The following is a 70,135-nucleotide window of genomic DNA, read 5'->3' on the forward strand; positions in this document are numbered from 1 at the left end:
TTTTGCAGGGCTCTGGCAGTGCTCCTCCTGCTCCTCCTTGCACAAAGGTGGAGGTAGCAGTCCTGCTGCTGGGTTGTTGCCCTCCTACGGCCTCCTCCACGTCTCGTGATGTACTGGCCTGTCTCCTGGTAGCGCCTCCATGCTCTGGACACTATGCTGACAGACACAGCAAACCTTCTTGCCACAGTTCGCATTGATGTGCCATCCTGGATGAGCTGCACTACCTGAGCCACTTGTGTGGGTTGTAGACTCCGTCTCATGCTACCACTAGAGTGAAAGCACCGCCAGCATTCAAAAGTGACCAAAACATCAGCCAGGAAGCATAGGAACTGAGAAGTGGTCTGTGGTCACCACCTGCAAAACCAGTCCTTTATTGGGGGTGTCTTGCTAATTGCCTATAATTTCCACCTGTTGTCTATTCCATTTGCACAACAGCATGTGACATTTATTGTCAATCAGTGTTGCTTCCTAAGTGGACAGTTTGATTTCACAGAAGTGTGATTGACTTGGAGTTACATTGTGTTGTTTAAGTGTTCCCTTTATTTTTTTGAGCAGTGTATTATATTCAGCACTGAGGACAATAGTTAATCTAGGATTTTCCAGAGGCATTTGACATTCTGATTCTTAAATGTCTTACCTCTTGGTGTCTAGTTGTGTGCGTCGTGGTTCTCACAGGGGTGAAAGTATTCGCTAATGTATTAAAAACGGCACTTTGCCGCTTAACAATTCCAATGACTGCAACTGGATTCTCTAAATGTAGTTTTTTTTACATCACACGGGGGCTGGTTGCAAAACGTGTTGATATTGTTTTAGTTTGAGCCCAATAGATAATACAATATTCTTTATATTTTTTTACATTAGGGTTAGGATTTAGGGTTAGCCATTGTTTTTCATGTCAAAGTTTGACGGGATTAGGCTTGAGCTAATCCTTGATCTCTCTTGGTTTAGTCAGTCTTTTATTATGTGTTCAATCAATATGCAGAATAAACAGCATTGAACAAATGACAAATGCTTTGTAAGCGCTCATCCATATTACATGATAATCAATAACACACATGCTGATCAATAACAAAGTATATTCATAGTACTCAACCTAAAAGTTGATGTGATAGTTATGCAATGCAGACAAATAGTAATCTTCTTTGAGGTTAATGTCTCTTGATTTTGTATGATTCCCAACCCCACCCAATAAAAGACTCAGGGTGTATCAAGATAGATTTTACTCAACAACCACCAGTAAAACATTTGTTATAATAGGACGAAGTGAGATTCGTCTTTTGTTCTATATTCCTTCAAAAAAACATACTTTCATAAAGGTCAGACCTTCAATGGATTCACGTAGGGCAGGTTTCTCTTTTTTTGCATTTTCATTGTTGGACATAAAAGACTAAAAACACCAGGAAATCAGCTCCAAGTGATTTTAATTTTGGAAATCTGTTCCCAAGTATTCCCACGCTAAATAGAGAGACACGTAATAGTATACAAATGTAATCAAGGTTTGAAATGATTATGTTTTAGTCAAATATATGTTTGTGATTCTTGCGGTCAATTTGCAGTCTACAAATGATTTGTAATTATGTTCTGGCCCCCCCGACCATCCGCTCAAGAACAAAATTGTCCCGCGGCTGAAACTAGTTGATGATCCCTGACGTAGGGTAAAGTGTTCTGAAGTATATGATTTAATGTAGTAAAAAGTAAGAAGAAACTGTGTTACAGGTAGAGGATGGCCATCAAGAGGACATCCTCAACTTGAGGACTTTGTTCAGGTAGCCTAGGCTACTCTCGGCTCCCATTTACTGAGCAGTTAGAACGTCTCAGCCCTGAAACCTTGAGTTGAGTTCATTAAGGCATGCAACAAAATTATTTATTTTAAACGTTTTGCAACAGAAAACGAAAAAAATACAGTTTCATTTTGGACAAGTCCAGGTAGCCCCTCCCTGTTTCAGTCCGTTTTCCTACATTTGATGCCTAATGAACACGACCCTGCTCATCCTCAGGTCATACCAAAATGGCTTCTGATTCGTGATCGATCGATGGTCTGCGTGTCGTCTTCACAATCAATGAACAAGCAGCAAGTCAACTTTTGAGTGAATGGAATGTCAACAACTATGTTCCACATAGCTACTGTATGTCCTCGAAAGGCATTGGCTCAGTCTCCTCCTTGTTTTCCTAAATGAACTCCAGACCCTCATACTTCACGTCTCCTATCTTGGTTTCAGGTAACAGGATCTGGCCGTCCAGTGTGAATGCCATGATGTACGAGGCGATTTTCCCAGCGTCCTCCTCCGACTTGAGAGCCACGACGATCTGATCGTCCGTGTTCGGGACAAACTTGAAGGAGGAGAAGCCGTGCGTGGGGTTGTGCGGGCCCACCCGGTTCACGGTGACGTCCTCGAAGTCCGGCGAGCAGCTGAGGACGAGGTTGGTGGCGCGGCGCTCGTCGGCCGTCTCATCGTAGCGCTCTTTGCTAGCGCGGCGTGGGAGGAAGAACCAGCGCTGTAGGCTGTCGCTCCACGCGGCCGACTCGTGGATCAGGTAACCTGGGGACAGAATGTCATGAGAATCTGAATATCATAAAGAATGCTAATAGTTTGCATGGATAGCATAGCATATACAGTTAGAGTTAACACAGTTAGCATAGCTTTTGCAGTTAACGTTAGCATTTGCAACCCTGCAGCTCTCACCTGGAGGTTCGATCCCAGCTGCGGACCTCAGGAGGTTGTACTTGGGGACCCAGTTCTGGTGCTGCACGTCACCCCGATGGCCCACCACCTTTACCCACTCTGGGTTGTTGTTGACTACCTCCCCCGTGGTGGTGGTCCACTCTTTCCCCAGGCCACCCACGTACAAGTGCTCGTCCTTCACCGCTAGCCACTCGGCCTTGAACCCTGACAGAGGGAAACAGAGGGTCATGGGGACACACGTCAATATTTTATGATTCACTGAACTACTGTACAGACCTTTTGAATGCACTAAAGAGTAAAAAGTAGTTAAGAGAAATATACTCTCTCACTTGTGGCTCATTTGTGGCTTATAAAGGACACATACACTGAGTGAACAAAACATTAGGAACACCTGCTCATTCCATGACATAGACTGACCAGGTGAATCCAGGTGAAAGCTATGATCCCTTATTGATGTCACTTGTTAAATCCACTTCAATCAGTGTAGCTGAAGGAGAGGAGACATGTTAAAGAAGGATTTTTAAGCCTTGAGACATTTGAGACATGGATTGTGTATATGTGCCATTCAGAGGGTGAATGGGCAAGACAAAAGAATGAAGTGCCTTTGAATGGGGTATGGTAGTAGGTGCCACAGGTTTGTGTCAAGAACTGCAACGCTGCTGGGTTTTTCATGCTCAACAGTTTCCAGAGTGTATCAAGAATGGTCCACCACCCAAAGGACATCCAGCCAACTTGACACAACTGTGGGAAGCATTGGAGTCAACATTGGCCAGCATCCCTGTGGAACGCTTTTGACAACTTGTAGAGTCCATGCCCCAATGAATTGAGGCTGTTCTGAGGGCAAAAGAGGGTGCAATTCAATATCAGGAAGGTGTTCTTAATGTTTTGTACACTCAGTGTTTACAAATGAGAATGAGATCCAACAAATTCCATTGCCAAGGTCGTGGTCTACCCCAGATGAGGTTCTTCAACACACCCCTTAGAGTAACTAAGCAGATTAAGTTCCAAATCTGCCTGCCTGGTCTACACAGTGAGACACTCACACAATCCCAAATCGACCCCTAACCCCTACTCCATATTCACTTATGGAGATCTGAGAGGATTAAATAGGTGTAAGCAATATGGTGAAAATTCCATCTACCCTATCAGAAGCAAGGTGAAGCAATTACCATATAGCTTATACCTATTCAAGCCTCTCAGATCTAAAGGAGTGCCTAAGAAGAATGGGTTAGGGGTCGATTCAGCACTTGAATTTGGCCCATCTGCCTCACTGACCTTTGGAGACGGAGCCGTCCCCGTCGGGGAGGATGACCCAGGGCACAGCCTTGCTGCCGTCGATGTGGTAGACCACGCCCGTTCGGTCGTCCACGCTGTACAGCTTCCCGTTGAACACCACCAGCTCTGACAGCTCCATGCCCCGGCCCTTCTCCGCCAGGTGGCTCTCCAGCAGCACCCTCTCCGCGTCCCATTCCACGGCCACCTTGTTGCCGCTCTCTGACACCAGCAGGTGGCCCCGGCGCATGTAGCTGAACCACGTCAGCTTCTTGTCGCTGCGAGAGTCCGTGTCCAGGTCGGCAATCACCCCTATGCGGTAGCGCGTTCCCTGCGCCGTCCGCTCGGGGGTGCTGAGCGGGTAAGTGTCATTGTAGCGGTCGGCCACCTCGCTCACAGCCATCCCCATGTGGCCGGACTTCCAGTTGCGGGAGCTGGGGGCCTGGGAGTGGGAGCCTCGGTTCAGGTGCATGTAGAGGAGGACCAGGGCCAGGGACAGGGCCAGGGCCAGGGCTACGATGGCCCTCAAATTTAGGCGGAATCTGGAGTCCGTGGTGTTGGTCATGGAGGCCAACATGGGAAGTCCTCCGACTGAGATGCGCAGGGGGTTCATAGACGGATCATTCTGGTCCAGTTGGGTGTAGCCTGGGGAAACAGGCATGGGGGAGGGACCTGAAAGGTTAGAGAGAGGAGAATGGAGGGGTCAGAGGTCTGATTTTTGAGGGAGTTGTGCTCCTCAGCACCGGGAGAATCGCAATTGCATTTCCTTGATTCCTCATGTCCTCTCTCCTCGCCACCCACTCACCTCACTTCACATACACTAGTATTGTAGTTATGACTTAGGACTAGATCCTTTAGACAATCAGTGTTGCAGTGTCTCATGACTCTAAATCATCATGCTTATCACAGTGCCATTTTGAGTGACATATAGCAGCTTTAGAATCTGACGGCACTATGTCAACCCCACAACCGTTGAATACCTCCTTGAAGACGCCACATGGATTAGGTGTTTTGATTGAACATTTATGTTAAGTCTTTCACAAGAGACTACTGTAATATCATTTCCATCAGTGAAACACCAAATCAGAGCATAGACATTCATAAAAAATATATTATGTGTGAGATTTCACACCAGACAACAGTATACAATACACACCAGCTTCATTCAGATCCAGCTTGCCTGTAAATAATCTCTGCTCACATGTTCAGCCAACGACGTCCTTCTTCAAGCCTAACCTCTTTCCATATATCAGACCACTGAAACAACACTAGCTTTCAGATCCTGAAGAGAATGTCTATGTACAACCAATGAGCATCCCACAGATCAGCTCTGCTGTGAAGGAGGAAGAAGTGGTAGCTACAGGTGAGACCAATAGAAGCTGGCCACAGGTGTGCAGGCAGTGTGTGTCGACGTGGAGCCTGGGAGTGGCCCATTCAGGGACATAAAATGGGACAATATGTGGTGGTGAACAGGTAAAGCAGGAAAGGTAGCAAGTAGGCACCCGGAAACCACCCCACAACCTTGCCACTCAAAACCACACTCAGTCAGATGAGGGTGTTCAAAAACTAACCTACTTTTAGAATAATTTGTCCAACAATCGGTCAACAGGTAGAGTAGAATCTTTATTATCCCAGAGGGGCCTAATCTTAGTAGCAAATCTCATGTGTGTTTACCAGATACTCAATCAACATCACTCATGAGAGAGATAGCCAACAGGCGACAGAATAAGGCAATGCAATCCTGCCTACGTTTTGGTATATCTAAATAAGAAACTGATTGCCCCAGCATTATCGGTGGCTTTTGTTGATAGTATCTGGCTCCATGCATCTGAAAAAATTAATTCTACACTCAATGTAGCCTAAATCTTGCCTGACGGCTCAAACTGAATTATTCCGCTGCTCTGTTCGCTATATATTCTTCAGTCTGAGACTGGCATCGTTTACGTCGTTTGTGGTGACGTCAAAATGAGGGGTGTTGAACAAAACAAAGTAATCCGCCATTGGATCATCTCTAACCAATCAGAGTAGCAAAGCCAATGACGAATTTTCAAACCTCTGCTTTACTCACGAGTGTTCTGACTCTGGCCCAACTCATTGGTTTCTGGGACCAATCAGAACTGTTAGAATGTTTTTAGTTCTGTCCTTGTCTATTAATGTTCTGTATTATTTCATGTTCTGTGTGGACCCCAGGAAGAGTAGCTGCTGCTTTTGCAACAGCTAATGGGGATCCTAATAAAATACCAATACCAAAATACCATTCTAGAAATCGTCATGGGAGGTACTCAGATCTAGACTCATTGCGGAGAAGAAACAAATGTCTGTGGGCGTGGCGTAGCATTTGCCCGGAGTAAGGAGTTTGAGTAGCCACGCAAGCCTAAATGTTAACTGAAAAATCTCAAATGTGAATCGGGGTGAAAGGCAGCATCGGCATCGAATGAAACATCTATTTTAAACGCGCTCTCAGAAATGTGCGCCTAAAAATATTTTATTTGTGACCTCGGTTCCAGGAGCGACGCATCCTGTGACCAGGGCATCATTTCTCTAAAGCCAGCAGCAGCAGCCCCTCTTCTGCTCAAAGGCTCTTTCATACCAGGGCTGTAACCAGGGCCCCCGGCCACACAGAACTCCATTATGACACCCTGAGGCCCTCTGCTCTGTGGCAGACTGTCCTCTCTGGCATGCTAGTCTAACACACATACACACAGGCATGCACACAGCAGCTGGTTGAAACTAAATCACCAGAAAACAGATTGTTGTTTGTGCACCCACACTAAGAAGTGCCTGAGGTCCGAGCATGTAGGTTCACAAACACACGGCATCCATTACAGGGTAAGGTATCTGTGATGGATGGAATCCCAACTAGAGACTACAGAGACATCACACACTATAGAACATATTTCCAACATGTCTCTCCTCTAGCCTGGTCCCAGATCTGTTCAATAGAACATATTTCCAACATGTCTCTCCTCTAGCATGGTCCCAGATCTGTTCAATAGAACATATTTCCAACATGTCTCTCCTCTAGCCTGGTCCCAGATCTGTTCATTAGAACATATGTCCAACATGTCTCTCCTCTAGCCTGGTCCCAGATCTGTTCAATAGAACATATCTCCAACATGTCTCTCCTCTAGCCTGGTCCCAGATCTGTTCGGGCTCTATAGCAAACTCCTATGACCGTTGTCATGCCATACATAGGAGTAGGTGAAGTATAGGAAAGACAGCACAAACTGATCTGGGACCAAGCTACCTCTTCTCCATATAGCACCTCACAACAAACTCCTCAAATCACAGAGTCACAGGGCCGTGCAGGATCTGCCGTCACTGAAACAAACAAGAGCTGTGGTGGTATGGAGTTACCCTTTCTCCTCCTCCGTCCTGAACGCTGGACGACTGTCATCTCAATTCCACATCCACGCCTCGTTCCATACTGTCAGTTCTGTAACCTCTAGTCTGGCCTCGTTCCATACTGTATGTTCTGTAGACTCTAGTCTGGCCTCGTTCCATACTGTATGTTCTGTAGCCTCTAGTCTGGCCTCGTTCCATACTGTCAGTTCTGTAGCCTCTAGTCTGGCCTCGTTCCATACTGTATGTTCTGTAGGCTCTAGTCTGGCCTCGTTCCATACTGTATGTTCTGTAGCCTCTAGTCTGGCCTCGTTCCATACTGTATGTTCTGTAGCCTCTAGTCTGGCCTCGTTCCATACTGTCAGTTCTGTAGACTCTAGTCTGGCCTCGTTCCATACTGTATGTTCTGTAGCATCTAGTCTGGCCTCATTCCATACTGTATGTTCTGTAGCCTCTAGTCTGGCCTCGTTCCATACTGTATGTTCTGTAGCCTCTAGTCTGGCCTCGTTCCATACTGTCAGTTCTGTAGCCTCTAGTCTGGCCTCGTTCCATACTGTATGTTCTGCTGACAACGTTTCTATAATTCAACATGACAACGAATGATAGGCTAAAGAGTTGGCTACAGAACATACAGTATGGAACGAGGCCAGACTGACATCATTCTCTATAAGGATATAGCAAGCATTTCTGAAACTGTCTGTTTGAGATACAAGTTTGAGGTGGGTTTTTTAAAGGTATTTTTCTTCAATTTATGCTTTGGCCACAAATACGAGTATAGGATGAGTCAACAACATTATTTGGGTATGAGGTAACAGAATATGAACTTTTAAAAGTGAGATTTTCAAATAAATATGAATTTGAGAATTTCACCCATCTCAGGATAAAGCAATGGAGAAAGTTAGTTACACACAGATATCGGTTCTAATTGTAAACCACTCAGTCTCTTAGCAGATTTTCAAAGAAAGGCAACGTGCATAAACGGTCTTCAACAGCCATATAATGGACTTTCGAGCAACAAAGTCCATTAGGTTATATGCCATTAAAGGACACAGGTGTGTCAAGACCATAAATGGTTGACTGTGACTGCTGTAGGGCAGGGGTTGCAGAATGAGCATAGCCTAACTGTTTTCTGGCTTTCAACTGAGCATACCATGTGATGGTACCTGCTGGTAGCAAATTCAGGGGTAGCCCTGACCAGGACTCGAACTCTGGTCCAGCTACTCAACAATTTAGCTGTTAGGCCTAGAGATCCGAACCTCTTGACGAGGTCGCTAGGTCATTAACCTAGGGTAGCAACATTGGTACATTGTGGGAGGCATCCCGTCTGTCTAGAGACTACTAGGTGATTGGTTAAGGTCACTACAATAGGTAGGCCTAGTTGTTTCAAGTTCTTTTTGATTGCCATAGTTTATGCATTTACATTGTTTTGAATTCATTCTGCTGTGGATAAATGGTGTATGACAATATTCACATTTAAGCATTCACTAATCAAAGTAAGTCTATATCTTCCTACTGATGTATCACCTGGTCTTTTGCATTCCTGCATTTATAAATGACAAGACACTGTTTTTACCTACAGTGCTGTGATCATGTGGTTGGTTTATAATGGGTTTTACAACAGTGTTGGACTGGCAGACTTCTACTGGTATTGCACCTGTATGATAACGTCCCCTACAGTGAGCACTGAGCAACGCTGGTGGACGACAGATACACTACATGGCCAAAAGTATGGACACCTGCTCGTCCAACATCTCATTCCAAAGTCATGTGCATTAATAAGGAGTTGGTCACCCCTTTGCTGCTATAACAGCCTCCACTCTTCTGGGAAGGCTTTCCACTAGATGTTGGAACATTGCTGCAGGGACTTGCTTCCATTCAGCCACAGGAGCATTAGTGAGGGTCGGGCACTGATGTTGGGCAATTAGGCCTGGCTCGCAGTCGGCGTCCAATTCATCCCAAAGGTGTTCAATGGGGTTAAGGTCAGAGCTCTGTGCAGGCTAGTCAAGTTCTTCCACACCGATCTCAACAAAGCATTTCTGTATGGACCTCGCTTTGTGCACAAGGGCATTGTCATGCTGAAACAGGAAAGGGCTTTCCCCAAACTGTTGCCACGAAGTTGGAAGCACAGAATTGTCTAGAATGTCATTGTATGCTGTAGCACTAAGATTTCCCTTCACTGGAACTACGGGGCCTAGCCCGAACCATGAAAAACAGCCCTAGACCATTATTCCTCCTCCACCAAACTGGCACTATGCATTGGGGCATTACTGTTCTCCTGGCATCTGCCAAACCCAGATTCGTCCATCGGACTGCCAGATGGTGAAGCGTGATTAATCACTCCAGAGAACATGTTTCCACTGCTCCAGAGTCCAATGGCGGCGAGCTTTACACCACTCCAGCCGATGCTTGGCAATGTGCATGGTGATCTTAGGCTTGTGTGACACTGTTCAGCCATGGAAACCCATTCCATGAAGCTCCCGACAAGCATTTCTTGTGCTGACATTGCTTCCAGAGGCAGTTTGGAACTTGGTAGGGAGTGGAGTGTTGCAACCACATGCTATGTGCTTCAGCACTCGGCAGTCCCCCTACCACTTCGCAGCGGAGCCATGCTCCTAGATGTTTCCACTTCACAATAACAGCACTTACAGGGGCAGCTCTAGTAGGGCAGAAATTTGACAATTGACTTGTTGGAAAGGTGGCATCCTATGACGGTGCCACGTTGAAAGTCACTGAGCTCTCCAGTAAGGCCAATCTACTGCCAATGTTTGTCTATGGAGATTGCATGGCGGTGTGCTCGATTTTATATAGCAATGTCAGCAACGGGTGTGGCTGTAATAGCCACACCTGTCAGCAACGGGTGTGGCTGTGATAGCCGAATCCACTAATTTGAAGGGGTGTCCACATACCTTTGTATATATACTGCATTTTAAAACACATGTCAACTCGAGCCTCCATCACCGCACTACCGACAGATTAGTGAGTAGGCCTAATTCGAACACGAAAAAGGGAAGTACATGTGACAACATATGAGCGCTCCTGCTTAACTAGGATATGCTCTAGAATTGTCGGATAATATTGAATAAAGGCTACACGAAGCTTCATGAATGTTAGAACGATACTCACTACAAGTGATATGTCGCCAAATGATAGTCCGATAATGGTTTGATAAGCCACAACACAGCTTCGTTTAAATCTAGACTACAGTGTTTAGTCTCCATCGTTCGCATCATCAGGGAAACCATGGGCTACTTCCTTGTTCAGTGACACTATAAAATAAGTCCCGCCCAGTCAGCGAAAACTACCTAGCCTACGAATTGAAACGCATTCAGGATTACTATGCGCTGCTTGCGTAAACTGTGGATGAAAGTGTTACAATGTTGCAGTTGTTTGCAACATTGTGACTTTCATTGCAATGCAGGTGCAACAGAACATCTAAAACCATTGGCCGTGTTTGAGAGGATCAAAAATCTTATTGTAACTGGGTAAATTAAGACTGACTGATGAGTAGTTATTTATGATTCAAGGTTTTTGTAGATCAGTCAGTCGGTAGTCGCCTGCAATGTCGAAGAAGCTCATGTCCATGATTGCAGTGACGGTGCAAGACTACAAATGCTACTCACTGTATGTTAGTAGTGAAAGGTTCCTGGCATTGACAAACATAGAAAAATTAACAAGAGTCATGGGATGTTTACGTTGCACAATGTCTGTGTTTTCAGTAAGCTCAGCGTCCAATGTGAAACATAATAACTAGAGGTGACACACAGGGCCCACCCAGAGAGAACACAAATAGCCTTACTAGTTCTAGTAGTAAACCTTATTTATATACTTTTCACCAGCTCCTTTACTCTTCCTCCTTAGCGGCTGCTCAAATATTTGCCTTTGGAATACACCCTTTTGAAAAAAATACAAATACATGGACAGTCTGCAAACGGGAAAAGTCTTTATTTGGCAAAGGTGTGGTAGGTTTTTATATAAGGCACTTTGTGCAAGAGACTGCAAAGCCTCTCAGTACAATCTTGAAACCCAAGACAGAGAGCATAATAAGTGGTGAGAACACTTCATCAGAGAGGGCGTGAATAAATTAGCTTGTACCATATATGTCGTTTTTGATGAAGGTTCTTAGTCTGGTATGGAAGTGATTGTCATGTCCAGGAGGATTAAAAGGCATAGGAGGTCATTTACAAAACAATTTTCAATCGAATACCATCACAATGCTGCCTGAGGAAGACTAGTAGTCAAAACACGTTGCAGTTGTGCGTCCTAATGTAGTATGCTGACTGCTCCCATATGTATTATTTTGTAAATATATTCTGTTAATAGTTTATTGCAACGTACTGGCCACCTACTCGTCTTCTTTGAATGGAATACCATTACAATTCAATATACTGTATATATTACCTATTAGATGGTATTTTGTTAAACTCATCTATGAGAATTCTGATATGAGTTTGTCCGAAAAGGTGTGTGCCGGGGAAAAGAACACTCCAGAACTGAATAAAACCTTTCCAAGGCACGTCCGGGAATAGATGAAGTTTGGAGGCAAACAAGTTGAGGAGAGGGCCTTCCTGATACTAAACAACACACACCCTCGTTTACCAAATATATTACACACTTGTTTGAAACTACAATAAAACATTTTTTTTTGAAAAAGGGTTAACATGACCTGGGAGCAGGGAAATTACATTAAAATGACAAAAATACATAACACATTTGCTATCCAATGCACACAAGAAAAACTTTACGGCTGGTTTCCCGGACCAAGATTAATAAACCTATTCCTGGACGAAAATCTACTTTTAATGGAGATTTTCCATTAAGCGTAAGTCCAGGAGTAGACTTAAACTGGGCGCGGAAAATTGGCCCTAGTGAGTTTAGTGGTTGTTTTTAAAGCACTGATATACAGTAGTTGTTAAGGGTAGCATTTTTCAGACAATGCACCCATTATTGGGATAAACAAAGTATGGGTTTGCAGAGAAAATAAACAGAAACAGTACGCATTTGTCAATAATTTAGCAATACACTTGATTTCTAAATATATGGCAATTAGTTCTGATATCCTGGGCTGGCTATAACTTTGAACTACATTGAAATTCTCAAAAGGTATTTGTATATGCACTATACCATATAACTGTATTAGGCAGCATAGAAAAATAACTTTTTGTGTCCATAGCATAGCATAGCCTCATTATTTGCAATCCAAAGCAACGTTCCCAGCCCCAGCGACATATGTTTTAGTGTTTTGATCTGAACTTCAGTGTCCACATGACTGCATTACATATGTTTCAAGACAAACAGTACAGAGAAGAACAGAAACATAACATATGACAGTTACCTCAAGTGAATCTCATATTTTTCCATGGCATTCTAGGTTTTACCCTAGTAACAGTTTTCCTTAGATTCTACCTGAAGCTCAGCTCAGGCACTCTAGTTGTATGTATAAAAATGCAGCAAAATATCCATTCACAACCTAAACTACAATATGAATACCAATTTAAATCATGTCAACACACCCTTCATTATGCAAGCGCAACACCAGCTATGACTTAAACAGTTAGGTAAAGGAGGGGACCAGTGGAGTGCAGAGATCAGTCCACATAGCTGAGGCACCATAGCCTGGTCCCAGATCTTTTTGTGTTTGGTATGACAATGACTATAGGAGTTGGCAAGACAGCATAAACAGATCTGGAACCAGGCTACAGGCACCAATGGCAACTTAAAAACATCCTCCCCCCAAATCTGGTCAATGGCTCAGTCCCTCAGTAAGACGGGGGCTGGTATGGTGCTGGATGCTCTTGGTTTTGGGGGGTGAAAGGGGACTGCTGGTAGCCCTCTGGCCCACTGGTGGGGTATGCGGGATAGGCGGAGGTGGCTGGGTAAGGGGTGCTGTAGTCATTGGCTGGGTCTGTGTAGCCCAGGTCAATGTCACTCACTCCTTGGCGGTATCTTGTATAAGCAAATGTAGTCAATAGAGCCTGTGAGAGAGGAAAGATTGGTAAATACGTTTTTTTAAATCCCATAACGTGTCACAAAGTGCTTATACAGAAACCCAGCCTAAAACCCCAAACAGCAAGCAATGCAGATGTAGAGCATTATGTGCATGTTACAATTACTGCCAGAGAGTGCTATGTGTAAGCTAAGTAGAATATTCTAGAATGCCTGGTGTGCTGCCGCATGCACACTTGATAGCTGGACAAGAGACAGAGTAATGAATCCTGACTGGCAGCCTCATCAGTGATTAGCCTCTCTCTGTAGTTATATGTGAATATGTGTCTGAAATGCTATGCTACAGTATCTAAGCTAGGTACAGTTCCAAATGTATAGCTGTATTATCACTGTTAATTTGTACATGTATTCTCCTTCCTTATAGAACCACAAAGATTACTTCTATGTTGTGTGTGTGTGTGTGTGTGTGTGGTGGTGACCAAGAGATAGTAAACCTCTGGATATGGACACATCTGCCTTGTTCTTGCCTGACAGCCTGTAGCGAGACACAACCCTAACAATCAGCATTAATTACTAGCAGGTTCACTGCCAACTGCTCAGACGAGCTCCAGCTAGCAGTTTCAAATAGAGAGAGACAGAGAGAGCAAAAGAGAGAGAGAGCAATAGAGAAAGAGAGGAGAGAAAGAGGGATATAGAGAGAGAGGAGAGAAAGAGGGATAGAGAGAGAGAGAGAGCAATAGAGAAAGAGAGGGGGGAGAGAGAAAGAGGGATAGAGAGCAGCTCACCCAAGTGACAATGGAGAAGAAGGAGAAGGCCACTACAGCTCGGGCGGCGTCGGCAGAGATCTCTACTGCTTTGGTGGTGTGAGACCACTGATTGGCCAGGACACAGAAGCAGATGAACCAGAACAACGTCCACACTCCTGACAGGAGACAGAGGAGGGAAAGTAAAGGTTATGTTAACACTTCCTACGAATACCCGCTTCATATTGCATTATAAGTGCATTTATAACGCCTTATGAGCAATGCGTAATGCATTACAATGCACAACACTATGAGTGTAGTTATAGATGTTTATAAGCAGTGCACCTTTAGTACCTATGTCGTTAAGTATAGTGAATTATGCATGGCATATAAGGCATAATAAACCTGTTTGTAATGCATTATTAGGAAGCTAGGCTATTCATAGGAAGTGTTGGCAAGATTATCGTTAAAAAATCTGACCAGAAGTGTCAGTTCTGGGTGCCAAACTACAGCCTTACAGATTTAGCATTGGAAGTATCACCAAAAAAATCCCCCTAACCGGAGAAGATCAAATCGCCAGTGACAATGTTCTTCCTCTCTTTAGCGTTGCTGATCTGAGGGAAGTAGGCGTCCAGAACGATGAAGATGACGCAGGCGAGAAAGGCCAAAATTCCGATACCCACTCCGAAGCCGCAGGCGCTATCATTCCCATTGAACATGCATTCGGCGTCAGGTTTGTTCGGAGGGTTGACATAGCCTTCTCCAGTGATCGTCGCAAACACCACTATGGAAAAGAGCTGAAAATACAAAAACATGTCTGTTAGAACACCTTGGGGTCCGTCACATAGGCCTATAATCTTATTATCATATAAGACACGTTGTACTAGGTGTAGCACAGTGTTAGTTAGAAAACCTGTAACCAATCACATGGTGAAATACAAAATTACAGTATGCCCTGGGGGAAAAAACATGAAAGGTAATGTCTGGAGGGATGGGTAACGGTAGAGGATAACTTCAGGGGGAGTGTGTTCGAGTTCAAGTTTTATTGTCACATGCACAAGTACAGTGAAATGTTTAACTTTCATCAAAAAATAATTTAATTTAATATGCCATTTAGCAGACGCTTTTATCCAAAGCGACTTACAGTCATGCGTGCATAAATTTTTTGTGTATGGGTGGTCCCGGGGATCGAACCCACTACCTTAGCGTTACAAGCGCCGTGCTCTACCAGCATCACTACAGACCCGGGTTCGATCCCAGCCTGTGTTGCAGCCGGCCGTGACCAGGAGACCCATGAGGAGGCGCATAATTGGCCCAGCGTCGTTGGGGTTAGGGGAGGGTTTGGCCGGCCGGGATGTCCTTGTCCCATCGCGCTCTAGCGACTCCTGTGGCGTGCTGGGCGAATGCACACTGACTTCGGTCGCCAGTTGTAAAGTGTTTCAAGGTGAATATAGGAGAAACGTGATCAGTTGTGCACTTATTATTATTTATTTTTTTAACTTGGATCATCATTGAAAAACGTGGGAGTAGTTTTGTGTGTGTGTGTGGTCCCCTAAGTGGCTGATATCTGGGGCTCTGGCCCAGGGGTTTACTGTCATGCACTCCACACCAACATGGCGGCTCTGCACAGGCTTTGACCTAACGCTTTATGAAGCCAACCTTTAGCGGATGTGGACAGCCTTATGAAGCCGACCTGTAGTGGATGTGGGCAGCATTATGAAGCCGACCTGTAGTGGATGTGGACAGCCTTATGAAGCCGACCTGTAGTGGATGTGGGCAGCATTATGAAGCCGACCTGTAGTGGATGTGGGCAGCATTATGAAGCCGACCTGTAGTGGATGTGGCCAGCCTTATGAAGCCAACCTGTAGTGGATGTGGACAGCATTGTGAAGCCGACCTGTAGTGGATGTGGACAGCATTGTGAAGCCGACCTGTAGTGGATGTGGACAGCGTTATGAAGCCGACCTGTAGTGGATGTGGACAGCATTATGTGGAACTTCCATCCTCTCAGGCCAGGGGCACAATGTATGAATTTATGGTTAGATCAGAATTACCGGCCTCCCGAATGGCGCAGCGGTCTAAGGCACTGCATCGCAGTGCTAGAGGCATCACTACAGACCCGGGTTCGATCCCAGCCTGTGTTGCAGCCGGCCGTGACCGGGAGACCCATGAGGAGGCGCATAATTGGCCCAGCGTCGTTGGGGTTAGGGGAGGGTTTGGCCGGCCGGGATGTCCTTGACCCATCGCGCTCTAGTGACTCCTGTGGCGTGCTGGGCGAATGCACACTGACTTCGGTCGCCAGTTGTAAAGTGTTTCCTCCGACACATTGGTGTGGCTTCCGGGTTAAGCGAGCAGTGTGACAAGAAGCAGTGCGGCTTGGCAGGTTCGTGTTTCAGAGGACGCGTGGCTCTCGACCTTCGCCTCTCCAGAGTCCGTACGGGAGTTGCAGCGATGGGACAAGACTGTAACTACCAATTGGATATCATGAAAAAGGGGTAACAAATATTTGGTTCAGAATCACCGTTATAATCATTGGCCAGTACGGAGAAAGCCACAAGTCCAAATCCCTATTTCCATCCATGGCTAATTTAGGAAAGGGATTATTTTAGCTAGCTAGCCACCGGAGGACAACGGCACAACGACTTGCAACAATTCAAGTTTTTTTTCTGTCAATTACTTTTGGTTAGTGTGAAGCCAAATCCAAACTGGCTTCCCTTGCGTGTGCCAGGACCATTCACAGTTGAGCTCAATGCTGATTGACTATTACTTTATTTTATTACCTTGCATTCAATGATATGGCCGGCAACAATGTACAGTGGGGGAAAAAAGTATTTAGTCAGCCACCAATTGTGCAAGTTCTCCCAATTAAAAAGATAAGAGAGGCCTGTAATTTTCATCATAGGTACACGTCAACTATGACTGACAAAATGAGAAAAAAAAATCCAGAAAATCACATTGTAGGATTTTTAATGAATTTATTTGCAAATTATGGTGGAAAATAAGTATTTGGTCAATAACAAAAGTTTCTCAATACTTTGTTATATACCCTTTGTTGGCAATGACACAGGTCAAACGTTTTCTGTAAGTCTTCACAAGGTTTTCACACACTGTTGCTGGTATTTTGACCCATTCCTCCATGCAGATCTCCTCTAGAGCAGTGATGTTTTGGGGCTGTCGCTGGGCAACAGACTTTCAACTCCCTCCAAAGATTTTCTATGGGGTTGAGATCTGGAGACTGGCTAGGCCACTCCAGGACCTTGAAATGCTTCTTATGAAGCCACTCCTTCGTTGCCCGGGTGGTGTGTTTGGGATCATTGTCATGCTGAAAGACCCAGCCATGTTTCATCTTCAATGCCCTTGCTGATGGAAGGAGGTTTTCACTCAAAATCTCACGATACATGGCCCCATTCATTCTTTCCTTTACACGGATCAGTCGTCCTGGTCCCTTTGCAGAATAACAGCCCCAAAGCATGATGTTTCCACCCCGATGCTTTACAGTAGGTATGGTGTTCTTTGGATGCAACTCAACATTCTTTGTCCTCCAAACACGACGAGTTGAGTTTTTACCAAAAAGTTCTATTTTGGTTTCATCTGACCATATGACATTCTCCCAATCCTCTTCTGGATCATCCAAATGCACTCTAGCAAACTTCAGACGGGCCTGGACATGTACTGGCTTAAGCAGGGGGACACGTCTGGCACTACAGGATTTGAGTCCCTGGTGGCGTAGTGTGTTACTGATGGTAGGCTTTGTTACTTTGGTCCCAGCTCTCTGCAGGTCATTCACTAGGTCCCCCGTGTGGTTCTGGGATTTTTGCTCACCGTTCTTGTGATCATTTTGACCCCACGGGGTGAGATCTTGCGTGGAGCCCCAGATCGAGGGAGATTATCAGTGGTCTTGTATGTCTTCCATTTCCTAATAATTGCTCCCACAGTTGATTTCTTTAAACCAAGCTGCTTACCTATTGCAGATTCAGTCTTCCCAGCCTGGTGCAGGTCTACAATTTTGTTTCTGGTGTCCTTTGACAGCTCTTTGGTCTTGGCCATAGTGGAGTTTGGAGTGTGACTGTTTGAGGTTGTGGACAGGTGTCTTTTATACTGATAACACGTTCAAACAGGTGCCATTAATACAGGTAACGAGTGGAGGACAGAGGAGCATCTTAAAGAAGAAGTTACAGGTCTGTGAGAGCCAGAAATCTTGCTTGTTTGTAGGTGACCAAATACTTATTTTCCACCATAATTTGCAAATAAATTCATTAAAAATCCTACAATGTGATTTTCTGGATTTTTTTCTCTCAATTTGTCTGTCATAGTTGACGTGTACCTATGATGAAAATTACAGGCCTCTCTCATCTTTTTAAGTGGGAGAACTTGCACAATTGGTGGCTGACTAAATACTTTTTTCCCCCACTGTAATACTCTTTTTGACCAGACAGCATCATATAGATGGCCTACATTTTAGTCATTAATTTTTCACACTGGCGCCCCGTGGGAATTGAACCCACAACCCTGGCGTTGCTAACGCCATGCTCTACCAACTGAGCTACATCCCTGCCGGCCATTCCCTCCCCATACCCTGGACGACACTGGGCCAATTGTGCGCCGCCCCATGGGTCTCCCGGTCGCGGCCGGCTACGACAAAGCCTGGATTCGAACCAGGATCTCTAGTGGCACAATTTTCATTCAATTCGTAAGCGCCTTAGACCACTGTGCCACTCGGGAGGATGCTTTCTCTGGTGAGATACATTTAGCCACTTACGAATTGAATGAAAATTGTGAGAGAGACGAAAGATAAATTATTTTCTTTGTTTCTTGGTCAATTTTTTGGGGAAGCCTGGCTTCCCTTAGCATCCATGAATACATGCCACTGTTGGACAGCTTACGACATGGGTGTCTCATGTGTAGCTTGAAATCCAGACCTGTTTTGTGCTGCTGTGTCATGTTTGGCATATGGCACAGAGTATTGGAATGTTAGCAGAAACAAACAGATCTCATGGGTGCCCTAGACCAACATCAAAAACAGATAGTATTGTATACTTTTCTATAACAGGGGTTGACATTAAGGGTTGGCCTATTGCCTGGGCAAGTGAACTGAGCAGTAGCATTTGCGTTGAGACAGCTCGCGGTTGCCCCAAAGGGTTTTTAAGTGAAAACACCCAAACTGGGGTTCCATGACCTGTATCCCATGATGATTTCCGATGGGAATCCAAATGGGACTTTTCCATACGGGCTTCATCTTAGCTAGCTCAGTGCATCCAATAGCCATCTCCTCTTGACATCGAACTGTATTGCAACATCAATTAATATGTTTTCCCCATTGAACTAAACACATTGTCTGTCTTATAATAATATAGCTAATTGCATACAAACAAATTGTCATCACAGCTATCCTTGCAAAACTGTTACAGGTGTAAGGAAGTTCATGGGATGACCGTCGTGTGGTGGATCTGTCAGACTGACAGTTGATCAGATAGTAGTTTAACGAACTTCTTCCACGTCATGGCTGCGAGCTAACGTTACAGCAGCAAACTACTGACATATGTAACTCAAAAATTGGCCTTTGGCAGGTTTACAACTAACATCATCAACAGGTGGCAAAACGCTTAGTTTGGTTGACACAGCTAATCTGGTCACGAGGAAATGTTCCCTGCTAGAACACAGCTGGAAAGCCTGCTAGTTAGCTAGCATTAGCCAAGTGTCATTCGCAACTTTTCCACAACTGCTACAACATCACAAACTAGAAAATAAGTCAACAACTCTTGCAGATGTTTTGCCTTCTTGCCTTGACGCGCAAAGCTTTTCCATAAAAATACAATACAATTGTGATGTGTACTGTAGTTAATCAGACAGCTAGCTATGGTTGCTAGTTAGACAGTTAGCACGCTGGCTTTCAACCTAGCGGAAATCACTCACCCAGCTCAAGATGCGGACTATGGTTTGAGGTTGTTTAATAAAGCTCATAAAATCGAAGGCACCTCCAGACAGCGAGGCCCCATAAGCACCAGATTCCATTTTATATGTTTTTTTATACCGATGAATATGTCCCAACTTCACCGAGAAAAGTACTATGCGCAGGTCTCACTTATGAAGTTGCAGTTCTTTGGTTTTGTTTTCACTGTCATTTCCTGAAAAGTTAAAGAACCGCCCCGACCATGACCACGTAATCTCTACGAAAACGTTTTCATTGGATTTATAATTGCTTCAAATAAATAGGCATACTGCTACTCTCACTGTGGCCTTTTGTTCGTAGTCTTCAATATTGCCACCTTATCACACATTTTCAAAAGGTTTGTACAACATAAATAGCTAATATTCTCTCTCTCTCTGTGTCTGTGTCCCCACAATCGCTTGTATCTTAAAAAAAAACCTTGTTATCACCTATTCGTTTTCACATACTTTAAAAAAGAACCTGTAGGTTTATGTAGCCCACTGGTTGACATCATTGGGTTGTTCCTGTTTTACCTGCAAAAAAAATTGTGGAAGAGAGCAAGATAAACAATAATTCTGTCTATTGTGTATAAATATGTCATTAATCTTTATTGTCAAGGCTATTGTTCATCATTAAGACAGTGTTTGCAAAGATACACCCAGTGGTTTAAAGTACTTAAGTAAAAATACTTTAAAGTACTACTTAAGTAGTTTTTTGGGGTATCTGTACTTTACTTTTCTATTTATATTTTTGACAACTTTTACTTTTACTTCACTACATTCCTAAAGAAAATAATGTACTTTTTACTCCATACGTTTTCCCTGACACCCAAAAGTAGGATATGGCTTTTGATTGGGACACAGCCTGTGTATTGTGCTTTGGACATGAAAACATTGCATATTCACCACCAAATAGAAAACATGTATTTGTGTTGTTGTGAGGTCTGCATATCACAATATTTTAGATTCTCTAACTAATATCGTCTCAAAGAACTTATATCATATCCCACTCCTTACAAACTCCATTCATAATGTAGGCCTACCACTAGATGACAGCAGAAGCACACATAAGGGATTCGTGCGTGTGAAAGACAGTTTATTATGGATTATAGAGTCACTTCATTTTATTATTTAGTGATGTGCCAATGCATTTCAATTGTCCACCACTGTAATGCAGGATTGCAATTAGAATGTTACATTGATGACAAACTGTTTAGAATGAATTTGACATTCATTAGCAAAAAATGTCGCACCATGAATACGCCACTAATGAGGATGTATTTCATTGGTTGCGTCTGCGCCAGAGAAAGCTGAAAGTTGCTGAGCTGAGAGCTCCAGGCACCGTAGGTGTGAACCAACAGGCGGCATCTCTTCGGATTCATTGGTGGTTTGCGGCTGAGCATGGAAGTCTTCAAAAACGGTGAGCGGTAGAACCTACATCGATAATGCAAGTCGTATGCATAAAACAATTCAATTTGCAGTTACAATACATATGCAGTTTTGCTAAGTCGTAGGCTACTGCCTGGGTGTTATGGGTGGTCCTCTGTAGCTCAGCTGGTAGAGCACGGCGCTTGTAACGCCAGGGTAGTGGGTTCGATCCCCGGGCTCACCCATACACAAAAAAATTTATGCACGCATGACTGTAAATCGCTTTGGATAAAAGCGTCTGCTAAATGGCATATTATTATTAGTGTACTGACTGGTGTTGTTGGTTCAATCGTGTTTCAATTTGGAAACGTGGAAATGGAACTAACAAATTGAATCAATTCTCAGCTGTCAATCAGTGGAGGCTGGTGGGGGGAGCTATAGGAGAACGGGCTCTGGCTGGAATTGAATTTTTGCAATGGAGCCAAACATGTGGTTTCCATATGTTTGATACTGTTTCATTTATTCCATTCCAGCCATTACAATGAGCCTGTCCTCCTATAGCTCCTCCCACCAGCCTCCACTGCTGTTAATCACTTAGAAGGCTCTGGATTAATTAATTTAATTAATTTTGTTGGATAGCTTTATATCAAATCCAAAGGTATTCGAGAAACTAGTTTCTTGTTGTTTTTCTTTAGTCAAATTAACTCAACTAGATCCAAGAGGGAGCTTAAATATGACATATAATGGCCCGGTGTAGCTCAGTTGGTAGAGTATGGCGCTTGCAATGCCAGGGTTGTGGGTTCGATTCCCACGGGGGGCCAGTATGAAAAAAAAAATGTATGCACTCACTAACTGTAAGTCGCTCTGGATAAGAGTGTCTGCTAAAATGTCTAAAATGTAAATGTATAAATGCCTCATGAGCTTAGCTCAACTGTAGTACCCCGTCAGAACCCAAAAGCTTGTTTTACTCTGTATGTAAACAAACACTGTATATCCTTAATGCATGCTTACAACAATAATTTTGATATCATGGATGGTCAGTCCTTGATTGTTTTTATTTTCTTTAACCTCCAAGTTCCTTTCAATTCCTGACTCTACAGGGATTTCTACATCCTGTGAGTGACTGTCTTGTTCAGTCCTGATCAAGATATTCCTGATAACATGTGAACATGACACATTGCCTGTGATAAGGGTCTTTGGGAGGAAGGAGTACACTAGTGGTCTGTGGGAGGAACCGCTTCCTCTTATCTTCCTTCGATTGTGAAACAACCCTACTTCCGTCAGTATTTTTTTCTATTTGTATTTTGTCTATTTTCGGTTTGGTAGATAATGAGTTGACAGAGTGTGAGTTGGTCAGAAGAAGTCCTAACTCCTAACCCCACCCACTAAGAGCTCCTGATAATTCTCTATCCTAGGAACTGGAAGACATGACTGGGACGATGCACTAACTACAGTATATAACACAAAACAGTGCCTCTGTTCTGCCAATCCTCTATTCCTGGCGGGCTCCCCTATGCTTCTGTCTGTGATTGGAAAAATCTAAGACAGACAGGTGTGGCCACGCAGGCTGAAGACCAGGAGGATGGCATACAGTGTGGACTTCAATCTGAGCCCTATAATGGAGCATGAATTAGAGTAAGTTGCTGTTTACTCTCCTCTCTCTGTTAATGATGGGATTTTAAAGTAGAATTGAGCTGTGTTTTGTAGCTCATGTCTGTCCACCGTTGCATATTCTAAAGGAGATACTGCGTTATTGTGCGTGTGCTTTGTTCCTCGTTGTTAGTTGTAGTTTCACAAACACTCTCTCTGTCTGGTTGGACATAGTTGGTGTTCTCATAGAACAGCATTAGTTTGGAATTGGTCAAGGTCTAATCTCAGTTAACCCAGAACTAAAATCTCGCGTAATTTGGTCAGATGCTCAATTGTGGTACCTTCTTATGTTTATGTAGTCTGTCTACGAGAGATGAGTCAAGATCTAAACATCCCATTCAAAAGTTCCTTTATCGCTGTCCAACTATGGTTGTAAGGGAAGGGAACTCTGCCGCTCTCTAACCAAGGTTGAATTGAGGAGCAAACTGAAGTGAAGAGAACTTTTGGAGGACAGTGGAAGTTGATAAAAGGGCTTCTTTATTGCAGTGACATTTTTGGAATTTTTGATTCTCCCAGACTGTCTAGTTTTTATTTTAGTGAATGGTAGTTCTCAAAGATGATCTTATTTAAAAATATATAGTTTCATTATTTTTTCTACATACTTTGTGCTTTTATTCGTTAAAGTGTATACTGGAAACATTTTACCGAAAACTATAAAAAAAAAAAAAAATACACTTTCTTGTTGTGCCGGCAACAATTTAGCAGTGGCGGCCCGCCACTACTAAATTAATATAGGGGAAACACTATTACTGTGTTTATGGTTATCAAGTAGCATATGTATATGCTCATTATTGTACATAGTGGTATTCTGCAGTGAGCCTGCATGTTACGGGTACTCTAGTTTTAATGGTCTTTGCACTTGTTTTTGTTATTGAAGCCTGCAGTGCTATTTGTCCTCTGGTCAGTTTCTCTCTTTTGGATATGTTCCAGTGACCACAGTTGCCTTGGGAACATTGGAAGCCTTTTGTTTGATTAATCATTGCCCTGAGAATTGGAAAACATAACACCGACGAACACTAGCTATTTTTTTTCTTCAATCGTTGCATAATTCATATTGAATGGGTTTTATATGTAGATAAAACCAAGAATAACACTGCTGTGTGTGTGTGCATTTGTTTACACATTTACAAGTATCTGTCCATTCATCCGTCCAGCCGTCTGTGGATGCATGCACGTGTACCACAGCCCTCGGTCTGGTATAACCCTCTTCTATCCCATTGCTCAACGTTCACCAGGAGTCTTAGGGGTGATGATACGGCCCAGGACTCCATGTGCCAGCTCATCAGGGTGACTGCAGCAGGTCTGGAGAGTGGTAATGGCAGTCCTGAAAACCTGGAAATGGAAGGCAGAGGTACTTCTATATGTGGTTGTATCCCAAATGGCACCCTATTCCCTATGGGCCCTGGTCAAAAGTAGTGCACTATGTAGGGAATCGGTTGCCTTTTTAGGACGCAACCAGTATCCTTTGTTACAAGTGGAATGTTGTCCAGTGAACTGATATGCTCAATGAGGTGAGGACTGATATCTTCTAACTCCCTCTGATGACCGCTACATCCATAACAGTATTAGCCTGGTCCTATACTGTGCTGTAGCCATCTTGTCTTTATCGTTTCCATGCCTACATGTATGACAAAGAAGATAATACACAGAGGAGTTGGCTAAAGCACAAACAGACTGGTCGTGTTCATTAGGCACCAAATGTAACACAACTGACTGAAACAAGGAGGGGCTACCTGGATTTGTTCAATAAGAAATGTTTGCAGTTTAAACATTTTAAAGCATTTTCCGTTGCTTGCCCTAATGAGCACGACCAAGGCCAGTGCAGTGCGTCTTACTGAATAGATTTTATCATCTAATTAATCATATTCAATCATATGTTCCCCACAGATCGGCTGGCCTACCAGATGAGTGATGTCAAAGAGCGGGCAGATGAGAACAGGCTGCAGAGCAGTGAGGAGTCCATGCAGACCAACCTTCTGGTCAGGAACCGCTGGTCTACCACCACCCTGAGGGTGCTGTCCTCCATGCCCAGTCGCAGTGTCGGTGAGACCATCCTTTCGGTCACAGGCCAGTTTAAGGGGAAACCTCAGGGTTGTGTTTATTAGACACAGAAGGGAAGAAAACTGCTTGAAACGGTGAGGTACTACCTGAATTTGTCCAATAAGAAATGCTTGTTTTTGTTTTCCGTTGCAAATGGTTTTGCTACGTTGTGCTCTAATGAACAAGACCCAGGCCAAAGGTTTTTGTGGGACTTGTAGAGAGACTATATGGGAAAGGAAAGGGAAAGGGGGATACATAGTCAGTTGTACAACTGAATGCATTCAACTGAAATGTGTCTTCCACATTTAACCCAACCCCTCTGAATCAGGGTGATATTTTAAGAGCGTACAAAAGTATTGCAGTTCCTCTTATATCTGCCTTGTTACCCGTGTGGCTCAGGTTTGTGTGTTCGATTCCCATGGGGGACCAGTATGAAAAAAGTATGAAAATGTATGCACTCGCAACTGTAAGTTGCTCTGGATAAGAGTGCCTGCTAAATGTAACCACACCACACACATTTTAAATATGTACAATGGTTCTGAAAAATACATCTATTGGGGGTATAATCCAATGGTCTTGTTTTAATACTAGCAATGTTTTTAGGCTCGTCAAAATGGGGGGCCTAAGTAAGTACATTAATAAGTCATTAGATTAGTTATATTCTGCTGTTTGCTTTGGCTGAGGTTTCCTGTCTCTTGTCTTACTGCGCCACAAGTTTCAGATAACTACTGGAGGAGAATATGGCCTCCGCAAAAACCACTGACCTTACAAGTTGTTGACGTTTGAATAAGCTGCTGGGGTGTATTCATTAGAGCACACCGAAGCAAAACGTTGTACAACAGAATACTTATTGGACAAGTTCAGGTTAGTACCTCCCTGTTTCGGCCGTTTGCTTCCGTTTGGTTCCTAGTGAATATACTCCGGTAGTAAATGTAATCTTCCTCCTTTTAAACCTCAGGAAATGGTCTCTCCTCACACAGGGCAGCAGAGTCGTCTTGAAATCATCTCCCAGTGCAACATCCGTTCTACTCAGCTGCGCAGGTACCACCGCCAGACCCAAGACATTTCCCTCTCCTCCAGACCTAGTATCCGTGGCTATGGGATCGAGGCAGACTCTGAGGATGTCTGTGAGGAAGGTGAGTGCCATCCCCAAACCCACTTCACCATCCACCCCTGAAGGCATCCTCACTACAGACACAGGACAATGTGTATGGCATTTGAAACCTTAGATCTTAGATCTTTTTACCAATGCTGTCTGAGTTGAGCCCCTCTTGTTCAACCATTGAATAGAGTGAACATTCTCTCTCTGTCTCTCCACTGGGAGTCAGTGTCTGTTTTGTGTGCTCTGCTGAGATGGGCAGTACCAACAAGAATGACTCCGGTGTTAAAGATATCAAGGTTTGGTTACAAAATGCTACACTGAACAAAAATATAAATGCAACAAATTCAAAGATTTTACTGAGTTACAGTTCATATAAAGAAGTCAGTCAATTGAAATATATTCATTAGGCCCTAATCTATGGATTTCACGTGACTGGGAATCACAGTAGGTTGGTTGCACCTTTAATTGGGGAGGACGGGCTCGTGGTATCGGCGGAGAGGAATAAGTGGAATTGTATCAAACACATGGTTTCCATGTGTTTGATGCCATTTAATTTTCTCAGTTCCATCCACTATTATGAGCCGTCCTCCCCTCAGCAGCCTCCACTGCTGGTAATACAGATATGCATTTGTTGGTCACAGATACCTTTAAAAAAAGGTAGGGGTGTGGATCAGAAAACCAGTCAGTATCTGGTCTGACCACCATTTGCCTCATGCAACGCGACACATCTCCTTCGCATAGAGTTGATCAGGCTGTTGATTGTGGAATGTTGTCCCACTCTTCAATGGCTGTGCGAAGTTGCTGGATATTGGCGGGAACTGGACCACTGTCGATCCAGAGCATTCCAAACATGCTCAATGGGTGACATGTCTAGTGAGTATGCAGGCCATGGAAGAACTGGGACATTTTCAGCTTCCAGGAATTGTGTACAGATCCTTGCGACATGGTGCTGTGCATTATCATGCTGAAACATGAGGTGATGGTGGTGGATGAATGGCACGACAATGGGCCTCAGAATCTCGTCACGGTATCTCTGTGCATTCAAATTTCCATCGATAAAATGCAATTGTGTTCGTTGTCCATAGCTTATGTCTGCCCATACCATAGCCCCACCGCCACCATGGGGCACTCTTTTCACAACGTTGACATCAGCAAACCGCTTGCCCACATATCTGCCATCTGCCTGGTACAGTTGAAACTGGGATACATCCGTGAAGAGCACACTTCTCCAGTATGCCAGTGGCCATCGAAGGTGAGCGTTTGCCCACTGAAGTCGGTTACGATGCCAAACTGCAGTCAGGTCAAGACCCTGGTGAGGACAACGAGCACGCAGATGAGCTTCCCTGAGACTGTTTCTGACAGTTTGTGCAGAAATTCTTCGGTTGTGCAAACCCACTGTTTCATCAGCTGTCTGCGTGGCTGGTCTCAGACGATCCCACAGATGAAGAAGTCGGATGTGGAGGTCCTGGGCTGGCGTGGTCTGTGGTTGAGGCCGGTTGGACGTACTGCCAAATTCTCTAAAACAACGTTGGAGGCGGCTTATGGTAGAGACATTTACATTAAATTATCTGGCAACAGCTCTGGTGGACAGTCCTGCAGTCAGCATGCCAATTGCATGCTCCCTCAACTTGACATCTGTGGCATTGTGTTGTGTGACAAAACTGCACATTTTAGTGCTATGAAAAAGTATTTGCCCCCTTTCTAATTTTCTCTACTTTTGCATATTTGTGATACTGAATGTTATCAGATCTTCAACCAAAACCTAATATTAGATAAAGGGAACATAAGTGAACAAATAAAACAACAATTACATATTTATTTCATAAACAAAGTTATGCAACACCCAATTCCCCTGTGTGAAAAAATAATTGCCCCCTTACACTCAATAACTGGTTGTGCCACCTTTAGCTGCAATGACTCCAACCAAATGCTTCCTGTAGTTGTTGATCAGTCTCCCACGTCGCTGTAGATGAATTTTGGCCCACTCTTCCATGCAGAACTGCTTTAACTCAGTGACGGGTGGGTTTTCAAGCATGAACAGCTCGTTTCAAGTCCTGCCACAACATCTCTATTGGGATTAGGTCTGGACTTTGACTAGGCCATTCCAAAACTTCCAATTTGTTGCTTTTTTAGCAATTTTCATGTAGACTTGATTGTGTGTTTTGGATCATTGTCTTGCTGCATGACCCAGCTGTGCTTCAGCTTCAGCTCACAGACGGATGGTCTGACATTCTCCTGTAGAATTCTCTGATACAGAGCAGAATTCATGGTTCCTTCTATTAAGGCAAGTCGTCCAGGTCCTGAGGCAGCAAAGCATCCCCAAACCATCACACCACCACCACCATGCTTGACCTTTGGTATGATGTTCTTACTGTGGAATGCAGAGTTTGGTTTTCGCCAGGCATTACTGTAACCATGTCGTCCAAAAAGTTACACTTTTGAATCATCTGTCCATAGAACGTTCTTCCAAGAGTCTTGTTGATCATCCAGGTGCTTTTTGGCAAACTTGAGTCAACTTTTTGGACGAGATGGGTCCCATTATGCCTGGGGAAAACCAAAATCTGCATTCCACAGTAAGAACATCATACCAAAGGTCAAGCATGGTGGTGGTGGTGTGATGGTTTGGGGATGCTTTGCTGCCTCAGGACCTGGACGACTTGCCTTAATAGAAGGAACCATGAATTCTGCTCTGTATCAGAGAATTCTACAGGAGAATGTCAGACCATCTGTCTGTGAGCTGAAGCTGAAGCTGAAGCGCAAGACAATGATCCAAAACACACAATCAAGTCTACATGAAAATTGCTAAAAAGCAACAAATTGGAAGTTTTGGAATGGCCTAGTCAACGTCCAGACCTAATCCCAATTGAGATGTTGTGGCAGGACTTGAAACGAGCAGTTCATGTTTGAAAACCCACATGTCACTGAGTTAAAGCAGTTCTGCATGGAAGAGTGGGCCAAAATTCCTCCACAGCGACATGAGAGACTGATCAACAACTACAGGAAGCATTTGGTTGGAGTCATTGCAGCTAAAGGTGGCACAACCAGTTATTGAGTGTAAGGGGGCAATTACTTTTTCACACAGGGGAATTGGGTGTTGCATAACTTTGTTTATGAAATAAATATGTAATTGTTGTGTTATTTGTTCACTTATGTTCCCTTTATCTAATATTAGGTTTTGGTTGAAGATCTGATAACATTCAGTATCACAAATATGCAAAATTAGAGAAAATTAGAAAGGGGGCAAATACTTTTCATAGCACTGTATTTTTGTTCAGTGTAATATTAGCAGTTGGTGGCAGTGGCAAGTTTAACAACCAAAGCGTTGATTGCCATCTCTTCTTGTCCAATGTCCATAGACTGCATTCAAGGTAATGAAGCAAATAAGTACATTTGTCATTTGGGCAAACTACGGTGTAACTTCAATTAAAAGCAGGGTCTCAAATAGCCATCTGTCCCTTTTTTAATAGCAAGGCAAATACAAGCCTGTCTCTAAAAAGCGCCGGTTGTGTTCAGTGATTGAAGCAAATAAACACCCGGGCTATTAATTGAAGTTTTACGGTATCCTTTTAACTTTGAGTGTGGATTACAGAGACCAAGAGACAGGAGCTGGTCAACAATCTTCAGAGTCTGTCGGCCGGTGACCGTGTGCGTATGCTGCGTGCCATGCCCCTCAGTCTGGCAGAGAAGACTCAACTCAGGTGTGTGTGCCATATTCTCTTAATTGTTTGGAATTGACTATCTTCATTGTTCCAGGATACCATTTTCTTTACATGATGCCAATGTAAAATTTGACAATAAACAAATTACACAAAAGCTACTTAATCCCTTCTCTCTCTCTCATTGTTGAATCGTCAAAGACCCCTTTTACAGTCAACATCTCTCCTTAGGAAACTTGCATTCAGTGACAAAGTTGGACAGTCCCTCTTGAGCAGCCAGGTTCCCTGCAGTAGCCTCCTTAAGCGAGTGAGTATAACCAAGCTATCACTAGCATAAAACATGCTGTTGGCAATTTCATGGCTACCATTGATGTCAAATCTGAGGAAAGTGCTCCAAGCCTGACGTTAATCTCTGCACAGAGATTTTAGGCATGAAAGTAACTGTCTGTCTCCCTGTCCACAGGCTTTGTATCACGTCTTGTTCAGCGGTCTCTTCATCCTAAGTTCCCTGCAGTTGTGGAAGGTGGCTCTGAAGAGGCTGGGTGGCCGCTTCGGCACTGGTGTGCTCTCCTACTTCCTCTTCCTCAGGACTCTTCTGCTCTTCAACGTCTTCCTCTTCCTCATCAACGGCCTGTTCCTGGTCCTCCCCCAGGCCATCCACCCGCCCCTTCACACCCCCAGCTCCCACAGAGTCACAGGCCTGGAGCTGTTCACTGGCACGGTAAGATGAGGGTTATGATTGGTGGATTATGTTTATCCACAAGTTTTGCCTTTGTGATTCACTCTAAAGCTGAGTTTACACTCCACCGATTGTCCTAGCAAAATGTCACCGATGATTGTGTTAAGTTACAGTTTCTGTCATGCACCAAAGTCTCTGTGCTGTGCGCGGTGAAGTCACAATGTGGTTGTTGTGCCTCTACTGAGTACACCTAGTGGAATGTAAATCCAGCCTACGCCAATAAAACCACTGCTGCTGACATACCTAGCTAAGTCACAACACAATGCCCACCCATACAAATGTAAAGCACCTGCAAAAGCACTTCTATGTCAAAACACTACATCAGTGTTGTCAGTCTGTTTCTAAAACCACACCACCTCTCTTCCCTCTCAGGGTTATCTCTCGAACTCTCTAATGTTTTATGGCTACTACACCAACTCCACCATCAACATCAGTTGTAGACCTGATGAAGCCACCACCGGGACTGTCTGCGGCACCACCAGTGACCCTCAGATGATGGCCTACAACATTCCCTTAGCCTACTTGTTCACCATCGGCATATCATTCTTTATCACCGGCATCGTCCTCGTCTACAGGTTTAACGACCGCCTCAAACCTTTTGAAGTGCTGATAAAGGATCAGTTTAGCGTTTTTAGGCTGCGTTCACACAGGCAGTCCAATTCTGATCTTTTGCCCAATTATTGGCAAAATATCTGATCTGATTGGTCAAAAGACCAATTACTGGCAAAATATCAGAATTGGGCTGCCTGTGTAAACACAGCCATTGATCATAATGTGAGTACTACCCTGATCTATTAATTTGGAATATCTTTGTTAGCCTGGTCCCAGATCTGTTTGTGCTCTATAACCAACTGCTATGGTCCGTGTTGGGTGTGACAATGCCCCAAGAGTTAGCAGTACAGATCTGTGACTAGGCTTTGTCTTTGTTGGTCTTTCATGGGAATAATTAAATGTTTTCATTGTGCTCGTCTCATCATAGCACGTCCAAGTCCTTTGGGAGGAGTTTCCGTGTGTTCAAGTCTCAGGGAAACTTGGCCATAAAGGTCTTCTGCTCCTGGGATTTCAAAGTCAGCAAGAAGACATCTGTCAGGCTGCAGTCGGAAAACATCAGCACCCAGCTCAAGGTACAGTACTTCAGACCAGGGTCATGTTCATTAGGACTCACAATGGAAAATGTTTTCTAACCGAAAACTAAAATGAGCATTTCTGATTGGACAAATCCAGGTAGTGCCTCCCTGTTTCAGCCCGTTTCTTCTGTTTTGTGCCTAATGAACACGACCCAGGGGTTTCCAACTCCAGTCCTGGAGAGCTAATGTTACTGGGTGTGCAGGTTTTTTCTCCAGCCCATCACTAATGCACCTTATTCAGCCAAATATGGTCCATGAAGACCGTGATTATTTATTTTAGGTGTGATGAACATGATTATTTGTTTCTTAAGTGTGATGAACCACGATTGTTTTGCTGATAATTTGAATCAGGTGTGTTAGTGATTGGCAGGAGCAAAAGCCTGCACACCCCATTAGCTCTCCCTGCTGTAGACTGTGACGAACGAAATAGAGGCCTGATCAAGCTCATGTTCTATGCACACAGTCAGTCAGATACTGAAAGGCCACTCACAGTCAGATACTGAAGGCCACTCAGTCAGATACTGAAGGCCACTCAGTCAGATACTGAAGGCCACTCAGTCAGATACTGAAGGCCACTCAGTCAGATACTGAAGGCCACTCAGTCAGATACTGAAGGCCACTCAGTCAGATACTGAAGGCCACTCAGTCAGATACTGAAGGCCACTCAGTCAGATACTGAAGGCCACTCAGTCAGATACTGAAGGCCACTCAGTCAGATACTGAAGGCCACTCAGTCAGATACTGAAGGCCACTCAGTCAGATACTGAAGGCCACTCACAGTCAGATACTGAAGGCCACTCACAGTCCGTCAATTTGCGACTGATAGATCTGCATATCTACAGTATCTAAAAGCCATAACTGTTCTAGCAGGAATGCACACAGGATGTAGGTCTAGGTGGGTGTGGTGTAGCATGCCTATAAGAAGCTACATTCTGCAGGCCCAGTATCAACGGAAAATAAACAAGAATATGCAATCATTTTAAGATATGGAAATGAGACTAGGTTAGCTACAAGGAACTACATTATGACGCAGATGAAAATACTGACTGAAAGTTATTTTTGAGTGTTGTAGTTTCGCTGACTCTACATTCACAAACACTGCTTGGCCAAGGATGAAAATTAGATGAGTTGTCGGTTATTGTGTACTGTCCCTGTTAAATAAATACAGACTGTTGTCTCTTTGTTCTTGCCAGGAGCTGTTCTCGGAGGTGAACTGCAGAGAGGAGGAGAAGGGCAGGCTGGCTGGGATGGCGGTGCACCTGCTAGCATGGAGCATGTGTCTGGGGAGCACGTTCTGCTGTGTCCTCGGCATCCACTGCTTTGCCAAGTACATGCACCTGGTTAGTGTGCGTGTGTGTGTGCGCATGCGTGTGTGTGTGTGGTGTTGGGGGGGGGGGGAGACTCTTGTCACACCACAGAGCTCTATGCAAATCCAGCCGCAGCTAAACTGTTACACCCTTTTCACACTGCCGTGCCAAGCGGAGCTGTACAGCACTGGCCTGGTTAGGCATCCTCTATAGCTGCTGGTACGGTTCAGGTTTGCACAATAGGGGTGTTACTGCCAGAGTTCAAGCAGGGCTTGGGTAGTTTTTTGTGGCTGCTCTCTCTAAGGTAGATGAGCCTTCACCAAGGAGAGAGAGCTTACTCTGTCACTGTCCCCATGACCCACTGCTGCTGTCACACCAGCCCATTAGCTACCTTCCAATGTTCATACTAGCATACCACATAGAGTGCACTGCCCAATACTGTACACAACTTCCTTCTAAGTTGTAAATTAGTGGGTGGTATTGGCAATACTTAACTTCCTTCTTAGTAGTAAGTTATTGTGTGGATATTGGCAATCCATAACTTCCTTCTAAGTAGTACATTAGTGGGTGGATATTGGCAATACTTAACTTCCTTATTAGTAGTAAGTTATTGTGTGGATATTGGAAGAGAGACATCACCACTTTACTTTCAAGTATTGCCACAGTTGTTTTGGGGGTAGCTTTTCTCAGAGCTTATCTCTGAGAATCAGACAAAGTGTTTTGTTGTTGCAGAATTAGACTTTGTGGAGTCAACAGAGGAAATCACATTGTGAAATCAGAAAACAGCTTAAGACATGTTGTTGCCTGCAAAACAAGACAGGGAGATGTCTCGGGGGCCTACTCGAAGGGAATGAAACATTCTCAATGTTAGAGTAGGTCAGAGAAGCCTGGTTCCAGATCTGTGGTGTATAGCCCACTACTATGGTCGTTGTCATTCCAAATAGCGACGTAGAGCCTTGCTTGTTCTTACCATAATCTGTCTGTACTGCAGTGTTTCTATAGCCTGGTCACAGATCTGTTTGTTCTGTATAGCAAACTCCTATGGTTGTACGTTTGACAATGACCGTAGGAGTTGAGAAGACCTATCTGCGACCACTGCCCACCAAACTAATATTTTATAGCAACAATGTTCTGAACATAGTGTCCAAATGATAAAGCTTCCAACACCCCTGGTCTCTTCTGTAGGCCTTTGCAACAATCCTGATATTTTGTTACTCTCTCTCTCCTGTTGACAAGACAGTCCATTGTTTAATCTATCTTTCCTTCAGTATGACCAGAGGAGACTTGAGGATGCAAAGGGAGAGGTCAGTTTGGTGGATGAGGCTCGTCTGCTGGCCCTGCCTGGGGTTGTGTCCTGTGGGAACCTGCTCCTCCCTGGTCTCTTCAACCTCGTGTCTTGGATGGAGAACTACAACTCGCCCATTATACGTCTCTATGTTGCCATCTTCAGGTAAATACTGGAACAACAACTAGTCAGAGCTGTTAAATGTTTGTGCACATGTTAGTACATTAATTTTTGCCAAATTCTGGTAACTTTCCCAAAATTCCAATATTTTTCCCAGAAATCCTGGTTGGAGGATTCTGTATTTCCTGCTTATCCCCTCCTGATTCTGGGAATCTTCCAACTGGGATTTCTGGGAAACCAGCACATTTTGGGGAAAATGACAGAAATGTACAACCCTAGTTGTCCATCAAATTACTTAGGTGAATTATCTTACCAAAAGCTAACGTCACAATCCAATATGAATGGAAATATGGAAATTGCATGTTGCTTAGCCTATATTTACCATTCATTTAAATAATAATAAATAATAATAATATGCCATTTAGCAGACGCTTTAATCCAAAGCGATTTACAGTCATGTGTGCATACATTTTTACGTATGGGTGGTCCCGGGGATCGAACCCACTACCCTGGCGTTACAAGCGCTGTGCTCTACCAATTGAGCTACAGAGGACCACCATTTTGGATTGTGACATTTAATTTGGGATTGAAGCATACAGCTAGCTCTACACAACCTATTGTGTGGGATGTGGACTAATCTTGACATTAGACTACAGAAAAACATCTGACAAGGTTTGATTTTTGGAGTGTACTGTCCCTTTAATTCAACAGCATGACTGACAAGCAACACAAATACAAGTATAGTCAGAACACGTGCTAAGGAGGTTCAAATGTATGCATCTCTCCCCAGTGACATTTCCATGTAATCAAGTAGCACAGAGAACATTGTCAGCACTTACATTGACAGAAAGCCAGTCCAACAAGTGCCTGTATCAGTACATGGTGCACAGTTGAAACCAAGGGGAGGTCGTCTGAATGTCACTGGTCCAAGACAAAGGGATGGGGCCCTTCACAAAAGTATACTATACTAAAGATACCATAAAAATACCATAAAACCTCAGAGTAACATATATTTTAGATGCTCCTATCAAAGTGGTTAACAGAAGCCCAATAAGTGTGTGCAATAAAGCTCCTCAACCCACGGACAAAGTGGTACAGCAGGGTCATGTTCATTAGGCATCAAACTGAAGAAAATGAACTGAAACAGAGAGCGACTACCTGGGCTTGTCCAATTAGAAACGGTCATATTCGCTGTCCGTTGCTGAATGTTTTTAAAAAGCGTGCCTTAACGAACTCAACCCAACTCCACCCAACAAATGTTCATTCCTCTCTAACCAGTATCTGGAGCCATGTATCAAGCTTCTCAAAGTAGAGGTGCTGATCTAGGATCTGATCCACCCTGTAAATGTAATCTTATTATTTGTGCTCTAAAAACCTAAACCAGGGGTACTCAACTACTATTTGAGAAGGTCCAGTCACACATTTACTAGGTGGCAAAGATCCGGATGGATATTGTCATTTATCGCCGTAGTAACAAACCCCCATCTCACAACGCGAAAATGCAACCCCGAACTGTTCACCCCTCTCTTGTTGGCAGAGAGAACATTTTGCCGTTTTTAAAACTAATTTCCTGCAATTCTACATGTCTAATGTGTGTTCATTTGATACCTGAGTGACTCAACAAAATCAATGGGGGGGGGGCCCTGGGCACGTAATCCAGCCATGATAACTACAAGATTTAGATAGGCTAACCAGCTATCTAGCTGACATGGGCTAGTAGTTTAACAATTTGACATTTCTGTCAGTTGTTAAATAGATGTAGGTCTGTCGGTGAATGACGAGGAAAAACTACCCATGCACTTACACATATCGAAATTGCACCTTGTGCATTCTATTATTATTGAAAGCTGATACAGACCCGCAGTCTGTATTGACCCCGTTCTGGGTCCGGATCATGGTCCTCCAGTTGAGTATGGCTGGGCTAAACTGATCTTAAATCAGCACTCTTACTCTGAGACACTTGATACATACATCCTGTTTTATACAGGAACTTACTGCTGAAGGTGAGCATTCTTGGAGTACTGTGCTACCATTGGCTGGGTAAAATTGCAGCTGAACCAGAGCGACGTGGTCTGCAGGTAAGACACATGGAACACCTGATACTTGTCACCAGGCTGTCTGTCACCTTCAAATTAAGGTCCGTCGTCGTAGTAGTAGTAGTAGTAGTAGTATTGAAATTTACGGGGGGGGGGCTGGTCCAACTCAAGGTGTCATAAAAACGTTACCTATTTTCACATGACCTTCCCCTTGTACTGTAAAATAAGTACACCCTCCCCATAATTAATTCAAAATAATGTTTATGACCACAAATAACAATGTGTTTATAAACATTGATATCGACTTTGCCACTTCAGCATGCTTTTGTGGCACAGATGATGCCATGCAGGGCTACGGGTCAGAAGGTTGAGGGTTCGCCGGCCACCACGGAGGAGCTTACTCGCCCTGCCTGTTTCATTACACTACGATTAGAGCCTGCTGCAGACATTGATCAGCTAGGGGGAAATCAGATTTTCAACATTTTGATGCCATATGTATAATTATATCAAATATATACAACACATTTTCCACCAACAGGTTTGTATGCCAATGCACCACACAACCAATAAACAAAGCATACCAACTTCAGGTGCTTCAATATCATGATTCGTGTTTTCAACACCACAACAAATAGACTATGACAATCTTGACCAACAGGAAGTGCATCCCTCCCTATCTTGTAGGCTTACCCAGTATAGAAGGCTTGGCTTGACAATCTCTGAATGTCTAACTTTTTGGTGTTTTGTAAAAGATGTCTCTTCTCAAATGGCCGCTGCACAGTTTGGATTGATTGATTTTATTTGTCAGTAAAAAAAAAAAAATATATATATATATATATATATATATATATACACACACACACACAGTACAAAGATTTTTAAGTGACCGGTATTGCACAATAAAGTCGGTGACTTATTTCCATTGTGGTCGATATTTTTTACATAAATCCATATACAATTACATAGATACAGGTACATTACAGAGATACAGACAAAAAAATGCTCGACCTCCAGATGAGTATGAGGGGGGAGTTTAAGTACAATTCTTACAAGCTTGTTTTGGCTGGTCTGTAGCTTATTCTTTAGATGTTTGGGGCTGCTGGTGAACCATGATGTGCAGGCATAATCAATGTGACAATGGTCTAGCGCACTTGCCAGAGTCTTCATGGTGTCTATAGCTAGGTTTCCATCCAATTGGCAACAGATTTTCATGTGAATATTCTAAAATCTGCATCAAAACAATATGCGCATTTTCCCATCAGAGTTGCGTATCCATCAAATTGACTTTTGCAGTTACATTCCAATGTACCAAATATATTTTTTTCAAGTTAAATGGATTTCCATTGCATTTTCAACTCTAGGCCTACTGATGGCTTCGTCACAAAAATGTTGAGTAGGGTACTCTGGTATTGGCACATGCGCTGTAGCCAGCAGCTGGCAGATACAGTGCGGGTATAGCCTACTACATGATGAGATTTGTCAAACGTCAGCCAATCATAATGTCACCAGAATAAAACCCTTGATATTTATTGAAAGTAGCATCAAGCTCATCACTGTGCACGTTCACCCCCTGTGAAGTTCATCATAACTTATTTCATCTGTAGCCTAATAAACTGCATGCTTTCCCATGATGTCGTGACATTTTTTATCCAACATGTACTTTACTCGCATAGAGAGGTTGGATGGAAACCTGGTTTATGTCGAGCCATTTTGAGGATGCTGGAATTATGTTTTGGACAAATGTGCGCAGGCCTACAGGAGTTTTGAAGTAGCCTAATCAGATTCAAACATTGACTGGGTGTGTTTATTCCACATATAAAACCTAATACATGTTCAAAGTAAAATTATAAATATTTAGGCTATATTGAAGCGTTAGGTTCTACAGTGCATTTGGAAAGTATTCGGACCCCTTCCCTTTTTCCATTACGTTACAGCCTTATTCTAAGATGGATTAAAAATAATAATAATTCCCTCATCAATCTACACACAATACCCCATAATGACAAAGTGAAAACAGGTTTTTGCAAATCTATTAAATAAAAAACAGATGCCTTATTTACATAAGTATTCAGACCCTTTGCTATGAGACTCGAAATTGAGCTCAGGTGCATCCTGTTTCCATTGATCATCCTTGATGTTTCTACAACTTGATTGGAGTCCACCTGTGCTACATTCAATTGATTGGATATGATTTGGAAAGGCACACACCTGTCTATATAAGGTCCCACAGTTGACAGTGCATGTCAGAGCAAAAACCAAATCATGAGGTCGAAGTAATTGTCCGTAGAGCTCCAAGACTGGATTGTGTCGAGGCAAAGATCTGGGGAAGGGTACCAAAAAATTTATGCAACATTGAAGGTCCCCAAGAACACAGTGGAACCACCAAACTCTGACAAAGCTCCAGAGTTCCTCTGTGGAGATGGGGAGAACCTTCCAGAAGGACAACCATCTCTTCCAGCATTCCACCAATCAGGCCTTTATCGTAGAGTAGCCAGACGGAAGCCACTCCTCAGTAAAAGGCACATGACAGCCCACTTGGAGTTTGCCAAAAGGCACCTAAAGGACTCAGACCATGAGAAATAAGATTCTCTGGTCTGATGAAACTAAGATGAACTCTTTGGCCTGAATGCCAAGTGTCACGTCTGGCGGAAACCTGGCACCATCCCTACGGTTAAGCATGGTGGTGGCAGCATCATGCTGTGTATTTTTTTTTCAGCGGCAGGGACTGGGAGACTAGTCAGGATTGAGGGAAAGATGAACGGAGCAAAGTACAAAGAGATCCTTGATGAAAACCTGCTCCAGAGCGCTCAGGACCTCAGACTGGGGGCGAAGGTTCACCTTCCAACAGGACAACGACCCTAAGCACACAGCCAAGACAACGCAGGAGTGGCTTCGGGACAAGTCTTTGAATGTCCTTGAGTGGCCCAGCCAGAGCCCGTAATTGAACCCAATCGAACATCTCTGGAGACCTGAAAATAGCAATGCAGCAACGCTCTTTTGAGCTGTGTGTCTCATGTCTTAACTGTTCTTTCATGCGCAATGATGCACCTGGCCTTTCTGCTGCCTATCAGCTATTCCTATTTGTTCTTGTCGATTCATAATAGAAAATGTATGCAGCTTTCAATGCTTTTATGTGTGGTATGATTGCTAGTTAGCCTATTGCAGATCTGGACAAACGATCCAACTAATTTACTAGTATTGTCACTATGAATGGTGGATAGAAGGCAGGATAGTTAGCACGCAGAAAAGCGTAGTGCATAAGGGAAGTACCAAAACACCTTGATATAGGGGAGGCACATGCAACCAGATGAGGACATTTGGCTAGGTTTGAATAAATTATATTTTAAAACCTGCATAAGACCAAAATGTAAAACAGGGGGGAAAACTCTCTACCCTCCCCTGTGCCCAATAAATAATTTACAAAAAACTTCCCCAAAGCACTTCTTTTTTGACAACCCTCCCTTATTTTGGACCCCCCCCACACCTTCCTAATGTAGGCCTTGCAAGTGAAGCAATTTTGTTGTCCCACAAAATGAGTTCCCATATCAGATGACAATTTGTCTTTTAATGAGTTCCCACCACAGTTGTTGTAATTAACTTTTGGCATTGGTATCTTGGTCTCTACAGTGCTGGGAGAGCTTTGTTGGTCAGGAGCTGTATCGATTCCTGCTCATGGATTTCATATTCACGGTTCTCTACACGGTCTTCGGAGAATTTATTTGGAAGTAAGTAGTGTTTTGTGGTAATAATTCCTGTAAGATGTACTGATACTCCCCTCTCTGTACCCCCATGTTGTGGAGATTTGTTTGTGTAGACCTATATTCTACTAATTTTATATTCACTGTGCTCTACTTGCTCTTTGGAGAATCTGTTTGGAATTATTTGAGTGACTGACCAGCTGAGCATGTTTTGGAGATGTTTATAATTCCTGGGAGATGTAACTGATATTCTATTTTCATTTTCACTGTGCTTGACATGCTCTGGGTAATTTCTGAGGAAGTCGGTAGTGAAGTTGCTGCTGAGCGTGTTTTGGACATGTTTGTTTCATATTCACTGTGAGATGTACTGACACTACTATTTTAAAGTTGACTGTGCTCTACAGTCTTTTTGAATAATGGTTCAAGAGTCCATTACCTTCATTAGTCAGACAGCTAAACAGTAACCAATAGGGTTTTTGTAATATTTGTATATGATTCTATTTCTGTTATTGTCATATTTGCAGTCATTTTGTACAGTATGTTGACGTTGTAACTGCCAAAGTGTATTTGAGAAATGAATAAGTATACATGTTTTATAGAAGTTGTGCGTGGCAGACCTGCTGAACATGTTGTGTTTAGAATTCCTGTCAAATATACTGATACTCCACTCTGCCCCCCCCCCCATAGGCTGTTTTCTCAAGGAGTGCTGAGGAGAAGGAGGAAGCCAGTGTTTGATATCGCCCGTAACGTACTCGAGCTCATCTATGGACAAACCCTCACCTGGTAAACTACCTGTTGGCATGCCATGAGTCGTCTCACCTCTTACCTCTGTGACATTAATTTTTTTGTCATGCTGCGTTAGATGCTGCCGGTGCCGTCAGCCCTGGGTCGTCTCTCTTTCTACTGATGATAATGTTATTGAGGTTTCTGTGATTTGTCTCCTTCTCTGTCATCTTTTCCCGCAGGCTAGGCATGCTCTTCACCCCTTTACTCCCAGCTGTGCAGATCATCAAGCTGTTGTTGTTGTTCCATATGAAAAAGGTAGGTAGGTTTTAGCTCATCTCAGAGCTCCACCAATGTGACCATTACACAGTGAAGATGGACCCCATCTCAGAGCTCCACTAGTGTGACCAATACCTGGTGAAGGTAGGCCCCAGCTCAGAGCTCCACTAGTGTGACCAGTACCTGGTGAAGGTAGGCCCCAGCTCAGAGCTCCACTAGTGTGACCAATACCTGGTGAAGGTAGGCCCCAGCTCAGAGCTCCACTAGTGTGACCAGTACCTGGTGAAGGTAGGCCCCAGCTCAGAGCTCCACTAGTGTGACCAATACCTGGTGAAGGTAGGCCCCAGCTCAGAGCTCCACTAGTGTGACCAATACCTGGTGAAGGTAGGCCCCAGCTCAGAGCTCCACTAGTGTGACCATTTCAGTGACAGTGGTACACTCATCAAATGAGGTCAAACAACCATGTCTAAACCCTGCACTTATCATAACCAGAGGCCCAAAAAGTGTTGAAAAACTATTAGGTAAGTAAAGGTCCGGTCCAGAAACGTATGGTCCCCAACATGCTCTGTTTGCTTGCCTGCCTTCTCTTGCCTTGCTCACTTCCGTGCGAGCCGCTTCCTTCAATTGAAAATTAATAGAATTCGTCATTTTGTCGCCAGCTATCGCCCTCCATGGAAGCCTCAGCGGTGTTCGACTAATCAGTCTCTCTTCTCTTGTTGCTGTTCTCCTCTCTCAGAGCAGTCTACTGGTGAACTGTCTTGTTGCTGTTCTCCTCCCTCAGAGCAGTCTACTGGTGAACTGTCTTGTTGCTGTTCTCCTCCCTCAGAGCAGTCTACTGGTGAACTGTCTTGTTGCTGTTCTCCCTCCCTCAGAGAAGTCTACTGGTGAACTGCCAGGTATCCAGGAAGCCGTGGAGGGCCAGTCAGATGAGCACACTCTTCATCTCTCTGCTGTGTTTCCCCTCCTTCCTCGGGGCCGCCGTGTCTGTGACCTACACCATATGGACGTGAGTCTGTCCAACACACACACACACACACACACACACACACACACACACACACGAGCTGTGTCTGTGACACACACAAATATATCAATCTATACCAATGTAGGCACACACGTATGCATGCACACACCTTTTTCGCTTTTGAGTCTATATTGCTCAGAAACATATTTTATTTATGCTGAAGTGTGAGTACGTTACCATAGTTCTAATAGGGATATAATTTCTCAACTGACATTTTTCAAAAATGCAACATCCCTTCAAAAGTACAAGCATCTGGAATTGTGCTGGGAAGGGTTAGGGTTACAGAAAATATATTTGAGCCAGAACAGTACGCTTCAGGTTGGCACTGTAGTATGAAAAGGATGTTGCGGTCCAAATGTTGATTTTTCCACTCTTCCCTTCAACCACCCCCCCCCCCCCCTTCCTATAGGATTAAACCGTCCTCTGGCTGTGGTCCTTTCAGGAACCTCCCCTTCATGTTCCACTCAGGCAAACAGTGGGCCCAGGAGCTGAAGAGTACTAACCCCAAGCTGGCCTGGCTCAACTGGGTACACAGCTGCTTGGTGGAGAACCCCCTCTTCCTGTTCCTGGTGGCAGGTGTCTTTCTGTGAGTCAGCATCCAACAAGGACATTCTTTGGACTGCTCTGGATATTTCTTGTTGTGTGTGCCGTTTGGCTGACACTTTTTTTTATGCAAAGCCACTAGCAGTACAGTGTATGTTTTAACTATGTTACGTTCGCCTTCCGATGTGTTCATGTAAGAGATAACTGCTGTGTGGTTGGTTGTACCTGACAGTCTTTCCTCTCTTTTTTTCAGAATGGTCATTTACGTTCACACCCAAGTTTTAGACGGCCAAAGGAAAATAATCAATCTGCTACAGGAGCAAATGGAAAATGTGTGTGTATACGGATAGACATTCTTTTCTGTTTCATGAAATATTCTTACAAAGATCATTGTGGTCTGTGTGTTGACGGTTATTCATATATTCTTTCTCATCACCAGGAGGGTAAGGACAAGAAGTTCTTGATTACTAGACTGCAGGCCGTCCATGAGGAGAAGCATCTACTGTCCCCTTCCTCCAGGCCTCCGCCACAGGGCAGTGAGGTGAGTGACCCTGACTGCGTACGCAATGGAAAATGTTTAGCAACAGAACATTTTAAATGTTCAGCAACAGAAAATGAAGTCCAGTCAGGGTTTGTGTGCCTTTTTTTCTGTTTGGTGCCGAATGAACATGACCCTGGTGTATGACCTCCAAGAGCTGCTGCTATGACTAGTCTGTACCAAAACCATGATGTTGTCTTCTGACAGATCTGTCTTGTCCTACAAACACAGATTCAGTTTGATATGTTAGTCTAAATGGATTCAGGTCATTTGCTGAGTTTTCTGTTAAATATTAAATCGGTTTCCCTTATGTCATTTCAGGTTTAATATGTTTTAATGGAAGATTCAGTTATTCCAGAGTATTCATTGGATGCTGCAAGTTGAATTTTGGACTCTCATCACATCAAGGATATTTGAATGTTATCAACCAGTCAAAGTGAACTCAAAGTGGATTGATGTGTGTGGTGAAGGACATTGAGCCATCTCTTGTAGAATGTAAAGTAACTGAGACTGATATGTATTCAAGACCATCCGAGGTGGTTTTTATACTAGTATGGTATTTCCAACGTGGGCCATAAATAGCTGCCTGTCACCGCTTTCAAGCTTCAATGTATACTGAAAAAAAGATATAAACGCAACATGCAACAATTTCAACGATTTTACTGAGTTACAGTTCATATGAGGAAATCAGTCAACTGAAATAAATAAGTTAGGCCTAATCTATGAATTTCACATGACTGGGCAGGGGTACAGCCATGGGTAGGCCTGGGAGGGCATAGGTCCACCCACTTGGAAGCCAGGCCCACTCACTGGGGAGCCAGGCCCAGCCAATCGGAAATTCCTCCAGTCAGCATGCCAATTGTAAGCTCCCTCAAAACTTGAGACATCTGTGGCATTGTGTTGTGACAAAACTGCACATTTTAGTGTGGCCTTTTATTGTCCCCAGCACAAGGTGCACCTGTGTAATGATAATGCTGTTTTATCAGCTTCTTGATATGCCACACCTGTCAGGTGGATGATTTATCTTGGCAAAGGAGAAATGCTCACTAACTAGGATGTAAACAAATGTATACACAAAATTTGAGAGAAATATGTTTTTTGTGCGTATTGAAAATTTGAAACATGGGACCAACACTTTTGTTGCGTTTTATATTTTTGTTCAGTATACTATATTATGTTGGTTTTTATTGTTCTTCTTTGTACTCAGTTAATATTAAATTGTCACTGTCTATGCATTTCATTTAATACGTTTGTCTTACTGACACGTCACCTAACATTACTGACATGTCACCTAATGTTACCTAGATTGTTACTTAATATTCATTCTTAGGAGGCTACATATCACAACGGGGAGGAGGGGGGGAACAATGCCCTTTTACTGAGGAATTTCTGTGTAATTCAATCCAGTATATGTGAGCTATGCTGCAGGGTGAGTAACATGGAACTTCTAGAAAACCAAGAGTAGGATTGCAACATTCCTGTGATGCAGGAAGAGAAACCTTGTATCCACCCCTTCAATTCTATCTTATAATGGGTTTTCCTAGGCAATGCTCTTAGGGCTACCAAACGAACAGGTGGAAGTACATCTCTATGGCCTCTGTTGGTATGTAACACAATCTCTATCATTATACTTCTAGTGAAAGATCGCATTTTGGGCCTTTTATTGCAGAGAAAGTCTAAGGAAATATTAGTTCATGTCTCTTGCTCTAACAGGTTATTTTCATGTTAAGTTAATTATGACAATGATACAATTTGTGTGTATTTTATAAAGCATAGAAAAAGTTACACTGATCGAATTTTTGTTGTTGTCTAAAGCAAATATCCAAAGACTACAGGTTTTCACAGGGTTAAATTAAATGAAATATTTATTTTATTCTGTTTCTCTCTAGTTATGAAGAACATGGAGCCTCAAAGGAGAGTGTACATATCCCTCCCTAAAAAATGCATGACTGTTTTGGCCGAAAAGTGTAAACTGGTAAACAAACAGTCCTTTTTCTGACCATCCTCAAACATAATAACACTTACAGGTGTAGGATCTTAATTTGACCAGTTTGTCACAGCAGGAAAATAATCCAGCAGCAACAGGAAATGTGGATTATAATTCATGTACATTTTTGCAGGGGTTGATACATTTTTAGTTATGCCAAATCAAGTCTTTGATTTGCTGCAACAACAAGGTGATCAAATTAAGGTCAGACATCTGTAGTTCTTAGTAGCCTATGTCTGGTTGTAGTGTAACTATATTGTGTATGTCTGTAATAGGAATAGTTACTTTCCTATGATTAATTAAAATATGAATGGCTTTATTTTTATCTGTTGGACAGGATCACGGACTTTTCATTAAGGATCTCAGCACTTACATAAATGAAGGAGACCTACAAGCTTACTTCCAACAGTGGGGTAGCATTACAGCATGCACGGTAAACTGAAAAGTCATATAAATTATTGTAGTATTAGCCTCGGGTGGATAAGGCCTAAACCTTACCATTTTAAAGGGGCAATCTGCATTTTAAACAACAACAAAGCACACACCCCTCCACCTTTTTAGGAAACTGCTTAGGGACGGGGCAAAAATATTTGACCACTTTCAAATTCATAGATGGACTGAAAATCCATGAGATCAAAATGATGTTTTGAAACTAAACTGGGTTTGTTTACAATTTAAAACAAAGTATTTTCTTGGATTATTGGTTTTTATTGGTTATGATGATGGTCCATCCTTTGAAAACAGATCAAGAAGACTCCGCAGGACTCTGACTCAAAGAGTGCCAGTGCGTTGGGATTTGTCATGTTTTCCTCTGAGGAGGAGGCAGATAAGGCAGACTGGGCGGGTCATCACTATATAGGAGGCATGGATGTGGAGGTCAAGAGAGTTGTCAGTCTGAAGGTAAATCAATAGACAGAGCACTGGGCAAAAACTGGTTGAACGAATCAACAATTTTCACCCAACTTTTCACCTAAATCCGGTGACATTTTTTGTTGAAAACACGTTTTAATGAGTGTTGTGTTGACATGGTTGAGTGTATGTTCCTTTTATCCAGCACATGCAGCCAGTCTTATCAATATGTCACTTTAGGAAAGTCTGAGTCAAGTCACAGGTCTTTGTACATTAGTCAAGTCTTAAGTCTCAACAGGGCGAGTCTGAGTCAAATCTCAAGTCTCTCTCTTCAGAAACAGATGCATGTTATGATCCATGCAGGTTAACATTGCGTTGCCTTTAAGACTCTTCTAGGTCAAAGGTCAATTATTAATTGTTTTATTCAACCGTTGACTATTCTTAGAACATTGAGTCAAGTTTAAAGTCATATGCAAGAGTCCAACTGAAGTTACGAGTCATTGTTTTTGCGAGACTTTGGAAGACGTGGATGTCAATTAAGGCAGCCCTCCTCACCTCTCTGATTCAGAGGGGGTTGGGTTAAATGTGGAAGATTTCAGTTGAATGCATTCAGTTGTACAACTGACTAGGTATCCCCCTTTCCCTTCCCGTTACCATACTAAAATCTAATTTTCCATATAGATGGATGAACCAGAAGGTTCAGAAGGTTGAGGTCATCCCTGCCAGGTCTATCCCCAGATGGTCCATGGATATGGGATACATTCTTGATAATGCTCAATGGTTAGATGAAGTGGCTGGATGATACTGTACCTACATTATAAAAAAATATCCAAACTGGACAGGATACATGGATTATTTGTAGAAAAATAAATGTAGAATGTAAATTACATAATTTTTTTTCTAGGGTTTGATTGTAAAACTTTCTTTAATTTATTTTCAGATATGTTATGGACTGTAGCTTGATTTACTGATTGTAATAAAATACCAATTGTTTTCAATGTTGTGAATATTATAAGGCCTATGTTGCATCATATGTTTTTATTAATTAAAGCTTTCATGTTTCCTACATGATCCCCAGATATAACTTTTTTGATTGATTTATCATTTTCCAATAACATTTGAATAATATATTTCATTTCTGTTGTAGTGAGGTTGTTTTGTAATTTGAGTAAGTTTTACTTTTAGTAGAATAACCAAAGATATTACGAGAAAGGGACATTTCCTAAATAAAATGTGTGCTTGCTAGAATTATTTATGATAGTGACAGCAGTTGTAGTAATGATTGATTGCATTTATAGGGCCCTATAAAAACCGCGATGTGGAGAACGCTGACGGAATCACGGAATCCAGACATGAAAACGGAATTTAACAATATTCACAAATGTATTGAACTTATTAGTAGGGAACTAACTAAATGTAGCCTATTGAAAATTAATACATTTGCCCAAGTTTATCATGACATAAGACATGAACAGAATGCATCGGTGATTCGTATTTTCTGCAACTTTCTGAAGAGGTAACGAGAATTCCTCTTCTGTATTTGTGGTGCGCACATCTGCCACTTTGTGTAGCCATTAGCGATGATGCTAATGAAAAGTATTCTGGTAGATGGAAAGGCTTTCCCATAAACCTTTTCAATTAAATGTTAACTACAAAGTAGCCTATGCTTACCTGGCAGAATATCATGATTATTTGCATCAATACAGTGGGTATTTATTTAGCAAACTCTACCATCACATATGCACTACAAAAACACAGCTAAACAACCTCTTGCTAGGTGCACACTGGAATTAAAGGGTAAACACACCCCAAAATCAAAAATTCGCAAAAGAATCCAGACCTCTCTTGATATTAGAACATCCAATTTAGTTGTCTTCTGTTGTGACTTTTTTTCTTTTATCTGAAGAAACGGAAACATTGAAAAACAAAACGTGGAAAAATACTAAACGGAATCAGGCTAAAAATGTAACAGATTTTTATAGGGCCCTACATTTATCTAGTGCCTTTCCAAATGCTCAAAGCACTAAGGCTGGGAAACTCCACCACCAATGTGTAGCGCCCCCTTCACACTACAACCATTTGTGCCAGAATGCTCACCACATCTCAGCTGGAGAGATGAGGAGTGATTATGCCAATAAAAAATGAGGGGGATGATTAGGTGCACATGGGAAGAGGTTGAGAATTTACATCTTAGCAGATGCTCTCATCCAGAACAATTTACAGGTGCAAGTAGGGTTAAGTGCCTTGCTCAAGGGCACATCAACAGATATCACCTAGTCAGCTCGGGGATTCGAACCACCAATCTTTCAGTTACTGGCCCAACGCTCTTAACCGCTAAGCTACCTGCCGCCCAAATTTAGCCAGGACACCAGGGTGAACACTCCTACTCTTACGATAAATGCCATGGGATATTTAGTGACAGAGTCAGGACACCCGTTTAACATCTCATCCGAAAGACGGCACCCTACGCAGGGCGATGTCCTCATCGCTTCCCCTTGGGCTTTGGGATTTTGATCTTAAGACTAGAGGGAAGAGTGCCCCCTACTGGCCCTCCAACACCACTTTCAGGAGCATCCAGGGACCGACCAGGAATGACCCTGCTTGGCTCCAGAGGCAAGCCAGCAGTGGGATGCAGGGTGGTATGCTAACGGTAGTAATAGGTTTTCATAGGCTATGGGTTCTGGACAAATTGGTTAGGTAGTGAAATATATATGAAGCTCTGCTCCACTGCTTTGGTTAAAAGGGCGTATTCCATGTTTTTAGCTTTCAGATGTTGCTAGTCGTTTTGTTTTTAATGAAGTGCTGAGCGTTCCAAAACTACTAAGGACCGATGTATTTTGCCCCTGTGGACCTTATTCACTCTGTGACCATGATCATTAAAGATAATTCCAGGCTAGCGGGGTAGGAAGCAGAGGTGCGCCGTTGAAGTTGATAGGCCTCTTTCGAGTGAGGGGGTCAAACTGGGGTGAGGGCGGTTGGTGATTCTGGGTAAGGGCCGATACAATCTGACTGGTTTTCATTGGGAAAGCCGTCTTGTGGGGAATTTTATAACTTTACAGTAGAGCCATTGTACCCTCTACTGGCTGTAAAATGAAACTCAACCATTTACGTCATTTAGCAGACGCTCTTATCCAGAGCGACTTACAGTTAGTGAGTGCATACATTTTTCATACTGGCCCCCCGTGGGAATCGAACCCACAACCCTGGCGTTGCAAGCGCCATGCTCTACCAATTGAGCTACAGGAGGCCATCCAGCTCCTCTTCTCTCTCCTCTTCCCTCCTCTCTCCTCTAGCCCTGTGACTTTTCTGTGTCTCTGAAGGTGGATATGAAGATCTTTCACTACAAGGTTGACCTGTCAGAAGAGGTGTTGGGGGCAAACACCTCAAATTCAGGACTATGGACGACCTGGTGAAACACTACCAGAAGCCCTGTCACACCTACCTGGTCAAACCGCTGCTTTAAACCCACTCACACACGCACGCACGTACACACACACAAACATTGATATACACTCACCTCCATATCCCACTGGGCACACCACATAATTTCAACGTGGATAATTGGGTAATATTTGGTTGAGGGTAATAAATTAGATGACTTTAATTTTTTTTTACATTTATGAGATTACCCACTCAAAAAGACAGCCAAAAGTTGATTGAATTTCCAATGTGTTATCACTATACTTTCAACGATCTAAAGGCACAACCAAATTCCAATGGAAAAATAATGTCTGATTTTTGGTTTAGTTGTCACCCAAATGTCTATCACTGTGCTTTCAACCATTTTAAAACCACAGCAAAGTTAAAATGGGAATACAATGATATTTTGTTTATTTATACAACAGATGAATGTGTTATCACTGTGCTTCATCTAATAGCAGAACCAAATGACCTGGACTGCAGTTGAGTTTACATTAAAAGTGCAAGTGATCAATGCCGTTTGAGATTCTGCACAGATTATTTTCACATTTGTGAAGATCTCCACAAACCTGCAACAACCTACTATCTTCAACATGCACGCTTTATATGATTACATAAGAATAAATGTATAGTTACAGTAACTATGGATGTGTTCCTCATTTAAGGTGTATTGTTACATTAGTTTGTAAGATAGCTTTAGGCTATTTACTGTATTACAAAAGTAATATTGAATTGTGTTTGGTTGACAATGCAAACAAATATCAACATTTAAAGTAGATGTATCTACTGCTTGGAATGTTCTATCTGAGCCACTAGCTTAATATCATTCTTTAACTTTTATTTTTGGTTGAGTTGGAGACGTGAAGCCAACATGTCATTTGTTAACTTGTCAAAAAGTTAATAGGCTATTTATTGTATTTCAAAAGTGATATTGAATTGTGTTTGGTTGTCAATGCAACTAAATATCAACATTTGAAGGAGATGTATCTTCTGCTTGGATAGATCTGTTAAAACTGTAAATGCACTTTAAATAAAGTTTGATTTGATTTAGTCCTATTATGTAACTTACATTTTTGGTTGAGATGGAGATGTGAATCCAACATATCAATTATACATTTGTAGACAAACTGGAATATATTGGGTTGTCATAGGCTATGGGTTAGATAATGAGTTATTTTGGGGTGGTTTGTAGGTGTTGAGTTATTATATAGTGGGTTAAACTGTATATTCAAACAATCAATTCCTCTTTCAATCTACCTACTTTTTCAGCTATAACCAGTCACTACCATTACTACTGCAGTCACTACCACTACTGTAACTTATTTCACAACCATAAATAATTTAAAGACAAGCTAGTAAGCACACACATTTTATTTAAGAAAAGTGATTTTCTACTTTTCTGTTTGGTACTATTTTTCCTCTGGAATAGAAGTGGTCACTCCTTTATTGGTTGCGCGATACGTTTTACGTAAAGAAACACGGACTCGATGCGGCCAATCACTGCTGAGAGCGCGTTGATAGACAAACTGAAAATGGCGGAAAGCAGCACGGAAATCACATTCAAAAAGGTAAGAGAAAGTTGCAAAAATACTATTCATTGTTCTATGATGTGAGTCACATAATTTCGGCGTAACTAAAGCAAGATCAAACCCTCATTTTGAAGTTAGACTGAGCGGACTGTATGGAGCGGACTGTATGGAGCAAATTCAACGGGGTAGCTAGCAAAATTACCAGCCTACTGGATAATTATGACAACACTGGCAGTCGTTTTTGGAAGCAATTCACTACGGTAACGTACTGTTGTCGAACATAGTGTTATTCAGAATGATGGATATTTGTTTTCTTTTTAGGAGACGGTAAGCAAACTCCTGTCAAGCTTCTTCAAGGAGGAGAAAACTAAAGGTGAGATTCTTGCTAGCTAGTGGTTGTTTCATGTAGTTATCCTGGAAAAGATTTGGACCTGATCATCGTTAGTCAAATGAAGCAACAGTTGTAGGCTATTAGCTGTCATCACCATTTGACCTTTGTTTCTTTTTTCTTCTTTTAAAGTCGGTGCCGATGCTGTCCTCCTTATGGCAGAGATGCTGCATGTGTTTGTTCAAGGTAAGTTCAAACGATTGATTGTGGCTGTAATGTACATGTAAATCAATGGAGGTGTTTATATAGACTGAGATGATGGTGTTTACATAACTTCAATATGAGATGAAGATATCAGAACATCAGGGCCAGGATTCATAAAGCGTCTTAAGAGTAGGAGTACTGATTCAGATGTGTCCCCCTATCCATATAATCGTATTCATTATGATCTCAAATGCAAAACTGTGCCTAGATCAGCAGTCTTTACTCCGAGTTGCTTTAGGAATACAGACCCCCGACTCTTTGTTTCTCAGAAGCTGCACAAAGAACGATAAAACAGGCTGAGGCAGAGGACAGTGACAGAATGGACATAGAACACTTTGAGAAGATCCTGCCTCAACTGGTGTGTAAATAAATATACCCATGTATTCTGTTAAACATCCTCTCTTCTATTACTGTCAAGGAATGATAGTATAAGAATCAACAGTCATAACATATTTCATTTCCTCCCCAGCTGTTGGATTTCTAGTATGACTTCAGGCCAGAAGATGGAGTCAGAGAGCTGTCCAGTCCTCCATTCAGAATTCGAGAGATTGAGCAACTCTTGGAGGACAATGGAAGTAAAGAAAAAAGCCTTCTGTTCTGGTTTTACTTGTAAAAGTAACAAAGCACTTTATTTCCTTCCATTGTCCTCCAAGAGTGGCTGAATCTCCTCTCTACTTCAGTTTACTTCTTAATTCATGCACCTTGGTTGGAGAGAGAGCCCATGTAGGATATTATATTGTAATTAGTCCTTTATTTTTGTTAAATTGCACACGGACTCTAATGAACTCTGTACATTTTGCTCTGTGGTTTTGCCTCCGTTTGTTGTTTGAAACAATTTGAAACCTTTGCTAACTAATAAAAGTCGTTGCTTGCTTTTTGTATTACATCAGCCTGTGACACCTATTTTCTGGGGGAGACATGCATTGTAAACCTAAAAGTGCTTTATTCTAATCAGTTGTGATAGGAATTCACGTCTAGTACTCCAGCAGCATTGGGGGAGGATCTGGTGTTTGACAATAAAACATATACAGTGACCTCTGTAATTATTGGGACAGCACTTTGGATTTGAAATTATACAATGACTGAGGTTAAAGTGCAGACTGTCTGCTTTAATTAGTTTTTTTTCATCCATATCAGGTGAACCGCTTAGAAATTACAGCTCTTTTTGTACATAGTCCCCCCATTTTAGGGGACAAAAAGTATTGGGACAAATTCAGTTGTGTATTAAAGTAGTCAAAAGTTTAGTATTTGGTCCCATATTCATAGCAATCAATGATTACATCAAGCTTGTGACTCAACAAACTTGTTGGATGCATTTGCTGTTTGTTTTGGTTGTGTTTCAGATTCATTTTCTGCCCAATATAAATTAATGGTAAATAATGTATTGTGTCAATTTGGAGTCACTTTTATTGTAAATAAGAAAATAATGTTTCTAAACACTTCTACATTAATGTGGAGGCTACCATGATTATGGATAGTCCTGAATGAATCGTGAGTAATGAATCGTGAGAAAGTTACAGACGCACAAATATCATACCCCCAAGACATGCTAACAATAATAATAAGAGACCGTTACAATAACGGTAGGTTAGCATTTTTGGGGGGGTATGATATTTGTGCGTCTAACTTTCTCACTCATTATTATTCACGATTCATTCAGGACTGTCCATAATCATGGTAGCGTCCACATTAATGTAGAAAAAACTCTCATATTAAAGCTGACAGTCTGCACTTTAACCTCAGTCATTGTATCATTTCAAATCCAGAGTGCTGGAGTACAAAGCCAAAAAAATAAAAAATGTGTCCCAATAATTACGGAGGGCACTGTATATATTTATCATATATTAAATCCAATAGAAACAGAAACCAGGGGCCATGTTCAGGACTAAGAAACATTACAGAACATTTAGATATAAATGAATTGTGTAGAACAGATATGATTGCCTGTCATGTAAGAATAGAGACTCATGTCAACTCTATTCATTCTCTTTCCATCTACAACATTCAGGGGTGAGTTTCCTCAGAAACCTAAAGATAATCTTAAGCATTAAGGTCATTGTTTGTACATTGCCTACCAATTGACTTCTGATGATCTTAGCTCTAAAGATGATCTTTACGTTTCTGGGAACCTTCTCCCCATAAAGTTTTGCCTCATTTAATACACCCCAGTGGTGCTGTCGTCACTCTTCTATACCAGCACTGCCATACTACAGCCCACCTGTGTCTGGCTCTGCAACAACAGGTGCTTGCAGCATGCTCTCTCTGGCTGGCTTCGCCCACCACCACCACCACCACCACCCCCCCAACCCCCCATCAAAGGCTCCTGGAGCAGTTGGAAGCAATTAGCGTAATAAGGGGAGCAGCCAGGCCCTTGGATTATGACAAGTGGCAGGAAAAAAGGAGTACCCCCTCCGGACACTTTGAAGTTCCCTTCTGCTGTCCTGAGATGTTTAGTTAGGAGGAGGGGGGAACTTCGAGCTACAGGCCAGGGGAAAGTTGAATGGAGTGTGCGTGCATGAGTGTGTGTTTTTGTCTCTCTCTGTGTGTGTGTCAGACAAACCATTGCTGAGACCACACGCGTAGATCTTCCATTTGAAAAGAGGAAGCAAAACAGAAGGAATTGGAACATGGCCCACACGGGATGAGCATGGTGTAATTGTGAAGGTAAATAAAAGAGGCGTATAGGTGGGGGGGGGGAGAGGTGCTTCCCTCTCTCCCTTTAACTCCCTTTCATCCCAGTAGAAAGAAAGGCATCCATTGGGAGTGCTGTGACTGGGTTATTCTAACCTGAGAGAGCCTGATGACTGGGTTATTCTAACCTGAGAGAGCCTGATGACTGGGTTATTCTAACCTGAGAGAGCCTGATGACTGGGTTATTCTAACCTGAGAGAGCCTGATGACTGGGTTATTCTAACCTGAGAGAGCCTGATGACTGGGTTATTCTAACCTGAGAGAGCCTGATGACTGTGGGTTATTCTAACCTGGGATGTGAGGACACATGCCAAATCTTTTCAGTCTCCTGAGGGGGAAAAGGTGTTGTTGTGCCCTCTTCACGACTGTCTTGGTGTGTTTGGACCATGATCGTTTGTTGGTGATGTGGACACCAAGGAACTTGAAGCTCTCAACCTGCTCCACTACAGCCCCGTCGATGAGAATGGGGGCGTGCTCGGCCCTCCTTTTTCTGTAGTCCACGATCATCTCCTTTGTCTTGATCACGTTGAGGGAGAGGTTGTTATCCTGGCACCACACTGCCAGGTCTCTGACCTCCTCCCTATAGGCTGTCTCATCTTTGTCGGTGATCAGGCCTACCAATGTTGTGTCGTCAGCAAACTTAATGATGGTGTTGGAGTCGTGCCTGGCCATGCAGTCATGGGTGAACAGGGAGTACAGGAGGGGACTGAGCACGCACCCCTGAGGGGCCCCCGTGTTGAGGATCAGCATGGCAGATGTGTTGTTACCTACCCTTACCACCTGGGGGCGGCCCGTCAGGAAGTCCAGGATCCATTTGCAGAGGGAGGTGTTTAGTCCCAGGGTCCTTAGTTTAGTGATGAGCTTTGAGGGCACTATGGTGTTGAACGCTGAACTGTAGTCAATTAATAGCATTCTCACGTAGATGTTCCTTTTGTCCAGTTGGTAAAGGGCAGTGTAGTTTTCAATAGAGATTACGTCATCTGTGGATCTGTGTTATTCTAACCTGAGAAAGCCTGATGACTGTGGGTTATTCTAATCTAAGAGAGCCTGATGACTGTGGGTTATTCTAACCTAAGAGAGCCTGATGACTGTGGGTTATTCTAACCTGAGAGAGCCTGATGACTGTGGGTTATTCTAACCTGAGAGAACCTGATGACTGTGGGTTATTCTAACCTGAGAGAGCCTGATGACTGTGGGTTATTCTAACCTGAGAGAGCCTGATGACTGTGGGTTATTCTAAACTGAGAGAGCCTGATGACTGTGGGTTATTCTAACCTGAGAGCCTGATGTTTTTCCATCAGCAGTCAGTGTGGTAGTAGACCCATAGGGCTCTGGTAGACCTTTGTAGGGAATAGGGTGCCATTTTGGAACGTCCCTAGGCCTCACTTCTAGTCAGCGTGGTCCTTGAGCCCTGGTTGAAAGTAGTGCACCATGTAGGGAATAGGGTGCTATTTGGGACAGGCTCCAGCCAGGGTGGTTTCATTATGAGTCAGCATAGCTGTACAACACCTCACACTGTTTATTTGTGGAGCTGATGAATGACTCACTAGGCTTACAACTGCTGCTAACATATACAGCTGGAAGTAACTTGGGGGGAATTTGAGTCATAGTTAGCCCTGCTGGATGCTCAAGGATACGACGCCTGGCGTTTGACCCAGACCCTTTTAGGTAGAGATCTAGACAGTCCCATGTCCAGCACTGCACGTTTATGGAGCAATTTTTACTCAGCAACCTAAACGTGATGTGTTCATTTAGCATATGTCTGCAGTGCACCACACAGCAGAGACTAAACTATCTAAACTATGGAAAGGGTCAGCCACACACATTTTGGTAGGTATAGGTGACAATCCTCCTAAAGGACAGGTATCCAACTCATTCCATGAAAGGCAGTGTCTGCAGGTTTTCACTCCTTCCTTGTACTTGATTGATTAGTGAAAGGAAAAATCCACCCAAAACCAAAATCTGTTGCAACTCATGTCGACTACAACATCCACAATGCAATGCTCCCTCTATGGGCTGGATGGCTGGCTAGCTAGCAAACGTAGCTACACACAATAATACCAAATACAATATCAGCACGTGAAGTAGCTAGTTAGCTGTAAAATCGCCTAAACAAACTGCACTATCAATTTAGTAGTCTACAATCTCACCATGTTGAACTTGCAGATTGATGTGCCTCACAGAGTGGAGTCTGACATTCGCAACGGCAGATATACTTTTGAGGAGATGGGCTGTATGGTGCATTCTGGGCGATTCTGGGACAAGGAGCGCTCGCCTTCAATAAGTGAATGGGAGTCTATTGGGCGCTATCTCAAAAACCCAACATTAGCACGAATTGTGTCAACAAGAAGTACAACATTACAAATCTTTTCCGAGATAATTAACTTGCTGTCTGTAGTATCGTATAGCTTTGGAATCGAGACATTACGTACTTTCGAGGAAAATAGGCACGTTTCTCAACATAACACACTGACTTTGAGAAGGGATTGCGTGATGCAGCATGACAACGTAAACGCGATTGACAGCCCCAAACCATGTTCTTTAATGCTTTTCAAATGAGAGAGAACAACCAGCATTTTCCCTGTGTGCCATATCTCTGTAATAATACCAGAACTAAACCAGACATATTGATTGCATTCTACTGGGATGTGCTGCTGAAGTACTACCAAGGATGGCAGAGGCACTTATTGTGTTGTATAGCATTATTGTATTATACAGTGCATTCCCGAAAGTATTCAGACCCCTTGACTTTTTCCACATTTTGTTATGTTACAGCCTTATTCTAAAATGGATTAAATTGTTTGTTTTCCTCATCAATCTACACACAATACCCCATAATGACAAAGCAAAAACAGGTTTTTAGAAATGATTGCAAATGTATTTAAAATAAAAACGGAAAAATCAAATTTACATAAGTATTCAGACCCTTTACTCAGTACTTTGTTGAATGACCTTTGGCAGCAATTACAGCCTCAAGTGTTCTTGGGTATGACGCTACAAGCTTGGCACACCTGTATTTGGGGAGTTTCTCAAATTATTCTCTGCAGATCCTCTCAAGCACTGTCAGGTTGGATGGGGAGCGTCGCTGCACAGCTATTTTCAGGTCTCCAGAGATGTTCGATCAGGTTCAAGACCGGCTATGGCTGGGCCATTCAAGGACATTCAGAGACTTGTTCCGAAGCCACTTCTGCGTTGTCTTGGCTGTGGGCTTAGAGTCATTGTCCTGTTGGAAGGTAAACGTTCCACCCAGTCTGAGGTCCAGAGTGCTCTGGAGAAGGTTTTCATCAAGGATCTCTCTGTACTTTGCTCCGTCCATCTTTCCCTCGATCCTGACTAGTCTCCCAGTCCCTGCCGGTGAAAAACATTCCCACAGCATGATGCTGCCACCCCCATGCTTCACCGTAGGGATGGTGCCAGGTTTCCTCCAGAGAGTGACACTTGGCATTCAGGCCGAAGAGTTCAATCTAGGGACAATTCCTTCTACCTCAGTGCTTGGTTTTTGCTCTTACATGCACTGTCAACTGTGGGACCTTATATACAGTACCAGTCAAAAGTTTGGACACACCTACTCATTCAAGGGTTTTTCTTTATTTTTTTACTATTTTCTACATTGTAGAATAATGGTGATGACATCAAAACTATGAAATAACACATATGGAATCATGTAGTAACCCAAAAAGGGTTAAACAAATCTAAATATATTTAATATTTGATATTCTTCAAATATAGCCACCCTTTGGCTTGATGACAGCTTTGCACACTCTTGGCATTCTCTCAACCAGCTTCACCTGGAATGCCTTTCCAACAGTCTTGAAAGAGTTCCCACATATGCTTAGCACTTGTTGGCTGCTTTTCCTCTGACTCATCCCAAACCATCTCAATTGGGTTGAGGTCGGGGGATTGTGGAGGCCAGGTCATCTGATGCAGCACTCCATCACTCTCCTTCTTGGTAAATAGCCCTTACACAGCCTGGAGGTGTGTTGGTTCATTGTCCTGTTGAAAAACAAATGATAGTCCCACTAATCCCAAACCAGATGGGATGGCGTATCGCTGCAGAATGCTGTGGTAGCCATGCTGGTTAAGTGTGCCTTGAATTCTAAATAAATCACAGACAGTATCACCATCAAAGCACCCCAACACCATAACACCTCTGCCTCCATGCTTTACGGTGGGAACTACACATGTGGAGATCATCCGTTCACCCACACCACATCTCACAAAGACACGGCGGTTGGAACCAAAAATCTCAAATTTGGACTCCAGACCAAAGGACACATTTCCACCGGTCTAATGTCCATTGCTCGTGTTTCGTGGCCCAAGCAAGTCTCTTCTTCTTATTGGTGTCCTTTAGTTGTGGTTTCTTTGCAGCAATTCAACCATGAAGACCTGACTCACACAGTCCCCTCTGAACAGTTGATGTTGAGATTGTGACTTGAACTCTGAGAAGCATTTATTTGGGCTGCATTTTCTGAGGCTGATAACTCTAATGAACTTATCCTCTGCAGCAGAGGTACAGTGAGGAAAAAAAGTATTTGATCCCCTGCTGATTTTGTATGTTTGCCCACTGACAAAGAAATTATTAGTCTATCATTTTAATGGTAGGTTTATTTGAACAGTGAGAGACAGAATAACATCAAAAAAATCCAGAAGACCGCATGTAAAAAATGTTATAAATTGATTTGCATTTTAATGAGGGAAATAAGTATTTGACCCCCTCTTAATCAGAAAGATTTTTGGCTCCCAGGTGTCTTTTATACAGGTAACGAGCTGAGATTAGGAGCACACTCTTAAAGAGAGTGCTCCTAATCTCAGTTTCTTACCTGTATAAAAGACACCTGTCCACAGAAGCAATCAATCAATCAGATTCCAAACTCTCCACCATGGCCAAGACCAAAGAGCTCTCCAAGGATGTCAGGGACAAGATTGTAGACCTACACAAGGCTGGAATGGGCTAAAAGACATTGCCAAGCAGCTTGGTGAGAAGGTGACAACAGTTGGTGTGATTATTCGCAAATGGAAGAAACACAAAATAACTGTCAATCTCCCTCGACCTGGGGCTCCATGCAAGATCTCACCTCATGGAGTTGCAATAATCATGAGAACGTTGAAGAATCAGCCCAGAACTACACGGGAGGATCTTGTCAATGATCTCAAGAAAGCTGGGACCACAGTCACCAAAAAAACTATTGGTAACACACTGCCCCGTGAAGGACTGAAATCCTGCAGCACCCGCAAGGTCCCCCTGCTCAAGAAGGCACACATACAGGCCCGTCTGAAGTTTGCCAATGAACATCTGAATGATTCAGAGGAGAACTGGGTGAAAGTGTTGTGGTCAGATGAGACCAAAATGGAGCTCTTTGGCATCAACTCAACTCGCCGTGTTTGGAGGAGGAGGAATGCTGCCTATGACCCCAAGAACACCATCCCCACCGTCAAACATGGAGGTGGAAACATTATGCTTTGGGGGTGTTTTTCTGCTAAGGGGACAGGACAACTTCACCGCATCAAAGGGACGATGGACGGGGCCATGTACCGTCAAATCTTGGGTGAGAACCTCCTTCCCTCAGCCAGGGCATTGAAAATGGGTCGTGGATGGGTATTCCAGCATGACAATGACCCAAAACACACGGCCAAGGCAACAAAGGAGTGGCTCAAGAAGAAGCACATTAAGATCCTGGAGTGGCCTAGCCAGCCTCCACACCTTAATCCCATATAAAATCTGTGGAGGGAGCTGAAGTTTCGAGTTGCCAAACGTCAGCCTCGAAACCTTAATGACTTGGAGAAGATCTGCAAAGAGTGGTACAAAATCCCTCCTGAGATGTGTGCAAACCTGGTGGCCAACTACAAGAAACGTCTGACCTCTGTGATTGCCAACAAGGGTTTTGCCACCAAGTACTAAGTCATGTTTTGCAGAGGGGTCAAATACTTATTTCCTTCATTAAAATGCAAATCAATTTATAAAAAAATTTACATGCATTTTTCTGGATTTTGTTGTTGTTATTCTCTCTCACTGTTCAAATAAACCTACCATTAAAATTATAGACTGATCATGTCTTTCTCAGTGGGCAAACGTACAAAATCAGCAGGGGATCAAATACTTTTTTCCCTCACTGTAACTCTGGGTCTTCCATTCCTGTGGTGGTCCTCATGAGAGCCAGATTCATCATAGCGCTTGATGGTTTTTGCGACTGCACTTGAAGAAACTTTCAAAGTTCTTGAAATGTTCCGTATTGACTGACCTTCATGTCTTAAAGTAATGATGGACTGTCGTTTCTCTTTGCTTATTTGAGCTGTTCTTGCCATAATATAGACTTGTTCTTTTACCAAATAGGGCTATCTTCTGTATACCCCCACTACCTTGTCACAACACAACTGATTGGCTAAAACACATTAAGAAGGAAAGGAATTCCACAAATTAACTTTTAAGAAGGCAAACCTGTTAATTGAAATGCATTCCAGGTGACTACCTCATGACGCTGGTTGAGAGAATGCCAAGCGTGTGCAAAGCTGTCATCAAGGCAAAGGGTGGCTATTTGAAGAATCTCAAATATAAAACATATTTTGATTTGTTTTACACTTTTTTGGTTACTACATGATTCCATATGTGTTATTTCATAGTTTTGATGTCTTCTACAATGTAGAAAATAGTAAAGAAATATAGAAAAACCCTTGAATGAGTAGGTGTCTCCAAACTTTTGACTGGTAGTGTAGATAGGTGTGTGCCTTTTCAAATCATGTCCAATCAATTACATTTACCACAGGTTGACTCCAATCAAGTTGTAGAAACATCTGAAGGATGATCAATGGAAACAGGATTCACTTTAGCTGAATTTCAAGTCTCATAGAAAAGGGTCTGAATACTTATGTAAATAAGGTTTTTCTCTTTTAATATTTAATCAATTATCAGAACATTTTACAAACCTGTTTTTGCTTTGTCATTATGGGGTATTGTGTGTAGATTGATGAGGAAAAAACATATTTAATCCATTTTAGAATAAGGCTGTAACATAGCAAAATGTGGAAAAAGTCAAGGGATCTGAATTCTTTCCGAATGCACTGAATATGTAAAATTATTGATTTGGTTTCCTAATGTTTTAGTGAGCAACTGAACATTTACAAAGTATTGCATTACAATTCATGCATCATTACTCCTTCTCCATCTTAGTGGAACTAATGACATCTGAAGGCAGCATTACTAAACATATAAAATCAATTAGGACAAGACTGGCGAGGAGCATCGAAGAGAGTAATGAGTTGAAGGTTTTCTAGATCATACGTTAAAGACTAGGGAGTGTCGACAGCCCATGGCTGCGTCCCAAATGGCACCCGATCCTCTACAGTGCACTATTGGGCCCTGGTCAAAAGTACGTAGGGAATAGGGTGGTGCCATTTGAGACAGCCCATTCCAGACGCTTTGGAGAAGCTCCGGAGCGAGGAGGCTTTTATCAGAAGACACACACCGATCCGTCTCCAATCCCGATGACTGGTCTTGGACACACGTGGGATGAGGCCCTGCTCGTGGCTGTGGCTATTAGTGTGATGGTGGCCATCATGATCCATACTGACGTTATGGAAGCAGCAGTAGCGCCATGCCTGGCCTCTCCTCTGACTCCGTTCTCTACAGAAACAAGTAGCGAAAGAGAAAGAGAGACAGAGGGAGAGATATATTAAGTGACCGAACGTCAGAATGCCATGTTTCAGGGCCTCTTCTCCAGCCCAAGATGGGCCTATAAAGACAGGCATTTCAATAAGCTTTTTCCAGAATAACGTACTCAAAATCCAATATCAATGATAATAATACAATTAATATTGTAGCAAATGTGGGGGGTAGCCCGACCAGGACACAAACCCCGGTCCAGCAACTGTCAACTCGCCAAGATATCCGAACCTCTTGATGAGGTTGTTAGGCATTGGGTTGAGGTCGCTACAATATGTTGTACTTTGTATCATTAAGGTAGGGTTGATGTCATTCATTAAGGTAGGGTTGATGTCATTCATTAAGGTAGGGTTGAGGTCATTCTGACTGTGTTAATAAGGAATGAGGTCATTCTGACTGTGTGAATAAGGTTTGATATCATTCTGACTGTGTTAATAAGGGTTGAGGTCATTCTGACTGTGTTAATAAGGTTTGAGGTCAATAATGAGAAACATGGAACGTTATTCTGATGTGTGATGCTGTATGTTCTGGTTCTGTTTCTGAGGTAACTGATGGACTCCTTCATATTCATCCTGGTGGTTCTGAGGTAACTGATGGACTCCTTCATATTCATCCTGGTGGTTCTGAGGTAACTGATGGACTCCTTCATATTCATCCTGGTGGTTCTGAGGTAACTGATGGTCTCCTTCATATTTATCTTGGTGGTTCTGAGGTAACTGATGGACTCCTTCATATTCATCCCGGTGGTTCTGAGGTAACTGATGGACTCCTTCATATTCATCCTGGTGGTTCTGAGGTAACTGATGGTCTCCTTCATATGTATCTTGGTAGTTCTGAGGTAACTGATGGTCTCCTTCATATTTATCTTGGTGGTTCTGAGGTAACTGATGGTCTCCTTCATATTTATCTCGGTGGTTCTGAGGTAACTGATGGGCTCCTTCATATTCATCCTGGTGGTTCTGTTGTTACACTGATACACCCATGTGTTCTGTTGCGCTAATGCTTGGACTGCTAGTCTTCTCACTTCTTACCTGGAAGGAAACAAACAAAACAGAAACAAATATTCACTGTAACCATGGTTTGACACGCGCACACACACACACACACACACACACACACACACACACACACACACACACACACACACACACACAGCACACACACACACACACACACACACACAATCATCTTCTGTAAGCAACAGAAGAAGAAAAATACATTTGAGAATAGAGGAAACCCCCTATGTCAGCATGCGTCAATCTAAGACTATCAACGACAGGGCTCGTTGGTGATTATAGTGGTGGTGGAGTTGGGCCTTGGCTGATGTCGTTTTTAGGGTGGAGTGAGTCGGGACTTCAGCATCACTATTTATTGTCCCTATGAGGATACGTCATGATCATGTCAGTTTCTACTTTCTCACCCCCCCTCTCTGTTTCCATCATTCTGTTGGAGCCCACGATGACTCAGCCTCCCAATATTCTGTCATCACTCCTTTCTTCTCAGGCCCAAACTATAAGGTTGTACTACAGTTATACACCCAGCACGATTATGTCTCAGACTTGGCAACACTGCGTGTGAGTATGACAGAGAGAAAGAGACACTGTGTGTGTTTGTGTATGGCCCTAACATGCCCTAGCTTCTATGTGTTGAGGACAGGGGGTTACCCTAACCCTAGAGTGTATGTCTCGAGGAGAGGGGGTGTACCCCAACCCTAGAGTGTATGTCTCGAGGAGAGGGGGTGTACCCCAACCCTAGAGTGTATGTCTCAAGGAGAGGGGGTGTACCCCAACCCTATAGTGTATGTCTCGAGGAGAAGGGGTGTACCCCAACCCAAGAGTGTATGTCTCGAGGAGAGGGGGTGTACCCCAACCCTAGAGTGTATGTCTCGAGGAGAGGGGGTGTACCCTAAACATAGAGTGTATGTCTTGAGGAGAGGGGGTTACCCTAACCCTAGAGTGTATGTCTCGAGGAGGGGGGGTGTACCCCAACCCTATAGTGTATGTCTCGAGGAGAAGGGGTGTACCCCAACCCAAGAGTGTATGTCTCGAGGAGAGGGGGTGTACCCTAAACATAGAGTGTATGTCTCGAGGAGAGGGGGTGTACCCCAACCCTAGAGTGTATGTCTCGAGGAGAGGGGGTGTACCCTAAACATACAGTGTATGTCTCGAGGAGAGGGGTGTACCCCAACCCTAGAGTGTATGTCTCGAGGAGGGGGGGTGTACCCCAACCCTAGAGAGTGTGTCTCGAGGAGAGGGGGTGTACCCTAACCCTAGAGTGTATGTCTCGAGGACAGGGGGTGTACCCCAACCCTATAATTTATTTCTCGAGGAGAGGGGGTGTACCCTAACCCTAGAGTGTATGTCTCGTGGAGAGGGTGTGTACCCCAACCCTAGAGTGTATGTCTCAAGGAGAGGGGGTGTACCCTAACCCTACAGTGTATGTCTCGAGGAGGGGGGGTGTACCCCAACCCTAGAGTGTATGTCTCGAAGAGAAGGGGTGTACCCCAACCCTAGAGTGTATGTCTCGAGGAGAGGTGGTGTACCCTAAACCTAGAGTGTATGTCTCAAGGAGAGGGGGTGTACCCCAACACTAGAGTGTATGTCTCGAGGAGAGGGGGTTACCCTAACCCTAGAGTGTGTGTCTCGAGGAGAAGGGGTGTACCCTAACCCTAGAGTGTATGTCTTGAGGAGAGGGGGTTACGCTAACCCTAGTGTGTACAGTGAGGGAAAAAAGTATTTGATCCCCCGCTGATTTTGTACGTTTGCCCACTGACAAAGAAATAATCAGTCTATAATTTTAATGGTAGGTTTATTTGAACAGTGAGAGACAGTTTTTATAAATTGAGTTGCATTTTAATGAGGGAAATAAGTATTTGACTCCCTCTCAATCAGAAAGATTTCTGGCTCCCAAGTGTCTTTTATACAGGTAACGAGCTGAGATTAGGAGCACACTCTTAAAGGGAGTGCTCCTAATCTCAGCTTGTTACCTGTATAAAAGACACCTGTCCACAGAAGCAATCAATCAATCAGATTCTAAACTCTCCACCATGGCCAAGACCAAAGAGCTCTCCAAGGATGTCAGGGACAAGATTGAAGACCTACACAAGGCTGGAATGGGCTACAAGTCCATCGCCAAGCAGCTTGGTGAGAAGGGGACAACAGTTGGTGCGATTATTCGCAAATGGAAGAAACACAAAAGACCTGTCAATCTCCCTCGGCCTGGGGCTCCATGCAAGATCTCACCTCGTGGAGTTGCAATGATCATGAGAACGGTGAAGAATCAGCCCAGAACTACACAGGAGGATCTTGTCAATGATCTCAAGGCAGCTGGGACCATAGTCACCAAGACTACAATTGGTAACACACTACGCCGTGAAGGACTGAAATCCTGCAGCGCCCGCAAGGTCCCCCTGCTCAAGAAAGCACATATACAGGCCCGTCTGAAGTTTGCCAATGAACATCTGAATGATTCAGAGGAGAACTGGGTGAAAATGTTGTGGTCAGATGAGACCAAATTGGAGCTCTTTGGCATCAACTCAACTCGCCGTGTTTGGAGGAGGAGGAATGCTGCCTATGACCCCAAGAACACCATCCCCACCGTCAAACATGGAGGTGGAAACATTATGCTTTGGGGGTGTTTTTCTGCTAAGGGGACAGGACAACTTCACCGCATGAAAGGGACGATGGACGGGGCCATGTACCGTCAAATCTTGGGTGAGAACCTCCTTCCCTCAGCCAGGGCATTGAAAATGGGTCGTGGATGGGTATTCCAGCATGACAATGACCCAAAACACACGGCCAAGGCAACAAAGGAGTGGCTCAAGAAGAAGCACATTAAGGTCCTGGAGTGGCCTAGTCAGTCTCCCGACCTTAATCCCATAGAAAATGGGAGGGAGCTGAAGGTTTGAGTTGCCAAACGTCAGCCTCAAAACCTTAATGACTTGGAGAAGATCTGCAAAGAGGAGTGGGACAAAGTCCCTCCTGAGATGTGTGCAAACCTGGTGGCCAACTACAAGAAACGTCTGACCTCTGTGATTGCCAACAAGGGTTTTGCCACCAAGTACTAAGTCATGTTTTGCAGAGGGGTCAAATACTTTTTTCCCTCATTAAAATGCAAATCAATTTATAACATTTTTGACATCCGTTTTTCTGGATTTTGTTGTTGTTATTCTGTCTCTCACTGTTCAAATAAACCTACCATTAAAATTATAGACTAATCATGTCTTTGTCAGTGGGCAAACATACAAAATCAGCAGGGGATCAAATACTTTTTCCCCTCACTGTATGTCTCGAGGAGAGGGGGTGTATCCTAACCCTAGAGTGTATGTCTCGATGAGAGGGGGTGTATCCCAACCCTAGAGTGTATGTCTCGAGGAGAGGGGCTTTGGACACCGCAGGGGGCAGAAAGGACTCTTCCGGAACCAGTGAGGTGGATGATGGGGTCAGCGACCTTGGCATGCAGGAGGAGGAGGGATGTACAATTAGGTGGAGGACTGGGGCTATTTCAGGAGCCATGGATTCTATCGTAGATGCTGCACACACACAAACGCTGATGCGAACGGGCATGCGCCCACACACACACTCGCACACATACACACACTCACACACTCGTACACGCACGCACACGAACACACACACACACACACACACACACTGTACGCTGGCCTACATGGCAGGATACAGGCAGGCGATAACAACAGAGTATATCCCCTTACATAACACACATAGTGCACAAACTGAATAGGAGCAGACCATTCAATTCATGTCGGGAAGCCTCCCTCTAATAATAAAGTGCTGCTTTGTCCAAAATGACGTCAAAAGGGGTGTGGGGGGGGATCAAGTCGTACCCAAACGAGCTGATCGGCCCTGCAGGACCACAGAGGTCAGCAGATCAACCTATTTTTAGTAACCATCAAAGGGCCTGAAATAAAAATAGTGCTGCACGGGCCTCTGGGTAGCGTACCTGTCTATCAGGCTTATAGCGGGTTGTGAATATGAGCAGGGGAAACGTTTGATCATATTTCAAAAGGAGCAAGTAATGACCGAAATCTCTTTAGCTGCCAGTGGGGTGGACACAGTGTGATGTTTGGCCTTTGGTTAGGCTGTGGAGAGGATTGCAATCCACAGGTCATGGTTATCCTCTGCGCGTGGCTGCTGTTCACTGGACCAGGAAGTCTAAGGACTAGTCTAAGGACTACTACTACGATAACATATTCGGGATCTACTGTCCCAATAATGTGGGACGGTGCAGCTACAGTTTAAAGGCCTTCCATAGACCTGATGGCATGGTCACCTTTGGCTAGCAGTGGGAACAGAGACTAGGGCTAAAGACAACTTTAAATAGGTAAATACATTTGAGAATTTTCTCTCTTCAGTTACTTTTCAAGATCGCAAGAAGTGGTCCGATCCAATTCACATGAGGCAGACAAGCCCACAGACAAATTTCATTCATTTTGTATCATAGTTATCACCTATCTGCTGGACTAAGATAAGTATATCAACAGAATTCATAATGGGCCAAACAAACCTGAGTGAAATTCCCTGTCCAACACCACAAGAGGTTCAGAATCAGGTATTTTCTGTCTCCTCCACAGTGGTGGAGAGGTGAGGGGGAGGAGAGATGGAGAGGTGAGGGGAGGAGAGATGGAGAGGTGAGGGGGAGGAGAGATGGAGAGGTGAGGGGGAGGAGAGATGGAGAGGTGAGGGGGAGGAGAGATGGAGAGATGAGGGGGAGGAGAGATGGAGAGGTGAGGGGGAGGAGAGATGGAGAGGTGAGGGGGAGGAAGAGATGGAGAGATGAGTGGGAGGAGAGATGAGGGGGAGGAGAGATGAGGGGGTGGAGAGGTGGAGAGATAAGGGGGAGATGAGGGGGTGGAGAGGTGAGGGGATGAGAGATGGAGAGGTGAGGGGGAGGAGAGATGGAGAGGTGAGGGGGAGGAGAGATGGAGAGGTGAGGGGGAGGAGAGATGGAGAGATGAGGGGGAGGAGAGATGGAGAGGTGAGGGGGAGGAGAGATGGAGAGGTGAGGGGAGGAAGAGATGGAGAGATGAGTGGGAGGAGAGATGAGGGGGAGGAGAGATGAGGGGGTGGAGAGGTGGAGAGATAAGGGGGAGATGAGGGGGTGGAGAGGTGAGGGGATGGAGAGATGAGGGGGTGGAGAGGTGAGGGGATGGAGAGACGAGGGGGTGGAGAGATGAGGGGTGGAGAGATGGAGAGGTGGAGAGATAAGGGGTAGATAAGGGGGTGGAGAGGTGAGGGGTGGAGAGATGAGGGGGAGGAGAGATGAGGGGGTGGAGAGATGAGGGGGGGAGAGATGAGGGGGTGGAGAGATGAGGGGGTGGAGAGGTGGAGAGATAAGGGGTAGATGAGGAGGTGGAGAGGTGAGGGGGTGGAGAGGTGAGGGGGGAGATAAGGGGGGTGGAGAGGTGAGGGGCTGGAGAGGTGAGGGGGAGATAAGGGGGTGGAGAGGTGAGGGGGTGGAGAGGTGAGGGAGAGTTGAGTGGGGGAGAGGTAAGGGGGTGGAGAGGTGAGGGGGGTGGATAGGTGAGGGGGTGGAGAGGTGCGGGGGAGATTAGGGGGAGGAGAGGTGATGGGGTGGAGAGATGAGGGGATGGAGAGACGAGGGGGTGGAGAGATGAGGGGGTGGAGAGATGGAGAGGTGGAGAGATAAGGGGTAGATGAGGGGGTGGAGAGGTGAGGGGTGGAGAGATGAGGGGGAGGAGAGATGAGGGGGGGGAGAGATGAGGGGGAGGAGAGATGAGGGGGTGGAGGGATGAGGGGGTGGAGAGGTGGAGAGATAAGGGGTAGATGTGGAGGTGGAGAGGTGAGGGGGTGGAGAGGTGAGGGGGAGATAAGGGGGGTGGAGAGGTGAGGGGGTGGAGAGGTGAGGGGGAGATAAGGGGGTGGAGAGGTGAGGGGTGGAGAGGTGAGGGAGAGGTGAGTGGGGGAGAGGTAAGGGGGTGGAGAGGTGAGGGGGGTGGATAGGTGAGGGGGTGGAGAGGTGCGGGGAGATTAGGGGGAGGAGAGGTGATGGGGTGGAGAGATGAGGGGGAGATAAGGGGGGTGGAGAGGTGAGGGGTGGAGAGGTGAGGGGGAGATAAGGGGGTGGAGAGGTGAGGGGGGTGGAGAGGTGAGTGGGGGGAGAGGTAAGGGGGTGGAGAGGTGAGTGGGGGAGAGGTAAGGGGGTGGAGAGGTGAGGGGGTGGATAGGTGAGGGGGTGGAGAGGTGCGGGGAGATTAGGGGGAGGAGAGGTGATGGGGTGGAGAGGTGAGGGAGAGTTGAGTGGGGAGAGGTAAGGGGGTGGAGAGGTGAGGGGGTGGATAGGTGAGGGGGTGGAGAGGTGCGGGGAGATTAGGGGGAGGAGAGGTGATGGGGTGGAGAGATGAGGGGATGGAGAGACGAGGGGGTGGAGAGATGAGGGGGTGGAGAGATGGAGAGGTGGAGAGATAAGGGGGTAGATGAGGGGGTGGAGAGGTGAGGGGTGGAGAGATGAGGGGGAGGAGAGATGAGGGGGGTGGAGAGATGAGGGGAGGAGAGATGAGGGGGTGGAGAGGTGGAGAGATAAGGGGTAGATGAGGAGGTGGAGAGGTGAGGGGGTGGAGAGGTGAGGGGGAGATAAGGGGGGGTGGAGAGGTGAGGGGGTGGAGAGGTGAGGGGGAGATAAGGGGGTGGAGAGGTGAGGGGGTGGAGAGGTGAGGGGGAGGTGAGTGGGGGAGAGGTAAGGGGGTGGAGAGGTGAGGGGGGTGGATAGGTGAGGGGGTGGAGAGGTGCGGGGAGATTAGGGGGAGGAGAGGTGATGGGGTGGAGAGATGAGGGGGAGATAAGGGGGGTGGAGAGGTGAGGGGGTGGAGAGGTGAGGGGGAGATAAGGGGGGGGGAGAGGTGAGGGGGTGGAGAGGTGAGTGGGGGAGAGGTAAGGGGGTGGAGAGGTGAGTGGGGGAGAGGTAAGGGGGTGGAGAGGTGAGGGGGGTGGATAGGTGAGGGGGTGGAGAGGTGCGGGGGGAGATTAGGGGGAGGAGAGGTGATGGGGTGGAGAGGTTAGGGAGAGGTGAGGGGGTGGAGAGGTGATGGGGTGGAGAGGTCAGGGGAGATGGTCTCAAGGCACTGCATCGCAGGTGAGGGGGAGATAAGGGGGTGGAGAGGTGAGGGGGTGGAGAGGTGAGGGAGAGGTGAGTGGGGGAGAGGTAAGGGGGTGGAGAGGTGAGGGGGTGGATAGGTGAGGGGGTGGAGAGGTGCGGGGGAGATTAGGGGGAGGAGAGGTGATGG

The 70,135-nt window shown here is 44.1% G+C and overlaps 5 protein-coding genes and 1 non-coding gene across 10 annotated transcripts; 3 read left to right on the forward strand and 3 right to left on the reverse strand.

Moving 5' to 3' along the window:
* Positions 1-1,205: 1,205 nt before the first annotated feature.
* On the reverse strand, positions 1,206-10,548 carry LOC121568711 (soluble calcium-activated nucleotidase 1-like). Of its 3 annotated transcripts, none has more exons than XM_045221577.1 (4): positions 10,422-10,548; positions 3,960-4,628; positions 2,685-2,888; positions 1,206-2,540 (listed from the first exon to the last, which is right to left on the reverse strand). In XM_045221577.1, exons 2-4 carry the CDS (start codon positions 4,615-4,617, stop codon positions 2,170-2,172), a joined length of 1,233 nt encoding a protein of 410 aa, XP_045077512.1. In that variant the 5' UTR covers positions 4,618-4,628; positions 10,422-10,548; the 3' UTR covers positions 1,206-2,169. The 3 variants fall into 3 exon arrangements, with proteins under 3 accessions (XP_045077512.1, XP_041735043.1, XP_045077513.1); XM_041879109.1 differs by lacking the exon at positions 10,422-10,548 and adding an exon at positions 7,314-7,367; XM_045221578.1 differs by lacking the exon at positions 10,422-10,548 and adding an exon at positions 5,113-5,502.
* Positions 10,549-11,221: 673 nt separating this feature from the next.
* Positions 11,222-20,099, reverse strand: LOC121568712 (synaptogyrin-2-like). The gene is made up of 4 exons (XM_041879110.1): positions 19,898-20,099; positions 14,544-14,781; positions 14,027-14,163; positions 11,222-13,270 (listed from the first exon to the last, which is right to left on the reverse strand). The coding sequence occupies exons 1-4, from the start codon at positions 19,994-19,996 to the stop codon at positions 13,055-13,057; spliced, it is 690 nt and encodes a 229-aa protein (XP_041735044.1). The 5' UTR covers positions 19,997-20,099; the 3' UTR covers positions 11,222-13,054.
* On the reverse strand, positions 18,464-18,540 carry trnaa-agc. Its single transcript has one exon. It is a non-coding gene; the product is annotated as a tRNA-Ala (tRNA).
* Positions 20,100-21,244: 1,145 nt separating the features above from the next.
* LOC121568713 (transmembrane channel-like protein 6) lies at positions 21,245-43,843 on the forward strand. 3 transcript variants are annotated; one of them, XM_041879111.1, is made up of 22 exons: positions 21,245-21,332; positions 22,381-22,559; positions 22,696-22,915; positions 24,166-24,281; positions 24,818-24,973; positions 25,951-26,106; positions 29,662-29,770; positions 29,960-30,035; positions 30,192-30,449; positions 30,840-31,042; positions 31,447-31,591; positions 32,788-32,934; positions 34,170-34,351; positions 36,294-36,384; positions 39,970-40,067; positions 40,728-40,823; positions 41,006-41,081; positions 41,915-42,048; positions 42,476-42,652; positions 42,863-42,941; positions 43,049-43,150; positions 43,469-43,843. In XM_041879111.1, exons 3-22 carry the CDS (start codon positions 22,863-22,865, stop codon positions 43,472-43,474), a joined length of 2,460 nt encoding a protein of 819 aa, XP_041735045.1. In that variant the 5' UTR covers positions 21,245-21,332; positions 22,381-22,559; positions 22,696-22,862; the 3' UTR covers positions 43,475-43,843. The 3 variants fall into 3 exon arrangements, with proteins under 3 accessions (XP_041735045.1, XP_045076972.1, XP_045076971.1); XM_045221036.1 differs by lacking the exons at positions 21,245-21,332; positions 22,381-22,559 and having other exon boundaries at positions 22,605-22,915; XM_045221037.1 differs by lacking the exons at positions 42,476-42,652; positions 42,863-42,941; positions 43,049-43,150; positions 43,469-43,843 and having other exon boundaries at positions 41,006-42,007.
* A 397-nt stretch (positions 43,844-44,240) lies between these two features.
* On the forward strand, positions 44,241-47,049 carry LOC121568714 (heterogeneous nuclear ribonucleoprotein A0). The gene is made up of 5 exons (XM_041879112.1): positions 44,241-44,750; positions 45,037-45,122; positions 45,472-45,567; positions 45,879-46,034; positions 46,665-47,049. Exons 1-5 carry the CDS (start codon positions 44,738-44,740, stop codon positions 46,692-46,694), a joined length of 381 nt encoding a protein of 126 aa, XP_041735046.1. The 5' UTR covers positions 44,241-44,737; the 3' UTR covers positions 46,695-47,049.
* Positions 47,050-50,892: 3,843 nt separating this feature from the next.
* Positions 50,893-52,408, forward strand: LOC121568715 (centromere protein X). The gene is made up of 5 exons (XM_041879113.1): positions 50,893-50,971; positions 51,254-51,305; positions 51,453-51,506; positions 51,794-51,882; positions 51,994-52,408. The coding sequence occupies exons 1-5, from the start codon at positions 50,936-50,938 to the stop codon at positions 52,006-52,008; spliced, it is 246 nt and encodes an 81-aa protein (XP_041735047.1). The 5' UTR covers positions 50,893-50,935; the 3' UTR covers positions 52,009-52,408.
* Positions 52,409-70,135: the final 17,727 nt, after the last annotated feature.

Source organism: Coregonus clupeaformis, chromosome 7 (assembly GCF_020615455.1).
Source record: "Coregonus clupeaformis isolate EN_2021a chromosome 7, ASM2061545v1, whole genome shotgun sequence".
NCBI lineage: Eukaryota > Metazoa > Chordata > Actinopteri > Salmoniformes > Salmonidae > Coregonus > Coregonus clupeaformis.

Coding starts and splice junctions, on each gene's coding strand:
- LOC121568711 (XM_041879109.1), bottom strand. CDS start 7,353: ATGACAGTCGTCCAGCGTTCAGGACGGAGGAGGAGAAAGG. Junction 4,629..7,313: donor AGGACGGAGGAGGAGAAAGG/GTAACTCCATAC, acceptor CTAACCTTTCAG/GTCCCTCCCCCATGCCTGTT. Junction 2,889..3,959: donor GGACGGCTCCGTCTCCAAAG/GTCAGTGAGGCA, acceptor TCCCTCTGTCAG/GGTTCAAGGCCGAGTGGCTA.
- LOC121568712 (XM_041879110.1), bottom strand. CDS start 19,996: ATGGAATCTGGTGCTTATGGGGCCTCGCTGTCTGGAGGTGCCTTCGAT. Junction 14,782..19,897: donor TAGTCCGCATCTTGAGCTGG/GTGAGTGATTTC, acceptor TTGTATTTTCAG/CTCTTTTCCATAGTGGTGTT. Junction 14,164..14,543: donor TGGCGATTTGATCTTCTCCG/GTTAGGGGGATT, acceptor GTCTCCTGTCAG/GAGTGTGGACGTTGTTCTGG.
- LOC121568713 (XM_041879111.1), top strand. CDS start 22,863: ATGGCATACAGTGTGGACTTCAATCTGAGCCCTATAATGGAGCATGAA. Junction 41,082..41,914: donor TGTTGTTCCATATGAAAAAG/GTAGGTAGGTTT, acceptor TCCCTCCCTCAG/AGAAGTCTACTGGTGAACTG. Junction 42,653..42,862: donor CTGGTGGCAGGTGTCTTTCT/GTGAGTCAGCAT, acceptor TCTTTTTTTCAG/AATGGTCATTTACGTTCACA.
- LOC121568714 (XM_041879112.1), top strand. Junction 45,568..45,878: donor GTAGCATTACAGCATGCACG/GTAAACTGAAAA, acceptor CTTTGAAAACAG/ATCAAGAAGACTCCGCAGGA. Junction 46,035..46,664: donor AGAGAGTTGTCAGTCTGAAG/GTAAATCAATAG, acceptor TTTTCCATATAG/ATGGATGAACCAGAAGGTTC.
- LOC121568715 (XM_041879113.1), top strand. CDS start 50,936: ATGGCGGAAAGCAGCACGGAAATCACATTCAAAAAG. Junction 50,972..51,253: donor CGGAAATCACATTCAAAAAG/GTAAGAGAAAGT, acceptor TTTTCTTTTTAG/GAGACGGTAAGCAAACTCCT. Junction 51,507..51,793: donor GCTGCATGTGTTTGTTCAAG/GTAAGTTCAAAC, acceptor TTTGTTTCTCAG/AAGCTGCACAAAGAACGATA.